The 70,512-nt window shown below is 46.8% G+C and overlaps 5 protein-coding genes and 2 pseudogenes across 8 annotated transcripts; 2 read left to right on the forward strand and 5 right to left on the reverse strand.

Moving 5' to 3' along the window:
• Positions 1–7,002: 7,002 nt before the first annotated feature.
• LOC120670345 (B3 domain-containing protein Os06g0112300-like) lies at positions 7,003–7,731 on the reverse strand. Its single transcript, XM_039950427.1, has 2 exons — positions 7,432–7,731; positions 7,003–7,329 (listed from the first exon to the last, which is right to left on the reverse strand). Exons 1-2 carry the CDS (start codon positions 7,729–7,731, stop codon positions 7,003–7,005), a joined length of 627 nt encoding a protein of 208 aa, XP_039806361.1.
• A 490-nt stretch (positions 7,732–8,221) lies between these two features.
• Positions 8,222–11,588, reverse strand: LOC120669956 (5'-methylthioadenosine/S-adenosylhomocysteine nucleosidase-like). The gene is made up of 8 exons (XM_039949883.1): positions 11,244–11,588; positions 11,052–11,121; positions 10,292–10,383; positions 9,979–10,085; positions 9,824–9,898; positions 9,407–9,481; positions 9,112–9,204; positions 8,222–8,710 (listed from the first exon to the last, which is right to left on the reverse strand). The coding sequence occupies exons 1-8, from the start codon at positions 11,584–11,586 to the stop codon at positions 8,513–8,515; spliced, it is 1,053 nt and encodes a 350-aa protein (XP_039805817.1). The 5' UTR covers positions 11,587–11,588; the 3' UTR covers positions 8,222–8,512.
• Positions 11,589–12,700: 1,112 nt separating this feature from the next.
• LOC120670179 lies at positions 12,701–15,674 on the forward strand (annotated as a pseudogene).
• On the reverse strand, positions 14,115–18,404 carry LOC120670177 (annotated as a pseudogene).
• A 6,174-nt stretch (positions 18,405–24,578) lies between these two features.
• Positions 24,579–26,104, reverse strand: LOC120670998 (thioredoxin H-type-like). Its single transcript, XM_039951192.1, has 4 exons — positions 25,764–26,104; positions 25,459–25,676; positions 25,232–25,357; positions 24,579–25,148 (listed from the first exon to the last, which is right to left on the reverse strand). The coding sequence occupies exons 1-4, from the start codon at positions 25,837–25,839 to the stop codon at positions 24,993–24,995; spliced, it is 576 nt and encodes a 191-aa protein (XP_039807126.1). The 5' UTR covers positions 25,840–26,104; the 3' UTR covers positions 24,579–24,992.
• Positions 26,105–33,123: 7,019 nt separating this feature from the next.
• LOC120669606 lies at positions 33,124–35,642 on the forward strand. The gene has a single exon (XM_039949400.1). The coding sequence runs from the start codon at positions 33,225–33,227 to the stop codon at positions 35,388–35,390; it is 2,166 nt and encodes a 721-aa protein (XP_039805334.1). The 5' UTR covers positions 33,124–33,224; the 3' UTR covers positions 35,391–35,642.
• A 385-nt stretch (positions 35,643–36,027) lies between these two features.
• On the reverse strand, positions 36,028–44,476 carry LOC120669607. Of its 4 annotated transcripts, none has more exons than XR_005672717.1 (12): positions 44,081–44,476; positions 43,778–43,987; positions 43,161–43,245; positions 41,755–41,830; positions 41,006–41,182; positions 40,549–40,654; positions 38,500–38,609; positions 38,305–38,394; positions 38,129–38,209; positions 37,125–37,931; positions 36,612–36,767; positions 36,028–36,407 (listed from the first exon to the last, which is right to left on the reverse strand). XR_005672717.1 is itself a non-coding variant. In XM_039949401.1 (11 exons), exons 1-11 carry the CDS (start codon positions 44,259–44,261, stop codon positions 36,675–36,677), a joined length of 2,016 nt encoding a protein of 671 aa, XP_039805335.1. In that variant the 5' UTR covers positions 44,262–44,476; the 3' UTR covers positions 36,506–36,674. The 4 variants fall into 4 exon arrangements, 1 of the variants encoding a protein (XP_039805335.1); XR_005672716.1 differs by having other exon boundaries at positions 36,028–36,502; XR_005672718.1 differs by lacking the exon at positions 41,006–41,182 and having other exon boundaries at positions 36,028–36,502.
• Between the last annotated feature and the right edge of the window lie 26,036 nt (positions 44,477–70,512).

Genomic DNA, 70,512 nt, shown 5'->3' on the forward strand with positions numbered 1-70,512 from the left:
ACCTCCAAGGCACCCCAAGTGGATAAAGATCAAGACAAAGATGATACACAACCTCAAAAAGATGTGCCAACGCCAACACCCCAAGTCCAAGAACAAGAAGAGCAAAATGTTCCACCACAAGCACAAGTCACCCATGATCCACCCCAACAAGCATCCACGCAAGTACCGCTAGTGAAGCATGGTCGCATCTCCAAGGATCATCCAATTGGTCAAATCATTGGTAGTCCATCAATAGGAGTAAGAACTTATTCTAAACATGCTTCATTTTGCAAACATCACTCGTTTGTTTCTTGTATTGAACCCACTAGCATAGAGGAAGCACTTGAGGACTCGGATTGGGTGATGGCCATGCAAGAAGAGTTGAACAACTTCACCCGCAATGAAGTTTGGGTCCTCGAAGCCCCTCCGAAAGACAAGAACATCATCGGCACCAAGTGGGTCTTTCGAAACAAGCAAGATGAACATGGGGTGGTGGTACGCAACAAGGCAAGACTTGTGGCAAAAGGGTTTTCTCAAGTCGAAGGATTGGATTTTGGTGAAACCTTTGCTCCGGTTGCAAGACTTGAAGCTATCCGTATTCTTCTTGCTTACTCTTCTCATCATAATATTAAATTATATCAAATGGATGTGAAGAGTGCTTTCTTAAATGGCCTTATTAACGAACTTGTTTATGTTGAGCAACCTCCCGGGTTTGAAGATCCAAGGAATCCTAATCATGTGTATAGGTTGCACAAGGCACTCTATGGGCTCAAACAAGCTCCAAGGGCTTGGTACGAGAGGCTTCGTGACTTCCTAATCATGCAAGGCTTCAAGATCGGGGGGTGGACACCACATTATTCATAAAAGACGTCAACGGGGATCTTTTCATTTGTCAAATTTATGTTGACGATATTATCTTTGGCTCAACTAATGATTCACTAAGCCATGAGTTTGCTACCATGATGTCTAGGGAATTCGAGATGTCCATGATCGGCGAATTGACCTTCTTCCTTGGTTTTCAAGTCAAACAATTGAAGGAAGGGACATTCATCTATCAAAAAAAATATACTAAAGATATCTTGAAGAAGTTCAAGATGGGTGAATGCAAGCCGATCAAGACACCCATGGCAACCAATGGGCATCTCGACTTGGATGTGGACGGTAAACCGGTTGATCAATCCCTCTATCGTTCTATGATAGGGTCTTTGCTTTACCTTACCGCATCTAGGCCCGATATAATGTTTAGTGTGTGCTTATGTGCCCGCTTTCAAGCTAACCCAAAGGAGTCACACCTTTCGGCTGTGAATAGGATCCTTCGGTATCTCAAGCACACCCCTAGCATAGGCTTGTGGTACCCCAAAGGCGCTAGTTTAGATCTCTTGGGATACTCGGATTCGGATTTTGCCGGAAGCCGTGTGGATCGCAAGAGTACCTCCGGGGGTTGCCACTTGCTTGGGCGTTCTCTAGTTTCTTGGTCGAGTAAGAAGCAAAATTCCGTGGCCTTGTCCACCGCGGAAGCGGAATATATAGCGGCCGGTGCATGTTGTGCCCAAATCCTATATATGAAGCAAACCCTTTTGGACTTTGGTGTGAAACTAGATAGGATCCCACTCCTTTGTGACAATGAAAGTGCCGTAAAAATTGCCAAAAATCCGGTTCAACACTCTCGCACAAAGCACATTGATATTCGCCATCACTTCTTGCGTGATCACGAAGCCAAAGGAGACATATCTCTTCAAGGTATGAGATCCGAGGAGCAATTGGCGGATATATTCACAAAACCTTTAGATGAGAGTACTTTTGTTAGGCTAAGGAATGAGCTTAATGTGTTAGATGCGGCAAACGTCATGTAAGTTGCCATGTCATATAGAAAAATGCATACATATAGGACACTTGTCTAACCATGGTAAGATAGTGATGAGCAAGGGTTTAGTTAGAGGTGGTGGTCCACTTGTTTTCCTCTAGGCTTGTAGAAAGGCTCATCATGAAGAAGCTTCCCATGGGTTCAAACTTGACAAGTAGATTTTAATTTCTTGTTATGCATTTCTTGTCATTTAGATGTGCACTTCATGTTTATTTTACTTTCGCATGTGGTTGTAGTTTACATTATCATTGCATGCGTAAGGGTCACAAAGGAGATCACTTGATGAAAATGAGACTTGTTTCACATACAAGATCTTAATTCATGAAAAGTGAAAAGAGCACAGTGTTAGGTGCGTTATTGCCTAGTGAGCAATGTCATGATGAGTTTGAAGCTTTCTATCTTCAATATTCCTATGACATGGCTCATACATTTTATTTGGTGCTTTGTCTCTCTTGCGGCTTTTCCTTGTGTTTGAAAAGAAAATTATTTAAGCTAGTGTGCTATCCTATTTATTTTGAGGGGTAAAGTCGCCTATGCAAGTCCATTAACTTGAGTTTATTTGAATCTTATAAGTTTATTGGACTAAGCATAGAAGAGTGAGCTGAGTGAGGGGTTTTCGGCTTCACCGGTTAAATCGACGCTCAATGGATTTATACCCATCGGTTTAACCGGCGTTACTAAAGTTGGGTCTCAGCTCAGGCAGTTTCAGTCGTTTAACCGACGTATACAAAAGTCAAATCATCGGTACAACCGGTGTTCAGTTTCAGATCTGCAGGAGGCTCGGGTGAACTGCACCGACGCAATCAACCGGCGCTCAAACCCTAGGCGTCGGATCGACCGGCGTTAAGGAAAATCGCGGGCCCACCTGTCATATATGTCTCTTGCCCGCGCGGCCGGCCTCTGTTTCCTTTCTCCCTTCATGCCGCCGCCGCCCGACCCGATCCTTACAACGCCGCCGCCTTCCCTTCGCGCCGCAGCCGTTCCCAGCCTCTTACGCCAGAGTGCCGAGCTTGCTGACTCCAGAGGCATACGCTGTTCACATGGCACTCCGGAGGACTCTGTTACCGAGGAGTGGCTACCCAGAGGGGTTCACAGGTTTGCAGCAGCTCTTGCTCCTACACATCCTCACTCACGAGCCATTTGACATAGTTGACTTTATTCTGGCTGAGATCGAGGATGTGATCACTGATGGGATGGGTGTGGTGCGACAGTTTCCTTATGGGCACTGGATCAGTTACATATGCTCTATGATAGTGCCAGCAGAGTCACCCATCAGCGCCCCTTACCGTCACGACGAGGCTCCCAGGTTCCCTGTCTACCGACCCACAGCTCCACAGGACAGGAGGAGGGGCAGACACGCAGATAGAGCTGCGATGGCTCGTCTGTCACCGGAGGTTCAGGCACGAGTGGCAGAGGAGGATGAGGCACTCCTGGCAGCGGAGGCACAGCTTCCCGGGGGAGATGATGAGATTCACTGGTCTGAGCTTGAGTCAGACTCCTCCGAGGACGTAGAGTACTTTCCTCCAGCTGCCCCAGCCAGTCACGACCAGGAGGCAGGAGGTTCCGGAGAGCCAGCTCCTCCGACTTCAGCAGCTGCTACAGTCTCTGAGTCCCAGGTGACTCAGCCGTCCGAGCTCACTGCACTACTACAGCAGCTCGTGACTCAGCAGAGGGAGGACCGACTTGCTCAGGAGGAGGCCAGGAGAGCCCATGAGGCTCAGATTGCGGCTATTCAGAGAGAGGCAGCCCGAGAGTGTGCAACGACAGAGGAGCGTTTTGTCGGCCTCATTGACAGAGTTTCACAGAGGACAGACGCTCAGTTCCAGCAGATGCAGCAGGGCATGATGGCGATGTTCGGGATGATCTCCCAGCTTTACTCTCACACCGGACTCGCCCCACAGCAGCAGCAGCCCGGACTTCAGGGTGTAGGAGCACCTCAGCTTGCAGGCACACCAGCTCCTCCTCCAGCTACTACTGCAGCGCCTGCCGTCTCGACGACACCGGAGACCACATTCTCGATGTCCGCACTCTTTGGATCTGCCGGTCGTCCGCTCTTTTCACCACTGCCAGCGACCACACTCTTTCAGGACTCACTGTCAGCGGTTCAGTTGGTCGCCCTCCCTACCTCACTTCAGGCAGCACCTTCAGGGGGAGGAGCAGTAGAGGAGTCCCTGCTTCCACGGTCGACGCAGCCGGCAGCCTCAGCGGTCACTTCTTCAGATGTTGATACTTCTTCTGCTGGCCCGGTTACGACTTCTACAGATCCTCTACCAGGCAGTGCCAGCACGAGAGCCTCCACGACAGTCACTCCCCCAGTGAGCTCAGACCCAGACCAGCAGCTTCCGTCTGTCACCGAGGGTGAGAGTTCTCCGTCCGACGACGACGACGACCCGGACCGCTTCCTCGCTGTACCACGACAGCACGACCCGTAGCTCGCCTTTTGGTGCTTTGATGCCAAAGGGGGAGAGGTGTTAGGGGGAGCCACAGAGTTAGGGGGAGGGTAGAGCTAGAGAGAGCTCGTAGTTTCAGGACCTTGCTTATCTTCTTTGTATCACATTTGGAGTTAATTCATGGATATGTACATTTGTCGCTTGAGTATGCCGTTCTTTGAGACATATCTATGGATTTTGTTTGAGCCGTTGAGCTCTTTGGTCCTTTTTCGAGTTTGCTTGTGTTTATCCTGTTTTATCTTTCTCGCTCTCTCGTTAATTTATGTTTGTGTTGTCATCAATCACCAAAAAGGGGGAGATTGTAAGCATCTAGGCCCTCAAGGTATGTTTCGGTGATTAATGACAACCATTATTGTGACTAATGAGTTTGTGCAGCTTAATAGATCATTATCGCTCATTTGGTCATATGACAAAAGAGGCCCCTCAATTTCGGTTATTCAAAAAGGCGATCTCGGTATTCAACTTATATATGTCAAGGCTAAGGATCTTTCTAGTCCTAAGTGTCACAAGGTTGAGAAGGACACTTAGGTTAGTATAGGTTTTATAGTTTTGTAGTGATCGCACTATTAAGAGGGGTTAAGGCTAAGTAACTTGAGCATGGACATGGTCATTTGAAAATGGATGCACACTATGGTCATTCAGGTTTCTAGAAGTTCAAATAAGTGGTTCTCAACTTATATCTCAAGAATATTTGGATTTCATTCAAGACTCAAATCAGAAAAGACAAAATCAGAAAAAGTCTATACACCGGTTTAACCGACGCTCTCAATTTTCTATACGTCGGTTAAACGAAGTCAGCAGAGTCTGGACAAATTCAATACACCGGTTAAACCGACGTGTTTGAATTTAACGTCGGTGCATTAGTCCAGAGTTGGTTTTTCTAGGGTATTTCAAGTTCTATACACCGGTTAAACCGACGATGTTTGAATCAAGACGTCGGTGCAATTGACCAGTGAGATGGTTTTTCAAAGGATTTCAGAACTTATACTCACCGGTTAAACCGACGATAGGTTTGAGTTAACGTCGGTGCAGTTGTCCAGAGACTTGGTTTTTCAGTTGATCAGTGGACAACTACACTCACCGGTTAAACCGATGATACGTCGGTTAATCTGCCCAAGTCGTAACGGCTAGTTTTCAGAAGGGGCAGTTTACATTCACCGGTTAAACCGACGATGACTATTGGAGGGACGTCGGATTAACCGGCGCTACGCAGTTTTCTGGCAGCTTTTCTCCAACGGCTCTATTCGTGTGAGCTGCCTATATATACCCCTCCAATGGGTCATTTTGCTACTCTTGACACCAGGCAACATCCAAACACTTATACTATAGTCAAGAGCCACCTTGAGCTTCATTATTCACATACTTGTTCATTCAATCAATCAAGAAGCAAGATTAAGGACTTGAGTAGAGAGAAGCTTGTGTGCATCCGTTCTTGGTGATCAGTTCTTGCTCAAGTGAAGGCCTTAGCTTGTTACTCTTGGTGATTGGCATCACCTAGGCGATCTTGGTGATCGAAGTGTTTCTCGCGGAGCTTGCCAAGGATTGTGGGAGCCCGGAGAAGAAGATTGTACGTGGCTTGATCTCCACCACGCCGGGATGGTGAACGGAGACTCTTAGTGAGCGCCCTCGTCTCGGTGACTTGGGAGGTGACAAGACTCTTTGTGAGTGTCACAACGTGGATTAGGGGTGTGTGCCAACACATCGATACCACGGAAAAAAATCCGGTTGTCTCTTGTCCACTCTCTTTATTCAAGCATTTTCTTTCATGCAATTTATTCATGTGCTTGATTTAGAGATCATAACTTAGCTCTACCTTGCTAGGCTTTACTTTGTTTTATCTCTCTTAGCTTGTGTAGGTAGCTTAGTTATTCGGTTGGTGAATTGGTGCCTTACTAGCATTGCATAGGTTAAAGTTGATTTACTTTGTTTTAGAAATAAAAAAAGGCCCAATTCACCCCCCCTCTTGGTCCATCGATCCATACACCTTCTCCCGCATCCTTTCTGCTTCTCTCGTATCTCTCCCTCTCCCGCACGCGCTCGCCGCCACCAGCATACTCCCGCACCCTCCGCCCGACGCGCCCGCCGCTGCCCGCGCCTGTGCCCGCCGCCGCCGGAAAAAGCCCGTGCGAGCGCCCGCCGCCGCCCGCAGCACCTCCTCCCCCACCGGCGACCTCCGCCGGACGCTTCTCCACCCCCATCGGCGCCGCCGACGAGCTGTGCGCGCCTAGGGGTCCGCCTACCCCCTAGGCCAGGCGACGGGCCTCGCCTCGCTATTAATCGCGTGGAATCGCGCCTAGCGGAACAGGGGTTAAGCATAAATTTGCACTATGACTGTACGCGGCCATACTGACTGCCCTTCACAACGTAACGCAATGAATTTGCAACCTGATGAGCTGAGATGAACTATTCCAAACAAAAGGACAACAAAAAAAAACCAAGAAGACGACCCAAATAAGGCGGTAGAAGAATTTGCATCCAAACTAGTTCAACAGATTACAAAAGTGGTTGGCTATAGCTGTGAAATCAGCATCCACTGAACTTGTTGCAAGGATGAACAGACGGCAGAAGGAGAACGGACAGAGCAAGTAGTAAACAAAACACCAAAAGCTCCTGCCTGAATGTCTCCTGATCTCCTCTGCTGACGCACGCAGCGAGTCATTCTGGAGTACTGTCCTACTGTACTACTAGAGCAGCTGTTGTTCTAGACTTCTAGTCCACGATGACGAGGGGCTCGTCGGGGGTGGCGCCCTTGGAGGTGATCTCCTCCGGCAGGCCGCCGCGGAGCACCTGCACCCGGAACACCACCTCACTACTTGCCGCACTACTCCCGGTGGCCGCGGGCGCGGTGATGAGCTCGAAGACGCAGGCGTCCCCGACCCGCAGCGCGTTGTCGACGGCGAAGTCCCTCCACCCCGCGTCGATCTTCTTGCACTTGAGGTCGCCGCAGTAGCTCGCCGCCCACGACCGGCCGCGGCAGAGGAGCGCCGCGGGGACGCGCGCCTCCGGGAGGAGGCGCTGCAGACGAGCCGGGATCACCTGATGAGCACAAGAAAGTATTCCTTCTTTCAGTGTGAGGGAGCTGCCTGAGGCTGAGCCTGAGGGAATGATGCATGGCATGGCATGTGTGCCTCGTCTCACCAGCTGGAACTGCTTCTGGACCTGACTCTTGGACATGACGGTGGTGAAGAAGGGGTGGCCGCCGGAGAGCGGGGTCACCTCCCAGTCATCGTCTGGAGCCGCCGGCGGCGAGTGCTCCTGCTCCTCGCAGGGCTCCACCTTTGGCTTGCCGCCGGCATGAGGAGGCTCCAGCTCCAGCTTGGGGAAGCCATCCGGATCCGGCTGCTGCTGCTGCTTCTTCCATGGGAAGCCAGGGGTCCGGGTCTCCATCTGACAGAGCTCGACTGGGAACAGCTGTGATTTCAAACCAGGGGTCTCCATGGAAACAGCAGAAAGAGATGGCTCGAGAAAGGAGAGAGAGATATTTGCAACACGCAGCGGTACATGTACCTGAGCAGGGAGAGGGGAGAGGGTCAGGCACTCAGGCTCTTGCTTCAGTGAGCGGCACTGACTGAGCCAGAAGAGACCAATTGCCAAGCCTCAGGACCCTTCGACTTCCAGCCCATCGTAAGTAAGGAGAGAGCCAGCCAACCAACCACTAGACAAGAATTAATAAGTCTTCAGATACGATTCCATCAAGGCTGCGAGAGGAATGATTACGAAGCAGCATCACGCTGCATATTCACACCAAACATGTTTGAGTCAATTCCATCTATGCCACTGAAAATACTCACCTCTTATATGTCATTGGCTCCACATGTCATAAACACAAAAAAATCCCCTACATATCATTCAGTGGCACACAAAGGATGAGTTGTATTCTTCAATGGCATAGAGAGAATTTACTCAACATGTTCGCAACGCAAGCACATCGCATAAGCTGAGGATTCTAGTTCTCCCCCAGCATTTTATTTCCGCAAGAAAAGTATGCCTCGCAAATTATTCTACAAAATTCCACACCATGTCTCGACCAGAATTTTGTACACGGGGGTTAAGAATGTAAAACCTCACATACACAACCCCTCCAAAAGTAATCATACAGCCTAATTGTATTGTATCCTACTTGTATTGTGCATCAAAGCAAAGGGGGGGATCTTGGATTCATGAGCATATTCAGTTTCTGCCGACCGGGAAACAGCATGGAGAGGCAGTTTGGGAGTTCCTAAAGATCAGAGATGCGCTTCCCGCAGATGAAATCCACCAATTTGGTGACTGCCACATCCAGTGCTGCTGTCACGGAGATCAGGTTTTTCAGAAACTCTTCTGCAGTTGGCTTGTCCCCATCCACAATATCAGTCACGGCTTTCACTAAGATTGCTGGAGTTGAGAACATGTCCGCGACGTATGCCACCGCCGCTCCCTGTATAGGTAAACGGGGCAAAATTAAACCACTTTCAGACTTCAAATTTTGGATTACACCGTTACAGTGAAGAGGAAGCAGGCAAAGTAGATAAAATAGCAACATTGGAGTAGTTGCTTCTTGCACTTCATACTGAACACCAGTGCACTTAACACACCTGCTCTATGCTGATTACAAAACTTTGCATCATGTATTATTTAAAAAGATCTCAGCAACAACTAAACCTGTCGGTCATGGCTGCCTATTTCAACCAGATAACTACCACAGGTATAAGGTTTGTAGAAATGACCCTAGAATAAATAAAGGACGCTTTACAACAGCGGAAGCTAGGTTTGCAAAACTCCATTTTTCTGGTGTATACCAGTATTCATAAAGCTGATTGCCTGAGAAGACGTGCATACCTCCATATCCTTGATTGTAGCATCATTGCTCAGTATAGCCTCCTCATCCTGGGGAGACATATCCAGAGAATCCCCAGTCGACAACTTGCCAAGCTGAAATAAAGGAAGCGTTCAGTAAGACAACAGATGCTACTATGGTTGTCCATAGATTGCTACAAGATCAAAAGTTTGCAAATGGAACTATAAAATTATCGCTATACCCACTAAAAGGAAATAGCAAAAGGCATGCAACTCTAAGCACAACATGGAAGAAAAAAGCTCAGCAGTTTGTCAACAGGAGAAAGCTACAGCTCACCTTGAAATTGAGTTCCTTCAGGATATTAGGGGCTGCAAAAGTTTTCCGTGCTCCAATTCCATACATGTCAAAAACCTATTCATACATACCAATAAGTCCATATTAGTATGGCTGAAATTTAAAGAAAGACTAACCAAAGAACAATAATAGCTAAAGAAGAAATCACACTAAAATAAAAAAATAAATATATAATTATAGCGCAATCTTTAGCAAGTGGTATACATGAAATAACTAAAATTGATTACTGCTACAGGGCAAGGAATGCAAATAAGTTGGAGCAGAGAAGATAGATTAAGAATATTTGTTAGATCAGACTAGTCATATTGTTTGGCACACAAATGACCTGCTCATCTCAATGAAGAAAATGGATGTAACCCCAGGTCAACACATGTATTAGAAATGTGAGACGATACTCACAGGTATTGGTATCCTCCTGTCATGGAATGCAACATCTGATGCTAGGAAGACATCTTTAATGCTTGCTCCTTTGGCCTACAAAAAAAAATCCAATTTTCAAACAGAGTATAAAAACCAGAACATAAAGGCAAGATCAGCAAAGTTCTAGTACATACCTTGAAGCCACCAGCAGTGCCAGCATTAATGATAATGTCTGGCTTCAATGCTTGAATGGAAGCATAAGTCACAAGAGCTGCTGATACGGTACCAACACTGTCAACTCCTGCAAGGATGCAGTTCTTGGTAAGAAATGAAGTCGATTGACATAGAATTGTCTCAAAGAGAATTACATTGCACGGACAAAAGAAAGGAAGACGACAAACTTATTATCGATGGAAGCACTTAGTCAACTAAAATACTAAAATCTACTTCGGGGCCAAGCTAAGTTGACAACCAAGTGATGGAAATGTGAAACCATCCAGAACTTACCAAAAACAGGATCCTTTCCAGGCATGACAAGGTCAAGGTGGAGATCTTTGTAGATGCCATAGAACCTAGTCCATGGGGCACCTTTAGGAAATCTGCGAGGTACAATATAACAAAATAGTGTTAGCTTCATGGTATCATTCAGGCAGTATGTAGTATGATAATAGATGCCATCTCAATTCCACCACAGAAAGGCATATTTACTTTTAGTGAAACCAGGTAACAGCCATATGCTGACACCTGACTTATGTACCGCAGACTTAATAGAGGATCTGTAAGAACTGGAGTGCTACGAGTATTGAGCAGAATACAGAGCACAGAATGCAATCAAGCTAGAGAGCATTATACTAGTAACATTTTGTTAGCTCCAGCAACGGTCTGCATTCTTGTACATAATGGCATAGTTGCTACTAACCGTGTGGTGAACCATGCTGAATGAACACTGGCACTGAATCGGTACAATTTTCATAGCTCATTCTGGTGACGCAACAATCTGCTCGCATCCAGAAATCTAAATCAGAGACGAAAAATCCAGAGACACTAGTAACTCCTATCCTATCCAGGATGCAGCAAAAGGGGTAAAGAAAAAATCCTAGTACGGTACGAAATCGCCCTGCTCGCCACGCAGCAAAAAGGGGCAAAAAGGAAACCCTGCTACGGTTCGAAATAGCCGTAATCCAATGAAATCGCACTCAGAGCAGAGCACGAGACGTACGCAGATGAATAAAACCAAGAGAAAAAAAAGGAGAAGGGGGACACCGACATGGATTCGCTGGCGGGCGCCTCGACGAGCTTGAACTTGTTGACAAGCGCCATCGCCTCCTTCTCCATCGCTGCAACGAAACCCGAGCGAATAAGCAAACAGCCGCGGACGCGGAGTGAGCGAAACGAGGAGGGTACTGAGCAGCCGTAGGAAATGGAAGGGAGCGGAGCGGGCGGGGGCTCGAAATATTACCCATGACGATGAGGACCCTGGAGATAGCGCCGGCCCCGGGAGCGGCGGCGTCCGGCTGCTCGGACGGCGGCGGTGGCGCCATCGCCGGGAGCTTGAACCCTAGCAGTGGGATTGCGATTGCCCCCGCCGGCCAGGCGGCTCGTCGGTGACAGGTGGGGCTCGAGCCGGTTCCGAACGAGAGGCGCAGCAGCGGCGAGCCGGTTCGCACTTCTCTTATAGAACGGTCGTCTGGTGGGGTCCGGCCGGGTCCCACTCCAACGCTGCGGGCGGCCTGACTGGCTCCGCCAGCCGGCTGACGCTCCTGGACCGGACCTGGGGGACCCAGACCTAGACCTAGATCCATGTCTTGTGTTCCTAGCGGCTTGGAAAATGCATCTTGTAATACCCTTTCTTTTCTCTCTAGAAAAAATCTATGGAAAAGCTATATCATACCTTGGTTTCTTTTAGATCTCGAACGGGGCCGGCGGCGGCGGGTGGCGCCATGGCGGGAGGGGAGAACGGCGTTGAGAGGGCCGGGCTCGGATGTGGAGTCATGCCGAGACTCGTGCAGAGATTCATCAGGGCATGGACGCGGTGGCGAATCCGACATTGCGCCCCCTTGAAGATGGATGAAGAGGGCGGAGCAGGGGCGAGGGCGAGGTGGATGAATCCCCGAAGGTGAGAGTGGCGGCGGCGAATTGAAGTTGGGAGGAGGGATTGGGAGGCGTTTTATATCGCTGCGGTAGGAGAGTGTGTGGCGGCTTCTTTTTTATATCGAAATGGGTACATCTTGAACATTGGATTCGATCCAACGGATTATAGAATTTGAGCATTTGATGGGCCAAAAAAATTCTCGATTGTTTTCTAAATGGGCTGCTCTTTTTGTTACAAATTTGTACTCCAATTTTTATAACATTGGCAAATCTTGTACACCTTGGCGAGACAAGAGTAGTTGTCACATCTAGGTGGAGTGCGGGTCGACTTGATTCATGTCGTCTTATCTTGAGGTACAATGTGAAGCTCTTTTCTTATTGTCGGCTTAGAGGGCATTACAGAGCAAACATAAAAGCTTGGAGCAAGGCAAGAGTAAAGTTTGCTTGCTCCATGTTCAAATTTGCGGTGTTGTAGTTTAAGAAAAAAAGATGTACGCTTTAGCAGTTTAATAATTAGCCAAGTCTATTCTAGCCTGTGCCCCCTATTTATATAAAATAATTGTTCGGGGAAAAATCATATGAAAAAGATATTGAGCTGAAGCTTTCGTCTTAACGGGCCGCATAAATAATTCTTCAGTAGGACACAAGAAAGCCCAGTGGATCGAGACTCCAGAGGCCCATCTGAACACCTTTGGTATGGCAAGAGGCAAGGGGGCAACTTCTTGGTCAGCTGTCCTCTTCACGGGTACAGTTTGCCCCCATTATATTTTGGTGAGACCTATCACGACGCACCTTTTTTTCTACCGAAACACAGGCACCATTCTATTCTGTTCATGGTATGGAACTATGGATCAGAGATGAAGGACCAAGAGAGATCAGTGAGTGAGCACACAAGGCCAAAGCCAATAGGACAGCATCTCCTTGCATTGGTTCCTTGTTCAATGTTGATCATCATTGGCACTTGTAAAATGAAGCACGCGGATCATGCCCCCCATCCATCGCATCGCATCGCGCGCACCAACCCTCCCTGCCTGCTTGCCTTCAAAAGCTCACCCTTCCAGGCACGCAGCGGGCAGACAAGACGCCCACTAGCTAGGCCACGAAGAACAGCTCGGGCCAGCCATGGCCATGGCGCTCATCTCCGCCTCCGGCACGGCGGCCCCGCTGCAGGTCCTGCTCTTGGCGCTGCTGCTCGCGGCGTCGGCCGCGGCCTTGCCGGCCATGGACCGCGCGCGCTGGCAGGTGGACACGGTCAACCGGCGAGGAACATCCCTCGGCCTCGTCATGTCCTACGTCGACGAGGCCACCGCGCTGCAGGCCTCCGGCTACTTCACGCCCTGGCGCGTCCTCCCGTTTGTTGACCTCTATGGTAAATCTCAGCCGTCCGTTTGCCAATCCGCACGCTGACCTGTCAGTCATCTCTTCCGCACGGGCATGCCCTGACTGCTCTGTTCCCAGTTGACTTTTCCGGTGCTCTGACCTGGTAGCAGCGGCCAAACTGCAAGCTAAGCCGAGATACTGGTTTACCTGCACAACGAAATGACGATAGAGAATGCCAAAGGATTTGATATGACTGTTTTTTCAACAAATTTAAGGATCATTAGCAAAACTCAAAACTTCCATCAAGTCTGAAGCTCTGCAAGTGTGAGGATGCTACCCATAAAATGCAAACTAGCTTCATTAGCAGTAATCTGTGAAGGCCAAAAGTTAATTAAAGATGGATGCTTTCAGACATTACATTTACAATTAACCTGTCCTGGACAAAAGCATAAACTAGAACTGATGAGCACGGCACTAGAACTAACTCATGCGCTCATCAAGAACTGTGTCACCTTATGTTGCCTCAAGAGAGTTGAAGAATGCGCACCAGAAAAAAAAAGCATACTACTTGCCCTCAGACAGAAAGCATATATATAAATTGTTGTTACAGGTCTCTGCAATTTCCCCCCTTATTCTACTACACTAGCTTAAGTGCTGTGTCCACTTCCAAATCATAAGGCATTCTCCTACCTAGTCATTGAGTGTGTATTTATACCCTATTGGTCTTTCAAGAATACAACCTGACCAACTAGGATGTTTCAGGACGACGGTTTCACGTTGGCAGCATTCGTGGCGTGAATGTTATATACGCACTGACAGGACAACGCAGGGTACTCAAATTCAAGCCCACTCAGCATTTACATTCTGCATATCTTTACCTTCATGCTTACCTGTTACCACTACCTCTTTGTTTTTCCAGTTGAATGCAGCTGTCACTGTACAGACTCTCATCGATGTCTTTGGTGTGTCTGGCATTGTTCATTATGGCACAGCAGGGAGTTCTGATGATTCCCTGTCGTTTGGCGATGTCAGTGTCCCCAAGCTTGTTGCTTACACAGGTGCCTGGACATGGAAGGTACCCATCCAACTTCTTTAACCCACCTCAAGATGTAATGCTGCACCTGCACATATAGATGCAAAGTTATTGGAATCTAATCAAATCTCAACCATACTCTAGTGAAATAAATATTACTGTGACTGTTAACTCAAAATGCTCATAAATTTTGTCATTTTGTGTGCTACATTAATCAAATCAAGTTCCACCACTTGCAGGTAGGCAACATCTCAATGAGGAATATGATGTAAAATTTATAAATACAATTACAACCTCAAAGCAGTTTGTACATGGTTTAGTAAACTCAGCCCCTTAGCATGATTTCTGGTATTCTGATTATTGCAGAAGTTCAGATCACCAAAAGAGTCATAAGCAGAACTCAGATTTGGAGAATATAATAGCCCAAATGGAGGAGAGAATCTGCTAGGGTCCCTGAAATTCAGAAACGAGGAGTTATATTCTGTGGGTAAGCCTATGGAAGAAATTTTCTGGCTACCTGTAGATTCAGCATGGTTCAAAGTTGCAGAACAACTAAAGGTGAGTGATGCAAAATATATCAGTAGCATAACTGTACAACAAATATATTTTTGTGCATGGCTAATCACAACATACTAATTGTGAAATTTCTGCAGGTCAAACTTGAAAGATGCAATGACACTTTCTGCTTACCTACAACTCCACAAGTTGTCTATGGGCTTAAAGGATCATCAGCTGACATGTTTCTTGACAATGCAGAGTACAGGAAATTCCTTTTCAGAGAATTTGGGGTGTCAACAGTAGATGAGGAGAGCGCAGCAGTGGCGATGGTGAGTTTTAATATATCATGTCTCTTAGATTTCATTTATATGCTTGCCAATATTTGCACAACAACATTCTAAGGCAATCATGTTAACTAAGAATTACCTTATTTATTCAACAGACAACAAAATCTCCTGGTGTACCTGTGATTGTATTCCGTGGTGTATCTGATTTGGCTGGCGGGGAACCAACATGGTCATCAACAAGCCTGATGAACCTAGCATCTATTAATGCATTAAAAGTGGCAGTGGAGTTCATCGGAACGGTTGGCAAGCAGAAGTCAATAGAATCAGTACAAAGGAGTAATAACTGAGAAAAGGATGATTGCCATGCTCATCCATCACCACTCCAAAATAATTCTACACAATAATTGGAAGCTACCCTCAGAATGATCCAGAATCTTGAGGCTTCAAGACCTGTGTCCCCTCAAATAAACATATAAATGTTTGGGATGTATAGCCACATTGTAACCTTGCCTCTGGCCATGATTTTTTAGTGCAATTTTGATGATGATGATGGAACAAAATGGTGAGCCAGATGTTTCATTTTTTTATTAGAAGCATACCATTGATGTAATCATGTAATATTGATTATTTTTATAAAGAATCATCGACTTGGCCACTGGAAGACAACCCGCAATCCTCACCCAGTAGTAAAAAGGAAGATTCATTTATTCAGTTATCAGTACTTATCTCATCATGTACATTTGGTTTCAAACAAGACGTGACAATGAATAGCAATGTCCTCGAGACAATAGCTTCCATTTGCAATAATTCTGTACCGAAGTAAAAGAGAACTTTAGATTTATAATCTATTAAAGACCCCAACCCAAACAAACTGCAATGTACAGCTCTGCAGTCCGCAATAGGTCCCTGAAATGGTGACCATAAGAACTACTGGATATCTCACTAGCTCAGCCAAGTGGCATTAACACAAAGGGCAGCTACACAGCCTATACCAAAACATGTATGCACTCATCAGGATTTCATTGACAGTCCTAAATGTCTGACCATCACAATGGTATAGAGAATACTGTGATCAAAACATGATTTGTTCAACAGATAGTTAGCTTTACCTGTTAGTCTAATTTAGTATTCTTATTTATAAACCAGCTCCATGAGGTTCCTAACCTGAAAATGCATATTCAGACGACTGTCATATTTCACTACCAATAGTCTCCACATGAACATTTTCCATCCTTGAAGTGGTGAAATCGTTGAATATCTCTCATGATTATTTCCCGTCCTGTCACCAGAGATATTAACTTGGTCGCATTATGACAGTCGTTACAAACTCGAAGGTTCTTCTTTATCTGAATTGTTGTTCCAGGGGCTGTACGAATGAGGCCATATGCAATTGCAAGCTTCTCACTGTGAGTGTTAAGCAGCTGCACCTTGACATCATCTTCCACATCATGAATTGAGTCAATGTCTGGCACATAGCCCACAGCTTTGACCTCATCTATGAGCTTAGCCAGCCTTGCATATATTTCCTTTGCTTGCTGGTGATTTGTGCTTCCAGAGTAGAAGGTATGGACCTCACCTTTTAGCTGAATAATACTCCATCCAGGAGTCTTTTGGAGGCCTTTCTTCTCCATTGCAGTCCTCACCCGTGCAACGTCCTTCCACTTAGAAGCATTTGCATAAATGTTTGCCAAGAGGACATGATACACCCCCTCCTCTGGCCCCAGCTCAAAGATCCTTTGTGCTGATTCCTCCGCCAATTCCACATTCTTGTGCAACTTGCAAGCACCTAACATTGCACCGAAAACACTAATGCCAGGTTGTATAGGCATGTTTTTGATAAATGACCATGCTTCATCTAATTTCCCAGCTCGCCCAAGAAGATCCACCATGGTGCCATAGTGCTCCATCCCAGGTTCAAGCCCATAGTCCTCCTTCATGCTAGCAAAATATCTCCGTCCTTGGTCAACCAAACCAGCGTGACTGCATGCTGCGAGGACCGAGAGGAACGTTGTCTCGTTCGGTAAACTACCAGTGCCTTTCATCTCTTCAAACAGCTCGACTGCAACCTTGCCAAAACCATGCGAGCCATACCCATGAATCATCGCATTCCAGGTGATAACATGCCTCTGCCTTGCAGAATCGAAGAGCCTTCTAGCTATGGTGACACGCCCACATTTCGAGTACATGTCAATAAGGGCTGTGAGGACATAGATGTCCTGGTCCAGATGGTGCTTGATTGAATATCCATGGATCCATCTTGCCTGCAGAGGATCTGAAATCTCCGCAACCGCAGGAATCACGCTGACAAGAGTGAACGAATCAGGTTTCACATTTTCCAACTGCATAGTAGAGAGAAGCCTCACAGCATCCTCGGAGCATCCATTCTGCGAGAAGCCAAGGATCATGGCATTCCACGAGATCCGTGTCCTTTTGTTGCCGAGTTCATTGAAAACCTGGGCAGCAAGGTCAGTCCTCTTGCACTTGGAGTACGTGGTGATAAGGGCGTTCATCACCGACACATTTGACTTGAGGCCGATCCTCACAAGCAGCTCATGAACATGTCTTGCCTCATCAAGATGTCCAAGCTCCCTGCACGCTTGCAATGCTGCCAGTATGGTCGCATCTGTCACATCCACACCCTCCCTAACCATCCTCTTGAACAGATCCAGCGCCTCGGTGGCGTTGCCGCTCTGGGTGTACCCATCGATCATGGCGTTCCATCATGGCGTTCCAGGACACAGAGTTCCTGACCGTGACCGGCATCCAATCGAAGACAGCCCTCGCTGCCTCGATCGCTCCGCACTTGCAGTACGCGTCGAGAATAGCCGTGGAGACATTCACGAGGTCATCGAGCCCGGCGCGGAGCGCGAACGCGTGGACCTGTCTGCACGCGCGGAGTGCCCGGGCTCTGGCGCAGGCCGGCAGCATGGACACGAGCGTGACGGAGTCGGGGCGCTCCCCGCCCTCCTCCTGCATCCGGACGATCACCTCCATGGCGGCCTCGGGGAGGCCGTTCCGCGCGTAGGCGGCGACGAGCGCGTTCCAGGCGACGCGGTCCCTGGCGGGCATCCGGTCGAACACCCTGCGCGCGTCGGCGGGGCGCGGCACTTGGCGTACATGTTGGCGAGGGCGGTGGCGGCGAGCGACTCGGAGGCGAGCCCCCGCGCGGCGCGCGCCGCGCAGAGCTTGAGGAGCGCGGTGAAGGTGCGGAGGACGGGGCGCGCGGCCGCGGGGGCCGAGGGGGAGGTGGAGGACATGGCGGCGAGCGCGCCCGGGAGGTCGGAGCGCGCCACCGCCGCCCTCAGGCGCGCGTGCGGGTCGGCAGCATGCGAGGGGGTGGGAGGAGACGGCGCCACGGCGGGAGGGAGGCGGTGGCGCGGCAGCACAGCATCGCTCGGATACGGTGTCTAATCTCAGCAGCATATCAGTTGCTTAATTACTTTTATTATTACTAGCACCATTATTTCATTTGATAAGAATAGGATAGGATCACCTGCAGTGGCGGAGCTGGGATTCAAATTGAGGGGGCTCATTTTCCTTTTTCTTGCTCCCTCCATTTTTCTTCTTCTTTCTCCTTTCTTCTTCCTCTTCTTCTCTTCTTCCTCCTTTCTTCTTCCTCTTCTTCACTCATGCTTGAAAAATATTAGGGGAGCTTCATGGGTTCTATGGGAGTAGGGGGGCTGGAGCTCTCCCAGCACCCCCTGGCTCCGCCACTGCCTGGTTCCACCAGGGCCAGGGGGTAGGCCTTCCTAGCAAATAGCAAGATAGAGTCAAGTGTCCAAAAGATTGCTTAGTATAAGGCTTGCTCCAACGGGCCACGGTAAACCACCCTCCACCCCACGTAGGGGGGGCTTTGGGGGGAGTTGAAACTCCCTCCATATATAGAGTGAGTTTCAACTCCTCCTATATCTCTAATCACACCGTTTCTTCGCGATATTAATCATGTTTGAGCCCTGTAACATGATGATAATGCGTATTATGATAGTATAAATACTGTATGATTTTTTTAAATTCAAAAATATTAAATAAATAGTTAGTTAATGAGTGATAGTATATAGGGGGAATAGATATGGGGGGAATGGTTGGAGAAAAGGAGTTATAGGGGGAGGAATCTTTTGGAGGGAGGTAGTAAAATATAGTAGAAAGTACATATAGGGGGAGTTGGATGGGGAGAATGATTGGAGCAGGCCTAAGATCCAGAACATGATGGCTCGACCCACCGTGTGTTCCGATCAATGGTAGTGTCTCGCTGAGCAGGTTGCTTATCAAACACTCATCAGCGTCTGCGTCGTCTTGTTTCCTAGTGTCTCCTATTCCCATTGTGCAAAGATCGAACAAGCTACTGCCATGTGCTATGATCAAAGAGGAGGAGTTTGTTGAATTATGCATACATGCCTGGTCCTCTTCTTTAATTTGCCCCAGAATGCTTTTGTGTTATCCGTGGATATATAGTGAGCTAGTGAAGATAGAAATGTGGCAATACTGCGTCAAGTGAAGAAGCCAGCAGGCCGGTCCCATGCTACGAATTGTATCTTGCGCAATAAATGAGCGAGTATCATGTAAGATTTTTTTATGATAATGATATACAGAAAAAGAGGAGAGACATAGTTTGAGCTTGATATATATGACATCAAAGACTTTATTACGATTATAATTTTATAAATATGCAAAAAAGGAAAGTCTTTATTACAAACAGGACTCAAGACACAAAGAAAATTAAGCTAAGTAAGAAGATTATCCACAGTTGGTTCTGCTCTCAAAGAGGACACATGCTGATTTTGAAAGATGACATCATTTCTACAGTTCCAGCAGATAGCCCAGCAAAGCAAGATGATTAGGTCCAAATTAAGATATAGGTGTGTTTAATTTAGGTGTGCCTTGAAGCGGGCGATTGCCTCAAAAACTGAAGCTTCGAGGGAGGCATGTATATTTATGAGGCTCCAGCAAGCAGTGGCAAAAGGGCATCTTAGGAGTAGATGCTCCAAGGTTTCCTCCACTCCTGAGCTGCACATTTCACATTCGTATGAATCAAGTACCATTGTTTTGTGTCTAAGAATATTTCTGGTGCCTAGACGATCTTTAAGTAATAACCAGGAAAAAAAACTTTATGTTTGTTTTGGCAGCTTGAGTTCCATAGCCATTTGAATACCCGAGGGACTTGAGCATGACAAGTGAGGTGCAGATAGGTCTTTTTTGAGGAATACTGGTTATTACCCCATATATAGTGCCACCAGTCCACATTTTCTGAAAGTGGTAGATTATTCAACAATTGCTGCAGCAATTCCATTTGTTCAAAGGCTTCCTCTGAATGAGGTAAATGAAAGAGCCGGTGAAATGGCTCAGTTTGTGAGACTGTTTGGAAGAACAGGAGTTTGTTTTTTCACAAAGGAGAAGAACTCTGGGTCTTGCTAATGCTGCACCTGTCCCCCCTATACCAAAACAAGCAGGTTGAGCCATCCTGAATATTGACCTATTAAATATAAGATCTTGAGCCCCCCTGCTCCATGGGCCCCAGGCCGTCGCCCTGATTGCCCACCCCTCTGAGCCGGCCCTGGCAGCGATGCACTGCTTGCTTTTCAAACCCTCAAACACTAAGTAGCATCTGCCTCTTCTTCATTCCTAGTGTCTCCTATCCCCATTGTGCATACAACTAGCTAGCTACCATGGATGATCCAAGAGGAGTTTGAATTGATCTCATGCATGCCTGGTCCTCCTCTTTATTTGTCCCAGAATGCTTTAATTTGTGTTATCCGTTGGTATATATAGTGAGTGAAGATAGAAATGTGGCAATACTACGTGAAGTGAAGAAGCCGGCCAGTCCCATGCCATTATTCCCAGTGAATTGCATTGCATGATTGTATCTTGCGCAATAAATGAGTATCATGTAAGATCCACTACTACAAAAATCTTTACGAAGGTGGGAAAAAAGCATTAGCCGAGGCAGTTTTTGCAACCGCCTCGGAGCAAAGGTCATGGTTAATCATGGCTTTAACCGAGGCGGTTTCCTCTGCCCCCCTTTGGCTGAGGAATGAGGAGATGAAGAATGAGGAGGAACTCTAACTCCTGTTTATATACTCCAAAAGACATATCAGACTGAGATGGGCTGTTTGGGCTCCGAGATGGGCCAGTACTATCCGAGGCGGACCTTACAACGTCCCCGCCTCGGTTAACATATTAACCGAGCGTTTACGCTAAAACAACCGCCTCAGTTAATGTCTATTAACCGAGACGGACATTTTAAGACGCCCGCCTCTATCGGTAAATCGCATGTATTAACCGAGGCGGTTCAAAATTATGCCCGCCTTCAAGGGTCTTTTTAAATGTCACGGTTAATGGTTTTTTTTTTGTAGTTGTGAACTTTGCATTTGTGACAATGGTATAGAGAAAAAGGCGAGAGATATAATTTGAGCTTGATATCAAAGACTAGCTAGCTATTATATTAGGGAACCGTGTGCATATGCAACAATTTGTTGACACGGGATTCCTGAGAAACAAACCAAGATAGTACTATGCAGCAATAGATTGAATTATTATTGTAGCATATATACTTGTATTTGCTATGGAATGGATTGGTATATGACATATTGCATTGACAGTATTGTGCCTTGGAATGAAGATTGACATGATATAAATATGTTGGAGCAAGCTAATTAAGTTTGGTTATTTTCAGCACAATCCTTGTGTTATTACTGTTTTTGTTTTTCCTCGCTCGCTCCACGCTCCATTGTCATTTTCGCTTGAATGAACTCACGCAAGTTGATGGTACTCGGGGAATACTTGGAATCAACCAGCAAATGGTCGAATGGCACATCTCGTCATTCCCGCTTCAAAGACCCGCCGTTGGGGAGACTCAAGGATTGCCAAGATTGTGGTGGTCTGGATTGTATCATTAGACGACCAGATCTTTGCACTACCCCAAATATCTTTTTCCAGACGCCTCCCATCCTCATCATACGCTCTCTACTCTTGTGCTTTCCTATCTCTCTCCTACATCTTGTGGTCTGATTCGGCTTCATTTGTACACCAAAGAAATGCGTGGCTGGCGATGTTCAATTATGCAGACAACTCAACAACTATTATTGCATATAAGTTGCTGGAACCCTTAACTTGGTTGTTGTGTCTGACTCCTGTTAGGCTGAACTGAAATTCATGGCACACCATGCATGCTGGCACATTATATATTCATGGCACACCAACTAACTTGTGCACAGATTAGTTGGTTAGTTTCTTAAAAAAGACTCACCCTTAAATTTTGGTTTTAATTAGAATCCATATATATCGTCAAAGTTCCATCCTGAATGTGGGCCAGTGAATATTGATCCAATACAGTAGAACCCTATGGGCTGTCCCAAATGTTATCCTTGCATAGTCCCCTCCGACCATCATCTCCCTTCTATATGTTTCTTAAGCAAATGAGTTAGTTGGACTTACATGGGACAAATTTTTCATCCACCAATTCTTTTATCTTTCTTTTTTCAACAACATGTTATGTTGGGGTAGCTGTGATTGATTTCGCGTGCAATTTGTCTTCAATATTGATCCAATTCTTACCGCATGATCCTTATTTCACTTGGCAAATGGCAGAAGCTATATCAAATCATGTGGGTGGAGTAATCTGAATGATTTTTGTTCTTCATTATTACTCGCATTTTTTCATTGTTGCTTATCTTGTGTTTCTGAATGATCTTAATGGTTGTAAAAATCACTTTTCATATTTGTTACATAGGTGACGTGAAGATTTTATTGGACTAAACAGTGATTGATAACTAATTCTGAAATCAGCCCCTACGAGAGGTAGCAACTCCATTATTACCTTAGGCGAGCAGAGCGCATTATTACATTAAAACGATACTTGCAATAGCTATTGGGTTCACCATTTTTCATGTTTCAAGATTTAAGATCCATATTGTTTCAATTATGTAGCTTCGGCGTCATGGGCCACTTGATTGTTTTTCTAATCTATCCTCAGGATGGAAAGGCTATAATATTCGACTCCTTGTGGGAAACAAACAAAGAACGACACATGGATTTAGAAACTTGTTTGCAATAGTAAGTGAAAACATATTCTTTTATGCACTTTAAGTACAATATCAAATTTATTGTTGAAACTAGTGGTTGGCATACGACGCTTACAGAAAATACATGGAAGACCCCAAATGCTATGATCGGAGGACCGAGAAGAAGAAGCAGAAGTATGGCACAAAATTGTGCATGAGGTGACAATTCCCGGTTCGTATGAAGAATCATATGTGCTACTACATTGCACATGCTATCTATGTGTCCTAATGACTATGTGTTACATAATCATGCATGAAGTGCTCCAAGCAATTTACAGGCTTAGTCTTGCGTGGGTACTATGCTTATGAGTACCTCAGGTCTTGTGGACATTACAACCACAGCTGGTGGTAGCTTAAAAAATCTCAAAGATGGTGGCGAAAGGAAAGGGTGGACAATAGAAGCATCACTCAAAAAGTAGCCAACATTTTGTAAGTTTATCACTGACGAATGTTTTCATGTTGGGGGAGAATTCTTCTATGCCCAGAGCGAGTTAGCAAAGTAGGAGAAGTTCGTGAAGCTACACAACTTGAGAAGCGATCTCGACATGAACGACAACAAGTTGCCTGACATCTTTGAGTAGGTGCTCTTAGCTTTTCATGTGAACATGTGATGTGATTTTGTGAACTATGATTTGTGAACTATGTGAACATGCATGAATGTAATATGAACTTAGTGTGTAACATGCATGGATTGTGGAACGATAAGGGTGACACATGAATGGATGTAATATATGTATTTATCCTTCATATACATGTTTTTTGATTTGTATGTGTTTTCAAATTCGAAACGAAATAAACATTTTTGAATTCTGCAAAACTTTAACTAAGGCGGGCACATAACAAGTGATTGCCTTGGTTAAACCATATTGAAGGAGGCGGTTAGGTTAAAACGACCGCCTCTGTTGATACTCAACAACGGAGCCATTTACGTTAAAATGACCACCTCGGTCAAATGATCAACTGAGGCGGCTGGAAGACTGCCATGTGGTAAAGCCTCGGTTAACTGTGACCTTTTGGCCGAGATGGTTGGCTTACCCATCTCGGTTAAGCTCTTTTGCCTGCCTCTATTAAGTTTTATGTACTGATGTGCTTCATTCCAGGTGTCTCCTATCCCCTCTTACTTCTTACTCAATGTCTTTTTATTACTTCCTTCTATCGTTCTATGGGTACTCATCAATCTTCACATATCATAGTTACAATAATATAAAAGGAGCGAAAGATGCCACAGTGTGGAACTTTGGTGAATCAAACAATAAAAAGATCGAGCGAGTCACTTGCTCAGGTGAACATATATATAGATCGAGCAGTATTTATATATGTGTACCCTCGTGTCATAAATCAAGATTGGTTGAACTATTGATTTTTCGAATCCATTTCATGATATACCTTTTATTTTTTTAAAAAATCATGATCAGATGCTTCAATTTATTTGTCATCCAAAAGCGCTTGTGGATTGATTCAGAGGAGTCAGGAGTCATTTATTTCTTCACAAATTGAGTTCTCAAGGATTACATAAGAAATCAAAGAATTATTATTATTGCCCATTCCTAGCAGGGTGCACTTATATACACAATTCAATAAAGGATTCAGCTTCCACAAACTATATGTTCTTGTTCATCTTATATAAAAAATTGTACGTCTAGCTAGTCTCACTACTACAAAAATAATTTGTAGCTAGTCTGACTGCTACTAAAATAATTTGTAGCAACGGGCTGCCAATCTGCATCTAGAAATACCATTTTGATCGCCCCTCCAAATCCTTTTTATGTAGTAGTGTCTCTAGTCGACAGTGGCCGGCAGTTTCACCGAAAGAAACTGTATATATACACACCATTGGATCAGGAAATTAAAACATTGTAGTGTAACAAGCATGTATGTGTTGATGAGTGTGAGTCTAACAGATGAATAGACATGGATTTAATTTATGGATGGCAATGATCAATGGCAACGCCGGATATGTGTTTTTCGATGCTGCGCCGCAGCTCGTCCTTGCTGACGCCGATGACGCGCTCCAAGATGGTCTTCCTCACCAGCAGGAACGTCGGCAGCGCCTCCACCCGGGTGTTGCGAGCAAATGTCTGCAGCGCAGCATATATATGCAGCTCGATCAGTTGTTCATCGATCAGTCGATGAGATCGATCATCCAGATATCCGTACGTACCTTGAACTGCTCGACGTCGAGCGTGTAGAAGTCGGCGTGATCCTTGAAGTCGGAGGCGATCTTCTCCAGCGCCGGCCTCATGAACTTGCACGGCTCCGACCACGGCGCCGTGAACTCCAGCACCACCTTCATTGATCATGAATTTCATTTTTTTTTATTCACTTACTCATCATCATGTAAAGGCTAAAGAGATCGATCGAGAATGAATGAATATATACCGTACGTACCAGGTTGGAGTTTGACTCCTTGGCCTGCCTCAAGACGTTCTTCAACCTTTCGTTGCTTTGGATGGCCGTCACGGTGGTCGGCGGCATATTGATCTTATCGCCCTCACCACGGCCCTTCTGAATAGCAGCAGCAGCGCTGGGTTGCAGGCGATCACGAATACCCCTGGTCGCAATTTCTGGCCTGGCCGGAGATCTCTGCTGGGAACACAAGGAAAGTCCTGTATATAGATAGATGTTCATCAGCGCAAATCGGAATTGAAAGGAGAATGAAATCAAAAGAAGAACAATAATTGTTAATTAGTTACCCATGCACCCTAGCGCCGCTTCGTCTTCGTCTTGGTCGGTAGCTGCTTCTCGGTGTGAGCTCGATCGTGCGTTCATCTACGACGCGTGTGGAAGGAGCTAGAATGAATTGAAGCTGATGATGGTGAAGAGGCAGTGCGAGGCCATGGCTCCATCTATCTATCTATATATAGCTGAGCTGCATCATACATATATCGGAGTCGGAGCTAGCTCAGGGCTAGCTGTTGAGTGCGTGCCGACTTGGATCTAGTTGTGTTTGATGATGAGATCAACACGCACTGCACGTACGGTTGCGCGCGGGGAAGAAGAAAAAGGGATCGGATGTTCGCTCGCCAGCTTTCCTCCACTCTCTATCTTGTGCTTTAGTTTTGAGGTGGCGGCGACGCAAAACGTGTGAACGAATCGATTCTTTCCCATGCTGCACACACACGGTTTTGCATTGAATTAGGAGGCGTGTCCTCCTCAATGCAAACCAATCCCTATTATTATTCCCTAGTGAGGTTCTTTTCATTTTCCCACTTTTTCTAGCTAGCAACCGATCGATCGATCGACCGAGCTGCTCCATTTTTTCCCCATCTCATTCAAGTAACAGCTGCTTGACACTAGGTATCATGATTCATCAACACTGATTTCCACTCACTGTCGGAATCCCATCTGTTGATACGAGTGTGCAAATTTGAAATTTTATTATTTATTGGCCCAAGAGTCAGAAGGAATATTATAGGCGATGGCCGGGCATCTTGAACAAAGCAGACGGCTGGTAGCTTACCATGGGTGCTGTCACCTTTAGTACCACACGTACCCTCCTTTATTCTAGAAACAAAAAAGAGAAATGATCCCCGTTCCATCTACGCTACCGGCGTCGTTTGTAAAAAAAAAAAGCTTTATTAATTTGTCCCCCTCAAGTTCGTTCAAAAAACTAAATAAAGCTTTGTTTTGGCGGATAGATAGATATACAATACAAGAGGTTGCATCTTGCTTGGCTGCTGGTGGTCTCATGTTTTAGTAATTACTTTGAGCTCTATTGATTGGCTGATCTAACCATCTTATTAGGATGAGAAACAACTTCCTGTCACTCAACTCAACACAACGTGCCATTATTGCCTTTTCCTTCTCCCTGGGCCGGAATGGAGAATGGGCCACAATATAAAACCAGTCTCAGTGCACATTTACCTAGACTGGAACTAGATAACTGTGCTGCTAGATGAGTTTTATGGTGATGAAACTCTCTTCACATCCCATAAAACTACATCCTTCTCTCTTCTTGCCATGTCAGTAAAAGTTATGATATTTAATGTCATGAAATCTTTCATGAAACTCTCATTGAAACTAGTCTGTTGACGCCTTTAAGGATCAACACACGAATGCACTCGAACGTACGGCGCGAAGAGGCAATTCGTTGCAGCGCCTCCTGCGTAGACCGGTCAGACTGGTCCCTTGGAGCGGTCAGACCGGTTGCTGCCGGCAGAACGGTGACGAAGCCTACGAACGTTAGCTCGGGAAGACCCGTCGGGGCAGGCGCACGTATGGTTGTTCTAGGGTCGGCAGACCACCTAGAACGCCCTCAATCGACGTAGAGACAACGGAGGAACAACAAATAGTAGATTGTAAAAGCTAGGGCAAGAGAAAAATAAAAAGATAAAAATTGTATTGATTTGATCGATTGGATGCCCTAATCGACCGTGACCCATTATATTTATAGGGTGGGGTGGACTTATCCCGCAAGAAATTCTATTACAGATCTAAATCTACAAAGAGTTCTAGTTGTACTCGGATTCCAAGTAGACCGGTCTGACCGGTCAGACCGGTCGGTCTTACCAGACCGGCTACATGGTCCAGACCGGTCAGACCGCTCAAAAGCACCGGTCAGACCGGTCTGTTCGACCAGTGCCAATTTTGGTCGTCAACATAGTCTAATAGCCTGTCTCTCCCATGAATGATAGCAATCATTTAGTTTCATGAGGTATAGAATCGTTACGTTACGTCTATATGCGTACTAGCTTTTGCCCAAAGAGCAGGACTAAAAAAACATTGTTCCAGCTTTGAATTAATTACTACGTCGCTTTGCGTGTTCATGATAACATTCCACGCATCTTCTCACGTATATTATATTATATACTATACTATAATGGAGTAGATTATTACATATGTTTTCCACTTTATTCATCACGTGATTCCTTTCTTTATTAACTTTGCGTGTTTGTGTCATTTCCTTGACGACTACTCTATGTACTGTTCATCATGTTTTAAAAAAAAATTAACGGTTCAGTGATCTAATGCTTCATGCAAAAAATTGCAAGGAGACAACACGCAACTTAGGATAAGAAAGAACTAGTGCTCTGTTGTTGGCTGATCAATCGATCTTAGGATGAGAAAGAACTTGGTGTCACTCAGCTCAACACAACGTTCCATTGCCTTCTCCATGGGCCGGAAGTTAACGGAGAATCACTTATAGAAAATGGGTCAAAATGGGCCAAAGGTCCAAAGCTTTGCCTTTTGCCGGCATCTCCGGTGCCACCGCCTTGTGGAGAAAGAGAGAACACGGCCGGTTCGTTATTATCTAGTAGTGCAATGAGTTTTTTTTTTTTGAGATCAGTAGTGCAATGAGTTGTGGAGAGGTCAAGTTGACCAGTACTTTGACCTCATATATTGTGATGAGTGATTGTCGTGATGACTTGGAGGTTTTGACGTGTTAGTTTGATTGTGGCTTGTGTTTGTGTTAGGCTAACCGCTGTGTGTGTTTTGTTTATGTTCTTGTGTTTCCTTCTTCAGTGTGGAGCGTTAGGTGTTAACGGGTGGTCAACACGTGGAGTGGACTAACCGTGGTGTAGTCGCGACTCTGTGGAGATTGCGCCGTGCGCTTGGTCTTTGGATTGCAGGTACACGGGCGTCGAGTGTCGACGGGGAGCTGCCGTGGAGGTGCTGTGGCCGATGGACCGTGCGGTGGACGGCGGTGAAGGGCAGCCGGGACCGGAGCTCGGACCAGGCGGCAGCTGTGGCGTCCACTCCTGGATCGAGGGCGCAAGCGGCGACGGAAGGCGGGTTTCTTGGTTTCCCTGTTTTAAAAAATGTTTTAAAACTACGTTTAATCTTGATTAAACTCTAAACTTTGGCCTAGCGTTGCGTTTAATCACAGTGTCGTTTAATCACAAAAGACGTTTAAACTACGTTTAACCACAAAAATCTCTAAACCATAGGCTAGCGTTCACCTAGCATCTAGCGTTTTTTAAAACCTTGCTTGGTTTGCGCCACAAGCCAAGGAGGCGGACGGCGGTTGAAGACGCCAAGTCGTGGAGGCACGGGCGTCGGTCTCGGGACTGACGGAGGCGACGGGCGTCGACGGCGTCTAGGGCCTCGCTGCGGGCGAGGAGGTGACGGGCGTCAGGCGGCGTCTAGGGCCGTCAGAAGGCCGAGGCGGGAACGACGTCTAGGGCCATGGCGTGGAGGCGGGAATCTTCCCGCGCATGAGGTTTTGTCGGTTTTCTCAAAACCGGCCACCTACCCGGGTTTCGCGGACCTTCAAAACCGCGGACCTTATCTTCATCAAGATGGCGGCATCGCGGAGAAGACTTCGTTTCGAAGAAAGAACCTCGGCCGTCGTATGAGATCGTGTACAGGGGGTGCTGCAGGCCAACCGGTCTGACCGGTCCCTGGCACCGGTCTAACCAACCGGTCTGACCGGTCCAGCATACCGGTCTGACCGGTCCTGCGGGTATAAATACCCCTTCACTTGTGTTAGGTTAATTGCGGCTGGGTATTCTGTTCGTGGGTCATTTTGTTCCTCCCAGGCCGCCGCCTCTGTGTCTCCCTCCTCGTTCCTCTCTTTAGAGTAGGATTTGATTATGGATTTGTGAGACTTTGTATTGGATTCGATTGGGAAAGGAGGCCCCATCCTCCTTGTGCCCTCTGGGCTTTTGAATCAATCCAATCCCGTCGTTTTTGTGCCCTTTTGTGATGGATTTTGGTTTCATTTTTGGTGCACACGATTGCGATGGTTCTACGAGCTCTTTGTTGTGATTCCCTTGCTTCTAGCTCTAACCCAAACCCTCTGGAATCGAGAGCTCTTTCGAATTGGATTTCTTAAGTTCTTGAGAAATCCCCATCCCTTTTGATCTCATCCCAAAATTCTCGTGTTATGATGATCTTTAGGACAAGATCTCTTGGAGATATGTTCACGGGGTAGGGGCGAAGCTATCCCCCAAGTTTCATCGAATTCCGTGGTCGTTTGGACGAGATTCACAATTTGGATCCAAGTTTTCGGGGTTTTCTGGGTGCCACCAGTAAGACCGGTAGGCAAGACCGGTCAGACCGGTCTGCTCGCCTTTGGACAGACAAGACCGATCAGACCGGTCCAGGCAGAGAGGTCTGCTGTTTTCCCGATTCGCTTCCGATTTGCTTCGTGGTTTCGCTCGCACGTTCGAGGCCTTTTATGTTGGTTTAGCTTTTCCATAGCTATTCCAAACTTTGGTCAGAACGCTTGAGGGCTTAGGTGATTTTCGGGATATAGTCCGACGGTTTGAATTTCGGAAGAAATTTTGATCAGCTCCCATTCACCCCCTCTGGTCGCCGGCTTCGGTCCCTCAGTTGTGCCCCTTAAGATTAATTAATTATTCTAGGCATATAAAAACACTCACTCCACTGCCGGAAACACGCGGTTTGCCGTGTGCTTGAGCTTTTGCCGTGTGCATCGTATCGGGCACACGACAAAGGGTGCATTCGCCGTGTGCCAAGCCATGGAGCACACGGCGAAAGTTAGGCACACGACAAAGACGTTGTTTGCCGTGTGTCTAGAAACATAACCCACCGCGACATCCTGGTACACGGCAAAAGCTCTATTTGCCGATACTTGGTTGTCGTGAGCGCTTTGCTGCGTGTGCAATCTGGCATTTGTCGTGTGCCTCTGGCACACGGCAAACTGCCTGTATCCCGTAGTGCTCCGACATACTTCGTTCCTCCGTTCTTGCATTGGTTTAAGACAAGCCAGTTATTAATTCAAATATAAAATAGTTTGCTTGTTCTAAACAATTCTTGAAAGCCGCTTGTTCTAAACAATTAATATATAGTTAAGAAAGGAGGTAGTAGTCGGTAGCATTTGGTGACCGTTCTTGGTTTATGACAAACCAGTTAATTCAAATATAAAATAGTTTGCTTGTTCTAAGGGTCTGTTTAATTCCCAAAAAAAATTATGTGCTAAAGTAATTTCGAACGTTTGACCACTAATTAGAAGTATTAAATGTGGATAACTGACAAAATCTATTTTATAACGTTCGGGTGAAATCACTAGACAAATGTAATGAACCTAATTCTGCAATGAATAGACAAATGTCGTGCTACAATAAATGATTTTTAATAACAGATTAATTAGACTTAATAGATTCGTCTCGCGATTTCTCCTCCATCCGTGTAAATAGTTATATAATTAATCTATATTTGATACTCCTATTTAGTGTTGTAAAAATGTTCAAATTTTTTTGGGCTAAACGTGCCCTAAATAATACTCTATAGTTTAGAAAGGCGCTAGTAGTTGGTACCATTTGGTGACTTTGGTTTGACCTCCGAGGAAGTGAGAATGGATAGAGAGACTCTGGGATGAATTCAAAACTATGAATTTTGATTGGTTTTGTCTCCTATTAATGAACCGAGATATCTAGCATCGCTTGAAACTGATTCCAATTCTCTCTCTCTCACACACACACATTTATGTATTTGTGTGTAACATTATTCATTTGCGTGATGTTTCATGAGGTCCATACATTCCGGTTCAAGTAGCTCAAGCTACATTCACTACCCGGATTCACTACCGGGGATGGCCAGTTTATCGTGTGTCTAAACTTTTGCCGTGTGCAAAATTTTCAGACGCACAGTAAATTTATTTTTTGTTATATACCGAACCAAGAACGCACGACAAAAAGATGCCACACGACGAAGACAATATTTGCCGCGTGCCTAGGCAAGAGGCACACGACAAAACATGGGCACACAATAAAGGGGATGTTTGCCGTGTGCCCCAGATTGGGGCACACGGCAAACAACTCCCAACACTTCCGTTGCCCCTCCCCCTCCCCGTCCATGCCGGCTCCCTTAGATCCGCCGCCACCCCCTCCTCTATTGCCTCCTCGTCACCTCCCTCCCTCCCCTCTTCATGCCGGCTCCCTTAGATCCGCCGCCACCCCCTCCTCTATTGCCTCCTCGTCACCTCCCTCCCTCCCCTCTTCATGCCGGCACCCTCCTCCCTTAGATCCATTGCTGCCCTCTTCTCTCCTGCCTTCTTGCTGCCTCCCTCCCTCCCTCCTCCATGCCTGCACCCTCCTTCCTCAGATCCCCGTCCTCGCTAGCTCCTACCATCCCCACCGCCTGGCCGGCCTGCTTCTCCGAGCCCTCTCTTCTAAGCCCGCCGGAGTTGGGGGAAGAAGAGAACTCCGGTGAGCTCCGACAGGGTGGGCGCGGGCGGCGCAGCTCCGGCTGTGCGAGCGCCGGTGGGGTAAGGAGAGCGGGGAAGAGATATGGCTAGCGAGCACTGTTTCTCATTTCCCAATACCCCTGTCAGAAGGCGGACAAAAAGAACATCAACACCTTTCGGGACACTGTACTAGGCCCACTTATGCAATCGACCGTCGAGATAAGCCCGTGGTCGCAAGGGCAGTATGTGGTTTGAAGTTTTCGACCGTGGTACATTGAACGTGTTTGGTAAAACTTTACACAAAAAGACGAATGCACGCATGGAGTACTAAACGAAGTTTATTTGCAAAACCTTTTCATGGATGGGTGTAACTTTTCGAGACGAATCTAATGAACCAAGTTCCACCATGATTGGTTACAGTTATGCTACAGTAACCACCCCCAAATCATCCTCTAATCATGCGGTCAAAGACGTTATTAGCTACAGCACATACTACAGTACATAATTGTGAAGATTGTTTCATAATTAGACTTCATCTAATACCTCTAATTAGTGGCCAAAGAGGCAAAAAAAATTCATAAAAACTTTTACACTCCTAACCAAACACGGCCATTGTTTCTAGTATGGTACATATGGATCGGAGTGTGATCATCACGACTGGACACAAACATGGAAAGCTAGGGGCATGGGAATCATTGCTAATAGCCACGGACACGCAAAGCGCTAACAGCACAATTTGTAAAAGCGGTGCGTAATGTAAATAAGGCCTTCTTTTTTTCTTTCTTTATTTTTTGAGCTAACAAAGCTACAGCACTACTGTACACATATAGTATAACATATGAAGACTTCTTTTCCTCTCTTTTCCTTTAACCTTTTGCTTTGCTTAATTTGATAGTGTATAGCACTCTACTCTACGTACTGATGATCAGTATGCCAATTTAATCAAATGATCTCGACATCCGATGACTGTCTCCACTGAGTGATACATTATGACGAGAACGTACACAACATAGTGCAACTTGAGATCTAGACAAGACACAGCACAAGTACTAGAGCACCGACCATGGCCGGCATCTTGGGCGCTTTGCATTGGTGGGACGAGTGGCAGCTGCGCGTCCTGGTCCTCGGCAGCCTCGGCGTGCAGTGGTTCCTCCTCTTCGCCGCCCCGATGCGCAAGTACACCATCCCTCGCTGGTTCAGGACCTTCATCTGGCTGGCCTACATCGGCAGCGACGCCCTGGCCATCTACGCGCTCGCCACCCTCTTCAACCGCCACGCCAGCAGCAGCAGCTGCGGCAATGGCGGCGACTGGTCGAGGGCCCTGGAGGTGCTGTGGGCTCCCGTCCTCCTCATCCACCTCGGCGGGCAGGAGGAGATCACCGCCTACAACATCGAGGACAACGAGCTGTGGACGCGCCACACCGTGACGCTGGTGTCGCAGGTCGCCGTCGCCGTCTACGCCTTCTGCAAGTCGTGGCCCCGCTCCGGCGACCGGCGGCTGCTGGCGTCGGCGATCCTGCTCTTCGTCGTCGGGATCCTGAGCTTCAGCGAGAAGCCGTGGGCGCTCAGGAGGGCCAGCATCAACCGCCTGGCCGCCGTGTCGTCCAGGCTGCACGGACGGGAGAGGAAGCCTCGCCGACGGTGGGGGCTCTTCACCAAGTTGGAAGACAAGTACGTCGGCTGGACAAGAGCGGCGGCGCATTACTGGACGGCGACGGACAGTCATCATCAGGCAGCGGATCATCATCAGGTTCTGTCGGACGGAGACAAAGTTCACATGATCCTCTCCGACATGTCCCTGTTCGCCGCCTCCTCCGACGTCACCAAACGAGAGCTGATGAAGCTAGACAGCATCAGAGACGCTGAGATGAGGCGGCAGCGCGAAGAAGGAAAGACGGCGCAAGTTGAAGTCGAAGGTGACACCGACAAGGACGACCAAGTTCTGGGGCCTCTCAGCCCCAGCGCGGAGATGGGCTCCAAGCGCTGGCTGCGCAGCGCCTTCGGCCTCATCTACACCAGGATCAACGTCGCCACCACCCCGGCGTACCTGGCCTTCCACTTCCTGCTGGTCCCGGCGATCCACGTCGCCGCCATCTCGCTCTTCGCGGCGAGCCGCAAGCGCGGGTACAACCCCACCGACGTCAGGATCACGTACGTCATCCTCTTCGTCACCGCCGCGCTCGACGTGCTCGCCGAGTCCATCCGCCAGCTGCTGTACTGGGCCATGTCCGCGGCAGGCGTGCCGGCGCTGTGCGAGACGCTCCCCCAGTACAACCTCCTCGGCTCGGCTCGCCGGCGGACGAGGCACCCGGCCGCCGGCCGGCTGCTCAAGTGCGCCGCCCGCCTCGGCTTGGAGGAGTATTTCGTCTGCGGGCGCGGGAACCGCCTCTACTGGAGGGTGGCGGGGTTCGTGATGCTGGACCTGGTGCGCGCCAAGGGCCTAGACCTCGCCACCTACCGGAGCTTCACCGGCAGCAACTGGGCGCTCACCGAGGAGCTGCAGCGGCATTGCCGCGCCAAGGTACGGCGCACCCTGCGCGAGTCCTTCGACGAGAGCGTCCTCATCTGGCACATCGCCACCGACATCTGCTTCCGCCGCAGCCCTCGGCGGCGGCCGGGCGCCGGCGACCATGAGGAGTGCACGCTGGCGATATCCAACTACATGGCCCACCTGCTCAACTTCCGGCCGGACATGCTGATGACGGGCAGCAGGCGCCACCTGCTCACCGAAGCCCTGGAAGACCTCGAGGACATCATCCTAAGCAGTAGCACGGCCACGAGCAGGACGACCAAGGTAGACGACGCGGCCGTGCTGGAGGCCGTCCGGAACGCCGGCAAGTCGGAGCGGCACAAGTACCCTGTCATCCACGACGCCTGCAAGCTCTCCGACGAGCTGATGGAGGTGCGGCCGGAGGAGACGCGCTGGGAGCTCATGTACCGCGCCTGGGTCGGCATGCTCTTCTACTCCGCCAGCATGTGCAGGGGGTATCTGCACGCCAAGAGCCTGGGCGAGGGCGGCGAGTTCCTCTCCTTCGTCTGGCTCATGCTCTCGCTCAAGGGGGCCAAGACATTGGCGGACAAGCTTCAGATGCCGGAGCCCGACGCCAAGGAGGAATCCGAACAAGCTGCTGCTGCTGGAGAGGAGGCGACGGCGACCGCCACCGCGATGCCGTCGACCGATGACCTGGATCTGGAGTCGCTGGTCGACCGACCGGGGAAAAATCGCTGATCCATGATGCATGCATTTTCCTGCAGCCTGCCTTGCATTTGTTTTCATTTCATTTGTTTGCACAACTTACTTGGTGTCGCATCACAGTGTCGTTACCCCATCCGATATCCGATCCATTTGCTTATAGATTGATTGCTTCGACCTTCTGCCAGTGCCAGCCATCACTACTACAGAACAACAGATCTTTTGATCCTCTGCAATTGGCTCGGCCACTATTAGACCTGGAACCAATAGAGGCTTTTCCTGATCCAACAGCTAGCCCCTGTGCGCAGCTGCCAGCGCAGCGGCGGGTCAGGGCCGGGGCAGCCGCGGCTGCGGCGGGTCGGTGTCAACCGCTGCGAGCGGAGACCTCATTACTCTGCTAGCTACTCTGAGAAGCACCATGGATGCTGTCTTATTGCTTGCATTGGTTGGTGACGATGTGTGTTCGTGTCATTCGTCGATCATTTAGCTACTCTGATCCATTTTTTGGTGACGGAAACCTTATCAATCTTGGACAATAATTACACCAACCTAAGGTGATCCAGTTTGAAATGCTAAATGTGTGTACCCGCCCATGAGCTGAATTATTATATTGAAGCAGCCTAAGGTAGGTCATGCGCCAGAGTTCTGCCCAACAAATAACACGCACATCATGTAAGTGGGAACAAAATTCCAACGCTCATAGTCTACTGATTGCTCATCATTTTATCAATACCCTTTTATACAACAGATACCTAAGGATTTGCCATGTACATCTGCCAACAATGAAGAGTAAACTCAGGAAGTCAATAGGCTAATGTACAACTGCACGTTTGTATCGTGACATCCTGAAAATGATGTACAATTCGGAACCTGTATTATGTGATATAGTTGAATGCTGATGGCGTGCTATGTATTGTGTACTGCTTGTACATGCTCCCTTCTCGCCTGTGGTGGGGAAGCAAAAGCAAAAGTTTTCCTACTGAACATCCACTGCACACCAGTTAATTCAGTTAAAATTGTTGAGCCTACAATGTCCATGGGTCTATCCATCCTCTGCCATTTCAACAAGCAGTTTCAAATCATGCTGTAGCATACAAAGACTGTCCGTCAAGCATCCAAAATGTTAAACAACTTGCATCATTCAGAACCTGTAATATGTTAAAATGACAAAATATTAAGAAGAGTAAGGTCATAAGCAGAAACACACAGGTTTCTAACAAACTGTGTGATCAAAAATCTTTTGCAAAGAATATTTACCAGCAGCCACTCATAACCCAACAGTGTTATTCCACAACTTCGTTCAGAGCAAAGCTCGAGCAACTATACATATGAACTGTATCCTCCACCGAGAGGTACTCTTGGATAGAATACTGCTTGTATCGAGAGGCTAGGACAACATCTGAAGCCAATACTCTGGTAAGGGAAAATTATTAGCTTGATAACAATAAAGGATTCATGAAGGAAAATAAATACCAACTTTTATTTATAGCCAGTAGCAAACATTAACACCTGAAGCATCACATATGAAATTTATCACCTACCCCCCAGAACCTTAAATTCAAGATGTCACCAATTTCTTATGGAAAGCGATGCACTAATTGATGGTGGTAGCTTGCTGTACAAGTAGAAATGATAGGTTGTCTAACTTCAAATGCCGTAGCTAAAAAGAATTATTAAACGAATTAGCAGATCAGATACTGGGTAAGACTTAAAGTAGAAGTCATTGGACTGGTGGTAGGAATGTCAAATGATTCTGGGTGCAACCCTTACCGGAATACACACTATGTCACCTTGCGCATTGGTTAGTACTGGTAGTGTACGTCTTGCAGCAGCAGGAATACATCTAAGGATCTGAAGAGCTTTCTGTGCCGACTGTTGCAAATATCTGTAGTGCTGTGGGGCATTATCCATTTGCATCTTGCCACTGGAAGCTTTTGGATCACTCAGGTTGTCTTCCACTGAACGGATTTTACAAACTTCAGCAAGGAACAACCAGTCAGCATCAATCATGTGCCGGACTTCAAGACTTCCATCCAGATTCACATTACAAATCTTGGACAGATATTCTTCATTTTCATGCAAACATATTTCATTCACAACATCTGGATCTTTCCATGTAATCAAAAATCTGCTCATGAAGTGACATGTTTCGCCAGGACAAAGGCTCAAGACATCACAATCAGGAAATCTTGTTTCCTCCATATCGTGTTCTTCATCTTTATGTTCTTTCGCAATAAATTTATTTTGCTCATCTGTTCGCAAGTAACAGAGCTTTTCTAATGTAAAATCGTCTATTAAGTTGAGATCCTTTGCTTTGTTCAGAACATCTATGGAAGATTTAGAATACACAAAAGGTATGTTGGAGTGGTTCTGTATAAACTGATTAGACTGTAGAAGTCCTTCAAGGACTATCTGATCAATCTTGGGTACTGGAGGTGCCCGCTCTTCGTAGGAACACTTGTAGGAAATTTCAGCAGAAGATGACTCCATCCAATCAACAGAACAACAAACGAGTACTTTCGAACCTTTAGACCTTGGAACAGCACAAAGGTAACAACCAGCTACGGTAAGGGCAGCCTGCATGAGAATCAAGCAATGCTGAATGAATTCTAAGTAATAACTAGTTAACTACATAATAACCGATCATGTAAGCACATATGTTTTATCTTTCATATAGCATGCGCCAGCATACTGCACCACATAATGGCTGTCCCACTCGTTTGATCATTACCAAAGTTATCATGACAACACTGAAACACCAAAGTCAAACAAACCTTGCAAGGAATGGTACAAATGTAATCCAGGAGCAGTCGAGCAGATCTACCACGAAGTGGCTTGTGCCTCTGTGAAACAAACTGCAAGGATAAAAAAAGTATAATTGAAGAGTTTTCGCAAAAGCTCTTACTACCAACAATTGATGAAGTTGAAAGGTATCAAATTTAATACATACCTGCAAGATATTTGCTAAATAATGTGAAAGACAAAGGTCGTCGACATTTAATGGATCAAGTTTTTCCAGGTCAATAACAGCATATCCATACTGCCATACAGTAGATAATTTTTGAGGAAAATGTGTCAGCCTACAAAATACAATAATCACCCAGGACTAGGAGACTTCACATCTAAGTAGAGAGCATAGGTGGACCTCCAATATTGACACAGACTTCTTTGCGATCATACTCCAGGTACCATCAACACATGTCCTTGCCAACCGGCATGCGCTTATCAGTTTATGAACTCCGGAGTGAAAGGTACCTGATTCAAATTTTGTGGACAACCAAATGTTTTTCATTATTCCTGGATACAATCATACAAGATGAAACTCCACCAACAAGTGGTTATTCAAGAGAATACTGAAGGGAAAATGGACAGTAAGCAATAAGCCAGTTTGTTGCCACAGATAGCATGGCATTGGCACCTAATCACAGCTAATCATCAGGGATATCAGGCAAACAAGACCTTTAGCTTGTGCAAAATGTAGTCATCTCAACCAAGCTGAGCAAATGTTTCAAATTTCTATGGACCGCACATTTCAAGTTATTATTTCAAAATGTCGTTGATTATTAACTAAAAGAATGTGTGACTTTGACAAAAAAATATCCTTCTTGCATGATATTGTCACGAATGGAAGAGGGGAAGGAGAGACTGAACTGTATTGTATTGGAGAGAGGCCCTTCGGGCTACATATACATGAGACACACCCCAAACCCTAGAATAAAGGAAAAGACTATACTACCCTTGACTATTATACTCTAACACCCCTCTCAAATGCAACGTGAATGCAATGTCGTTGCATTTGGAGAGTTGATACTAAGCACTAGACTCAAAAGAAACAAGAAAAAGATACATCCAAGTCTAAAATCTTGATATCATCGAAGCGTGCAACTCTTGAATATGTCATGTAGATGAGCTCCTCCACAAGAGGGTATTGCCTTCACAAACTAGTACTTGAGCAAATACCTCGAGTCTTCACAAACCAGTACGTCGACTCCTCAAACACAAGCCTTGCTTTGGAGATTTTGAACTTGACAATAACTTGAGATGTGTCAAACCAGCCAAACAGAGAGGAGAATGAGAGATCACTGCTGCAAGACGGCAAGCAGCGAGATGACATGATGATGACGACAAATAGACGGCCATTGATCATGACGTGGAGCAAAACGGCTCCGAAAGGGACCAAGAGGGCAAAGGTCGCACCACAAAGATGATGTGATTAGCTAAATCGACGGGACTTAGCTAACCAAAATAAAAACAAGATATGGGCTGATTTGACAAGGAAATGGTGGACACGCACGGCATTGACGAACTAAAGTTGCAATTGGACTTGGATAGACAATGGTTTAGATGATATACTAGCACAACATGGCAACCTAAACATATGGATGCACTTGGATAAACGAACAGCGGAAATATGACAATATACTATGGATATGCAGCAGCAACTGGGATGAACGCAGCGGAACTGGACATTCAACTAATGGACTCAAGACAGCAGCAGATAGCAGGCACAAGCAAAAGAGATCAGCAATTGCGTGCAGGAGCTCAAGATGCACTCCAGATAGGCCCAAAAGAAGTAATTTGTGGCCCAAAAGCAGACAGCAGTAGCCCAAAAGGATATGCGAGCTGCAGCTCCTCTCCAGAAAAGCACGAGCATGCCTTGACCTGACGGGTAGAACACGAGATGACGGCGCGGCTCGAGTTGGAGTTGACGCGGAGGAGCCGCAGCGGCAGGCGAGGGAGGTGGCCGCGACGGCGGCCGGCAACGAGCGGCGCACGCGTGGACGGCGCGGACAAGGGCGCGATGGCCTGCGCGGAGCAATCGGCAGAGCAGAGCACCGCCCCCCCAGTGCCTTGCTGCAGAACGACAGCAAAGCAGAGCAGAGGTGACGAACAGGGGCGGGCAGAGGCTGCGACGGGCAGTGCCAAGGGGGGATGGCGGCTCTGATACCATGTCACGAATGGAAGAGGGGAAGGAGGGACTGAATTGTATTGTATTGGAGAGAGGCCCTTTGGGCTACATATACATGAGACACACACCAAACCCTAGAATAGAGGAAAAGACTATACTACCCTTGACTATTATACTCTAACAGATATACCATTAAATCAAATAGCTAACAAAAGGATTGTGAAAACGAAATAAACACACTACAAAAGTGAATCAAACATAGCAGCATTAAGTACAGCTGTAAACCTTCAATAGATAAATTTCTCAAAGATGCCCGAATCCTGTTTCTAGCATACATCATACTATTATTTGTTGGATCTTCCACCCAGGATTGATTACTACCTTGACATATCTGTGAAAAATGACTGGCAATCAGGTAATTGCAACACAAAAGATCATTCTTAAAACAGACTCACATCAACAATCATTGGCGATAATCCTCAAAATTGTCCACAAGAAATGACTTGTAATAAAAAAGCATGAATCCACATAAAAGAATAACTTTTATTTGTTCCAATTGAGAAATCGTTGAATTTTGTAAGAAATGAAATTAAATAAAATATAAGACATATGGCCAACCTCCAGAATCAGAAATCCTGATAAAATGTCTGCACAAAAAAAATAAAGCGCTAACATTTTCTTCCAAATTAGGCTTCCACTGGTAACACATTCTAATTCCATATATATTGAGATTTAGGCTCACCTTATACATATCATCTTTTGAAAAATCAAGCATGGGCCGCACAAGAAGAATGCCATACCGTCGAAAGTTCTCTCCATCATATTTTAGATTAGGCGCAAACAATTGAGACACAAAGGCTGTACCAGCAAGCCCTAAAATCCCACTATTGCGAGATAGTCTAAGAACAAAGAGCTCAGCCTGCATTTATAAGACTTGGACTCAGTGAGGCACAAACAAATACCTAAAGTATTATTGTACATCAGTACCGTGAAATCGAAATACACTTCATGCAAGTACACAGTACATTCAAAAGCATCAATTTGACGGTTCAATGAAGTACTGTTACAGTATAAAAAGAAAAAGGCTATTCACCTTAAACCTAAAGCATTTGTTCCAGTTCCAGCTACTCACCTAAAACTTTCAAAAACTAGTGTAGTACAAGGGAACATGCTGTTTACTACTGGGAACTAATTCTTATTTGTTAAAGAGTAAAATGCATGGATTTAAGAAATTTGCTATGGAGTGTCATGGACTCATGGACCCTTATCTGCAGTTTCCAAGTTCATGGACCTAGATGACACTCCACCACAGATCCATTTCAATGTTTGGTAAACCACAATTCTAAATTGGGGATAACATCTCCATTGACATCAACCAGGTTATTTGCTACTGAGAACTATTCTTATTTGTTAAATCACAATTACAAAATGGGGATAACTTCTGCATTAACACCAAAAGATAAATAATAATACAAATCAGCTTTGACAGACCTGGTCATCAGAGTGGTGTGCAATAAGCAAGACTCCTATTTGTTGCTTTATACAAATGTCCAATAATTTTTGGTACCTGAATTTATTAACACATGAAGCTCAACCAAGCTGAATATGTTCTCCAGATGTGAATAAATTGATTAATTGACACAGATATTCCACAAAGGCCACGTTAGCGCCAGTTTGGTTAATGATATTTGTAGAAAGTATGAGATGAGTCTTTCAAACTTATGAGCACAAAGGCTATTTTGTGGTAGAAGTTGTCGATAATGTCCTGACACAAGTTTCACATGCATTGCAGATAATACAAAAACAAATTAAATATTTCTTTTTGACAATGAGCCACTAACTTTCCTATTAACATAGGCCTACATCAGGGGTCAGCATTGAGCCCTTATTTATTTGCTTTAGTGATGGATGAGGTCACAAGGGATATACAAGGTGAGATCCCTTGGTGTATGCTCTTTGCTGATGATGTGGTGCTAGTTGACGAGAGTAGGGCAGGGGTTAATAGGAAGTTAGAGCTGTGGAGACGCACGTTAGAGTCGAAAGGGTTCAGACTTAGTAGGACCAAGACCGAGTACATGATGTGCGATTTCAGCGCGACTAGGCATGAGGGGGGAGACGTTAGTCTAGATGGGCAAGTGGTGGTCCAGAAGGATACGTTTCGGTATTTAGGATCGGTGCTACAAAAGGATGGCGACATTGATGAAGATGTTAGACATAGAATTTCAGCTGGCTGGTTGAAATGGCGGCAAGCTTCTGGCATCCTTTGTGACAAGAGGGTGCCACAAAAGCTAAAAGGCAAATTCTATAGGACAGCAATTCGTCCGGCGATGTTATACGGTGCTGAATGTTGGCCTACAAAAAGGCGACATGTGCAGCAACTGAGTGTAGCAGAGATGCGGATGTTGCGGTGGTTTTGCGGGCACACAAGGAGGGATAGAGTCCGGAACGAAGTTATTCGGGATAGGGTCGGGGTGGCACCAATTGAGGAGAAACTTACTCAGCATCGGCTGAGATGGTTTGGACATGTCCAACGAAGGCCTCCTGAGGCGCCGGTGCGTAATGGGGTCCTTGAGCTAGTCGATAATGTAAAGAGGGGTAGAGGTAGACCTAAACTGACGTGGGCTGAGTCGGTTAAGAGAGACCTTAAAGATTGGAACATCTCTAAAGAGATAGCTTTGGATAGGAGCGCTTGGAGACTAGCTATTAATGTGCCTGAACCTTGAACTTATTTCTTTCGGGTTTCATCTCTAGCCTACCCCAACTTGCTTGGGAAAAAAGGCTATGTTGTTGTTGTTGTTGTTGTTGACAATGAGCCACTAAATGCCATGTTTGCAACAAGTAAAAATTATCCTGGTAGGATCATGTTAGTGTGTCAAAGGAGCAGAGGTGATAAGTACCTCACTTCACGGGCAGCCTCTTGCACATGCCCTTGTTTTGGGCGACCATCTGGCCACTCACATCTAGCAATCTCACACTCAACCCCTGCAACAAAATCACAGAACCTCATAAACAGAACAACACCAAAGGTGCAATTTCAGTTATCACAGCAACGCCCAAATCCTCCAATCCAACACAAACCATACCTAAAGATTATTCGGCTAGGTTCAGCACCACAACCGCAATGTGTGTGCAGATGCTAGAGATTTGGTCATTTCTTAATGAACTAGACTTGGCGAGAAACCCCTGAACTCTAAAAATTGTGCGCAGGGGCTTGAATACATGTAAGGGTGTGTTTAGTTGGTGAAAAAAGTTTGGCTTTTGGTACTGTAGCACATTTCGTTGTTACTTGACAAATAATATTCAATTATGGGCTAATTAAGTTTAAAAGATTCAGCTCGTGTTAATCAATTAGACTGTGTAATTAGTTATTTTTTCAACTGCATTTAATGCTCCATGCATGTATCCGAAGATTCGATGTGGGTACTGCGCAAATTTTTTTGGAACTAAACAGAGCCAAAAAGTTTGCACTGAAGCTCAAACAGTAAACTTGACGAGATTGAGTATATGAGGTCACCCATGCCGCGCACGCGGTCGCGCACAAGCCGCGCCTCGTCGGCGCTCTCGGGGCGCAGCCCGTGGTCGACGACGACGCCCAGAAGACCGTCCACGAATGCCGAGGCATCGGAGCCCCCCTCGCCTGCGGCCTTCCGCCCCGCCGCCTTCTTCCATGCCGCGGCGAGCACGCACAGCGCCATGGAGTCCGGCCCGCCAGAGACCCCCACCGCTGCAACCCGACCAGCCAATTAACCGGAAGGACGAGACGAGCCCACCGAAACAAAATGGGACTGAAACAGCGGAGGGGATAGGAGGGGCGAACCGATGCGGTGGTGCGGGTGGATGCCGGCGAGGGCCATGCGGCGGTCGAAGGATGCGTGGTAAGGGGCGAGCGACGAGGAGGGGGTGGCGGAGGAGGATGCGGAGCAGCGGAATAGGCGGAGGCGGCGAAGCCGGAGGCACGGGGAGGGCGAGGAGCGGAGGGAGAGGAGGAGCGGCGGCATGGCCGGAGTTGGGGGAGATAGGGACAACGGCAGCAGGGTTTAATGCTCCTGGCAAGGTAGGAGAAGCGGCGGCGGCGATGCAGGCCGCGACGCCGCCGCCACCGAGGTCCTGGAGGACGAGTGGCGGCCGGGACGAGCGGAAGAGAGCGGAGGCGGTGGCGGCGTCGGCATCAGCCTGCAGTGCAATCCAATCCAAAGCAATCCGTTTTCCTCCCCGAGGCCGAAGCAGGCCAAGCCCAGATCAATTGAGCCCGAGCCATTGGGCCACTTTCAATGGAGTTTCATAGAGAATTTCATAGCATTAAATATTATTAATTTTACTGACATGATAAAGAGAGAGAAATCTAGAGTTTTATAGGATGTAAGGAGAGTTTTATCACCATGAAACTCATCTGGCACAGTTACCTAATTTTCAATTTTGGTAACTGTGTCCATGAAATTCCCACTGAGACTGACCTTAAACCTCACCTGGTCGTACCAAATTAATGCTCGCAAAGTTGTTGCCAGTAAGAAGCAAAGCATGCTCCTGTTGTCCAAGACTCCAAGTCACACCACTGTTACGCAACAAAAGGGATATTGATGCGGTTAAAAATATTAACTTGACTAAGACCATAGACCAGTTTCCCTATAGGTTAGATATATAGCTCTAGGAAAATTGTTTTCATTGTGAAGATAAACTAGCAGATAGATTTTATTTGAGTAAAATGTACCCTGGGTTCTCAAACTTTTCACCTCTTCCCATATGCGTCCACCAACTTGCAAAGTGACTATCCAGGTTCCTCATCTTTTGCTGCGGCACACAGACGGTCCAATATCAGCCATGCCAGCTCCATAATCCGACGTGGTCGTGTCACCGTGTCTGATGAAAACTATGCCCATGCCAATTTAGCAACATCGCTCGCCGGCCGTTCTCTTCCCTATTCTCCAGCCATCCGCGCCACATTTGGCTGGAGAATGGGGAAGAGAATGAGACATCTAGGATGCATTTTACTCATTTTATTTCTCTACCAGGCTATCCTTTTCGAGCATGAGCTGCATCTTGCTTGTTCATCTTCCCCTCAGAGCCAGCTGGCAGGCTGCAAGGATGAAGCATGCTGGTGGTACAATGAGAAAGAGAGCCCCCCTGTGCTTGCCTATTTCCCGATACCTTCCATTCATATGTGTTTCTCTTTTTTTCCCCCTTCACTGGCATGCATGTATGCCTCTCCGCTCTCCTCTTCTTTCTGTTGCTCTTTGCAGCGACTGCTTTCTCCCTGGTGTTAGCGGGCAGCAGCAGACAAGCTCTATCTGGAAACAAGGCACGAGTAAGGGGCGCCCTATATAAACAAAGGCCGCCCTTCATTCAGTAATAAGCTACATCATCAAGGAGTTGGCCTGCATTGATATGATTTGATTAAATCTACCTACCAACCATCCGATGGGATGAAATAGTAGTTAATGCGACTGCTACTTGCGATTAACTTGTCGTAAGAAATTATTAATATAAGTCCTGTATGATAACCAGATGATTCATTCCTTGATGCAAGGCAAGATTAAACAAAACAAAACGTGCAAGAACACAATGCAAAATGATCCGATCAAAATCTTTATTCGTCTAAAACACAACTCTGGTCCCTTTTTCCTCGCGATCCCTCTTGTTAAACTGTACATCCTTGTTGTTTACAGTTTGACTCCCACAGCCAGCAGCCAAGCCGGCCACATAACAAGCATCTTCTACTTCCTAGACACACAGTTTACCTTTCGACTGCTCCAGAATTAATCTCTTATTCCCACACATCCCTAAAGCAAGAAACCTTTAATGAAGGAATTCACCACATATGTCCACCGGGAGGCGCCCCTCATCGGACTTGATGCACTTGCCCCAGCTTCATCAAGCCACTCACGCGACACTGTCAGTGCGTGCACCAAGAATGTTTGTGTACCCAGTGATTGTCAACTTTATGGTGATGGAACCTTTCCCGGTGCCTTCTATTCCTACGTACCTTTTCCTACCACACGTCTCTTGTTCCTCATCAGCTCACAACCCTCCATCTATCATCTTCGAGTAGTAGCTAGCTACTAATTGATTGGCTTGCATATAGGATGGTGAAGACCAAGGGAACGAACAAGAAGAGGGCTCACATACAAGAGGAGGAGGAGAAGCCTACCTATAAGATGGTGAGGGTCGATATCGTATATAAGTACGTAAGGGTGCATTGCCGAGAAAATTGGTAGCCAGTTACTCCCTGATACTCGACAAGTACAAGCGTTGGGTAGATGTGGTGACCATGACACAAATTTATTAATGCGTACCATGCATCTTATGTAGAAGTACCAAGTACTCCCTACAGCAAATAAATTCTCTCTCTTTTATTCTTAATTAAGATGAAGGGAGACCCTTCAAAAAAATTAACATGAAGGAATCACAAAAGAAAAACAAAAAGCTTGTAATAATGTGTTAATATATGCGATATGGCTGGAAAGCAATCATACTATACTCCTTAGGCCTTTCTTTTTTTTAGCATTTACGTCAGTCCTTACCAAGGTTCAAGAAAACGCTAGGCGCTAGGCCACTGACTAGTGAGTAAACGCGATTAAACATGATTAATCGTGATTAAACATTACACACATATATCAATAAAATAATAACAAAAGAACATTTGGGCTATTTTCATACCAATCTCAACCCAGTATGATGAAAGTCCAATATGCCAACTAACCTTGTACTACATGGGCTGCAATTTGGCCCATCCAGCCCATCTCCACCTCATACTTGCCCTAGCTTTGACAGAGCCCACACGACACAGCCGCCAGCTGTCTCCTGCCAGTCTCATCTCCCCCAGTCTCATCTCCTTCCTCTGCTCCATCCGCCTCCTCCACGGTGCATCCCTGGCGGTGGTGCGCACAGCAGCCCTCCACGGCGCATCACCCCTGTTCCATCCGCTCTCCTCCATGGCGCACCACCCCTGCTCCATCTGCTCTCCTCCATGGCGCACCACCGCCGCCGCCACTGCCGCAACTCTTCCTCCCCCTCGCGCTCTACTCCAGGCAGGACAGCGTCGTGCCCGATCCGTCGCCGCTGGGCCCCGATCCGCCGCCGGGGAGGGTGGAGGAGACCTTCCCGTGGGCGAACCTTCCTGGAGAAGGGGGTGCCGCTGCTCTGTCCGCTCCCCTCTCCACGGTGCATCGCCCCTGCTCCGTCTGCTCCCCTCCATGGCGCACCATCCGGCGGGTGACCACCTGCAGACACGACCTGGAGGCGCAAATCTAGCTGAGGGCAGTCCAAATCTCATCTCCCCTCTTGTTTTCTTCACCATCCATGGGTTGCTCTGTTCACCCAGCGTTTAATTGGGCGTTTATGGCCTAAACGACGTGCTGGGGGTCCGTTTAGCGCGATTAAACGTACGTTTAAAAATGATTTCTCGAATATTGGTCCTTACAGAGGACATTTCTTTTTTTTAGCGATCATATGTGAGCATGTTTTTCATTAAAAGAATGAAGAAAGAGGACACGATTGTCTAACCATTACGCGTTCACGAATGAACACTATGCTAGGAAAAACAAAAAGAATTAGATTACAATAATGCTATATCATTCCGCAACCCGAATAGGCCCATAGGGCAGCATCTTCATCGTTCTTCATTAACGCACGCAGATATGATGTTCATCTACTCGAGCCTCCTCAGCAAGGAATCCGATGAGCTGGATCACGACAAATATATAGGATAGGGCTCCTCGGATCTCTCTGATGAGCACCTCTCACCTCCCATATATATGCACTCATGAGATACAATTATATAACTAGAGACACTGCATTGTTTTAGTTGTCTAGTAATGGCCCGAATACCTTGCTTTTGCTAGTTTTGGTGCTACACTCTTCTACCTATTTATTTGAGGGTGCATTTGCTGGCCGATAGTTTTATGTTGCCCAATTGGCCTCTTAGGGTTGGCAATAGGTACATTAAAGATGGCGATCTGCTATATTCAAAAATGTTCCTCAAGATTTTGCAAGAAAATAGAGCACCTTTGGAAGGAAGCTATAGGCTATTGAGAGGGATATATATAGATGGAACTTCCACTCTATATGCCGTAAGTGATAGACTCTGTGTCTGCCTTATCATCATTGAAATATAGCTTCTGGTACCACGGCCTTGTTCTTGGTGCTCCTGTCACAACTAACGGCTAAGAAACTACTACCTTAACATGTGTCAAGAATGTGCGCATAGATTATTATTGCGCTCAATAGTGGCTCTTCTTAATTTGCTGCAGTGTCCCACTATTTGCATTCTCCTAGCTTATATGCCATATCTTGAGCTTAATAAGGATAAGTTGGCGTTATGCTTTAATTAGATATAGTTAATTGTGCTACTGGAGAGGAGAATTTCTAATGATCCTGACCTATAACTGCCGATACCGGAAATCGGATCTTTGCCGAGTGCTAAATTGTTTGCCGAGTGCAATCTATCGAGCACTCTGCAAACAATCTCTTTGCCGAGTGCTACGTGAAAAAAGCTCGGTAAAATAAAAACACTCAGTAAATAAATTTTTGTCGAGTGTATTTTTGTTACACTCGGTAAATATCCCTTTGCCAAGTTCTCTTTATCTAACACTCGGCAAAGGAGCAGCTTACCGAGTGTCTAGATCCAACACTCGGCAAACCAAAATTCTATCCCCCTACCGGCGCCCGCGCCTATCTCTCCTCCCTTTATCTCAAAATCAACTCCCACTCCTCCCACCTCTCTTCTTTCCTCCCTTATCCTCTCCACCGGCCGCTCCTCTCCCCCTCCCCATCGGCGCGGTGCGTGGCCTGCTCCTCCTGCTTGTTGCCCCTCTCCTCCCCCCTGCACTCGCCCCTCACTTGCTGTAGTGGGGAGCGGCGATGGGGGCAGGCACGGCGGAGGCACAGCCCACGGGCGTGAGGAGCGGCCAGCTTGAGGAGCAGCGACGGTGGCCGGGCGAGGGGAGCAGCAGCCGAGTGGGTAATGGCGGCGGCGCAGGCCGAGGAGGAGCGGCTGTGGCGGCGGTCGACGCGAGGAGCGGCGGCGATGGCCGGGCGAGGGGAGCGGCAGCCGAGCGAGGGCAATGGCGGCGGCGCAGGCCGGTGAGCTGCAGTGGTGCTTTTTTTATTTTTTCCAATTTTTTTTTGCCAAGTGCTAAATAACACAAAGATTCTTTGCCAGTGCACGAGAAAAGGCACTCGGCAAAGAGCTGTTTGCCGACCCTCTCTTTGCCGAGGGTTACCGTCGGCAAATGTTTTGCCGTGTGTTTGTTGGCTTCGCCTGCAGGTGTAAGATGTGCCCGGACATCTTGGGCGTTGCACCAACCAACAAGGGCTATGTTCATCCATCCGTCCAATCTGTACCATGTAGTTTTCAGCTTCCTGCGCATAGATCATTTGGAACTTTCTTTGCCTTTATTTGCCTTTTAATTTATTCCCGGAATGCCCAATTCCACACCTATTTAAACCTGTTGAGCATAAGCTGTATACGTTGATTTTGTACCTTGTTTTGATTTTTTGAAAGTAGTATTTGACTGCAGGTACCTTATCTCCAGCTCCGAGAAAACATTGGGCACTACATTGCTTAGATTATTGACCCAATTGGGTCCCTTAGTGGTTTTCTTTCTCGTACCGGGAAGGTGCATGTTGGCATGAGCTTCATGCTCAACGCGGTTGTAAAACTTTTTTCATCGTAATACAATGATATGCAGCTCTCCAGAAAAAAAAAATCATTGCTTAGATTGCAGACAAGTTGATCTGCAAGGACGGCAAGCTTCATATATACTCATTTTACTGTTTCACTGTTTCTGCTACATAGCTTCAGCAAATCAGCACTGTAGTATATAATCTTCCTATTAAGATTTATAATTTGGTCTATGTTTGTAACTGAATTTGTTGCAATTTTTATCATTTATATTTTCTATAATGACGGTGAATAGTAGCCTGTCCGCTTATAGCAGCATGCCAGCTTATAGCAGCATGCAGTGTCAAGCTTGGTTCGGTTGCTAGCTAGCTAGTATTACTATGCATAGACACAGTAGTTTGGAAAACATGTTCTTATTGATTTATAACCATAGTTTGGCTAATATAGTTTACTACATTAGAATATGAAATGTCTGGGTTGAGTTGGTGTATGACGATGGAGGTTTGAAGTGAAGTGGGTAATATTGGTGGGAATACTGCTCGGTTCTCAGCCCACTTGCACTTGTATATCCACCCTCTCCTAAGCCACGAGCACACTGCCACATTGACCGATCATCCTCCACTCAGAGCTCGCAGACAGACTGCAAGGATGAAGCAAGATGGCGGTATGATGAGTAAGAGAGAACCCAGTGCTAGCCTAGCTATTTCCCAATGCCTTCCATTCAGATAGGAAAAGATCGATGTAACTGATCAAGGAAACAAGACACGAGTAATAAGCTAGCTAGGGGCGCCCAATATCGATGGTGTGGGCTGCCTGCTGATATATGAACATGCTGGAGGATCAACTTGATAGATCATGCATATAGACATGTTGGAATCACTTGCTATTGGTGGGTGACCAGCATATCAATGTGTGGTCCTTTAACCCTGACAGCAAACAAAGGCCGCCCTTCATTCAGTAATCAGCCGCACCGTCAAGAAGTTTTTTTTTAGAAAAAGGGTTCACCCTGCTTTTAAGAAGGCAAATAAGATTCGATACAGATTCCGACCAGCTGGTTAGTCCAGCCAGACAGTTAAGCACAGAGCTGTCAACAGACAAGCCAATCGAACAAAAAAACCAAAGCGAAAACTTCATCAGTCGGTCATTCTTGTGTGCCCTTTTGGGCTAAGGTCAGGAAATTTTTAAGATAATGTATCACCTCGATGTATCATTTTGAAATCAATAAAGTTTCATTTTTTCCAAAAAAATCTTTCAGCTTCTCCATGACCGCTTCCATCCAACCCCTTATCCACAATGCGTCTTCTAGCTTACTGTAACATCCTGCCCGGATACTCCGGCCGTAGAGTTTCTAAGTCATCTAAGTTTTTCCATCTGGGCCCCACAACCATTAAAACTAACTCATCTCTCTCACATCTCACTCTCACTCTCTCTCTCCCTCTCACTCCCTCAAGAGCCCTCTCTCTCCCCAAACTCTAGAACTCAAAAATCCCAATCCCAAATCAATCCCAAGACCAAGGAAGCTCCAATCAGCGTGGGGGATCATCTTCTCTAGGTATTCCACCATGGAGTGGCTTCGTTTTTGAGTTTTCTTGCAAGGAGAGCTTGCTCAAGGTACTAAGAGCTAGGGCAAAAAGGGATTGATCGATCTAGGGTGTTTAAAGCGGTTTCTTTTGGGTCAATCATCTCCCTATGAACCATTCTATTAGGGCTTGAAAGGGTTTCAAATTTTGTGGGTTGGTTTTGGCAAAATCAAGATTTCAGTTTTTGGGGCGAAAATGGTGTGAAGCCCGGAGACTCCGGGTATAAGCCCGGATACTCCGGATTTGGAACAGTCTGGGGAAAACTCCGGGTATAAGCCCGGATACTCCGGACATTGGAACACTCCGGGAGAAACTCCGGGTATAGACCCGGAAACTCCGGACTTGGGAGTCCGAATACTCCGAGCAGTTGTCCGGATACTCCGGGTTTTTGGGTATTTTTGGGTGGACAAGAGCAATTGGGGAAGATCCTTAGTAGTTGTACTCGGTCAATGGTTAATTGTAATTATAAAATCGTATTTGCATTAACTCATATCATATGCATACGTGTAGCAGCCGCGGCAAAGGAGGTGGTATACGAAGTGGTTGAGGAGCCACAGGAGCCCCAGGGGCAAGCCCCGCAGCAGGAGGTTCGCGAGGAGTCGGCCCAATGTGTTCAAATGACGGCCATTACGCTTAATTTAGAGTTTTAATTTGGCGGTTCCGTCACAGCTGGTATCAGAGCCGAAACGCACTGGGGGTGGTACGAGTACGACTAATTTTAAGATTTCTTAAGTTAACAGTGAATTTCTGGCTTAAAATAAATCGGGTGGGATAGTTATTCGCTATTGCCCTATATAGTAATTGGTTAAGTTATCTTTTTATTTGGAGTTTCTGCGTAAAAAGGTAGCGTAGGGCGATCATGCATCATGTCATTCATTGTTTTAAAAAAATTCTACATCTTAAGGGTGGGGGCGTTGTGAACACGACATGAATATCCGGATACTCCGGATATAGTTCCGGATAGTCCGGGACTTGTGTCCGGACATTCCGGATTTGGCTCTACAAAACTTCCGGCCTTTTGGTTTAATTTATGCTTTCTACATTCTTCCATGGTGGATTAATTTTAATCAAGAATCATGTAACTAATCCAATCATGGGTGAATGCATAATGGCAGGGCCCCCGAACTCTCCCGATTTGGCTCAGGCCATGCTCACCGGACACGATGAGCAGACGGCACTCCTCCGGGAGATTGTGGAGCAGGGCAAAGCGCAGCGGCATGAACATCACCACCCGCCACCTGCTCCTGGATACCCGGAGTTTTTGGCTACCTAGCCACCGCTCTTCCATAAGGCGGATGAGCCACTGGAAGCAGATAGTTGGCTCAGGACCATCGAGTCCAAATTCACCCTGCATCCGTACAATGATGGGGACAAGGCAGGATTTGCAACCCAGCAGCTCAGGGGTCGCGCACGCACTTGGTGGGACAATCACGTGGCCATGTTCCCCGAGGGCACTCGGTTCACCTGGGCCCAGTTTAAAGAAGCATTTAGGGCACATCACATCCCAGCAGGGGTGATCAGAAGAAAACTCACGGAGTTCTTGGCCCTGAAGCAGGGCAATAACAGTGTGCTACAGTACTCTCATGCCTTCAACACTTTGTCACAATATGCCGGGTACCATGTAGACACTGATGAGAAGAAGCAGGCGTGTTTCCGGCAGGGGCTTAGCAGTAAGCTCTAGGATCACCTGGCGATGGTCAAGTTTGACACCTTCAGTGAGCTAGTCAATGGGGCTATCAATCAGGAGGACGCCCATCTAGCTCACAAGGCGAAGAAGAAGAGAAAGGCACCGGCAGGGGAATCTTACAGTAGTGCTCCTCAGAGGTTCCGTCTGGTGCAGTCGGGCCCACAGCGAGCCCCATTTCAGCACCAGCCACAGCAGCAGTGGAGCTATCGGGCACCTCAGTACACACAGTCATAGGGGACTGTTAGGCCTCCTGCTCCTCAGCAGAACGAGCAGAAGGTCTGGGTGCAGCAGCCGCGGGTGCGTCCCAATTTGTTCCCTTGTTACAACTGTGGGCAATCGGGAAACTTCGCCCGTAACTGCCCAATGCCACCAAAGCAAGGCCAGCAGTCGAGCCAGCAGAACCAAAAGCAGCAAGTGGCTCACTTCAAACCCGGGCGTGTGCACTACACCACCCTTGAGGGTATTCCAGAGGGAGCTCCAGTGATGGCGGGTACGTTTTCCATAAACGATCAAACCGTTACGGTATTATTTGATTCTGGGGCATCTCACATGTTCATTAGCAAGGATTGTGCTACTAGACTTGGATTGGAAATAGGAAATATGTCGATTCCGTACAATATCCATTCACCTGGAGGGCAATTAATAACTAATCAAACTGTTAAGCAAGTGCCTTTGAAGTTCCAAGGAAAATTCTTTGACACTCATCTGATTGTGTTACCGACTCAGAAAGTGGACATTATCCTTGTAATGAATTGGATGAAATTTCATGGGATTCTCCATTTCTCCTAGATACGACATCGTATGTGGTGCATGTAAACTCTCCTCTTCATGGTTCCATGGCATTATCTCTGATGAACCATAAGTCAGTGACTCCTACTGTGCACCACACTGAGGGCAAAAGCCTCGCCGATTTACCAGTGGTGTGTGAATATCTGGATGTTTTTCCGGATGATCTGCCAGGCATGCCACCTGATCGTGATGTGGAATTTGCCATTGAATTGCAATCGGATACGGCACCGATATCTAGGAGACCATACCGGATGCCACCCAATGAGCTAGCAGAGCTAAAGAAGCAATTGCAAGAACTGCTTGATAAAGGATATATCCGTCCTAGCAAGTCACCTTGGGGCTGTCCTGCACTCTTTGTTAAAAAGAAGGATCAAAGCCTCAGGTTGTGTGTGGACTATAGACTTCTGAATGTCGTCACAATCAAGAATAAGTATCCACTTCCCCGGATTGATATCCTGTTTGATCAGCTATTCGGGGCCAAGGTATTTTCTAAGATTGATCTCTATTCGGGTTATCATCAGATCAAAATCCGAGTTGAAGATATTCCTAAGATGGCCGTTTCTACCAGATACGGGCTTTATGAATATCTGGTCATGTCTTTCGAACTAACTAATGCCCCTGCTCATTTCATGTACCTCATGAATTCGGTATTCATGCCTGAACTGGATAAGTTTGTCGTGGTTTTGGATAAGTTTGTCGTGGTTTTTATTGACGACATCCTTGTATATTCCAAGAATGAAGAGGAGCATGCAGAGCATCTTCGCATTGTGCTTCAATGCCTGTGGGAGCACAAACTGTATGCTAAATTCAGTAAATGTGATTTCTGGCTCAAGGAAGTCCAGTTCTTGGGCCACATCATCTCGGAAAAGGGGATTTCTATTGATCCTAGCAAGATTTAGGATGTCTTGAATTAGACCACTCCCACCTCTGTTCCAGAGATCCGGAGTTTCTTTGGGCTAGCAGGGTATTACCGGCGGTTTGTTCCGGACTTCTCAAAAATTGCTAGGCCCATGATTGAATTACTCAAGAAAGGGGTGAGATTTAATTAGGACGACAAATATGAGCGGTCTTTTCAGACATTGAGAAAGCTCTTAACGTTGGCCCTTGTCTTGGCTCAGCCGGATATTACTCGACCTTTTGATGTGTATTGTGATGCATCAGGTACGAGTTTTCGATGCGTTCTCACTTTTGTTTTGACTCAGCCCGTTATTCCTGGGCCCTTTGATATTTATTGTAGTTCATTAGGCACGGGTCTCGGCTGTGTACTCATGCAAGATCATAGGGTAATTGCTTATGCTTCCAGAGCCCTCAGGTGGCATGAGGAGAATTATGCTACCCATGACCTGGAGCTGGCAGCAATGGTGCATGCCTTAACGATTTGGCGCCATTACCTTCTGGGCAATCCGGTGCATATATACTCAGACCACAAGAATCTCAAGTATATCTTTACCCAGAGTGAGCTAAATTTCCGCCAGAGGCGGTGATTAGAATTGATCAAGGACTATGATCTGGAGATTCATTATCACCCCGGCAAGGCTAATGTCGTTGCGGATGCACTGAGTCGTAAGGCGAGTTGCAGCTGTGTCTCTGCTATAGTTCTGCAAGAAACTTTGAGCCAAGAAATGGAGAAGATGAATTTGGCTATTGTATCTGAAGGCACAATTGCTAATATTACCCTTATCCCTATACTTTGAGATCAGATTATTGCTGCTCAGAAAAGTGATGTGGGCATGGGTAAGATTAGATAGAGGCTCAGTGAAAATGATCCCAGAGTTCAGTGTTTTCATCAAGATATTGAGGGGGTGTTATGGTTCAAGAATCAATTAGTGGTACCTAAAGATTTGGAGCTTAGGGAGCAGATTCTTGATGAGGCTCACCTCTCTAGGTATTCCATCCATCCCGGCAGTAATAAAATATATCAAGACCTGAAATAGCGATTTTGGTGGACAAGGATGAAGCGGGAAATCGCCAGGTATGTGTCGGAATGTGACACTTGCAGAAGGGTTAAAGCAAGCCATTTGAAGCCCGCCGGTATGCTTCAACCCTTGAGTATTCCATCAGGGAAATGGGAGGATGTCAGTATGGATTTTATTGTCGGCTTACCCAACACCTCAAAAGGGTATGATTCTATTTGGTTAATAGTCGATCGATTTACAAAGGTAGCCCATTTTCTTCCGGTAAAGACTTTTTATACGGCAAGGCAATATGCTCAACTGTACCTAGACCGTATTGTGAGTCTCCATGGAATCCCTAAAACCATTATTTCTGATCATGGGGCGCAATTCATTGCACGGTTCTGGGAACAATTCCATGCCGCTTTGGGTACACAATTGATCCGCAGTTCGGCTTATCACCAACAAACTGATGGTCAAGCCGAGGTGATTAATCAGATTCTGGAAGATATGCTACGGGCCTGTGTGCTTTTTTGTAGTAAGAAATGGGATGGGTGTCTGCCACTCGCTGAATTCTCTTACAACAACAGCTATCAGGAAAGTATCAAAATGGCACCCTTTGAAGTCTAGTATGGACGGAGGTCTAGGACTCCATTGAACTGGTCGGAAGCCGGTAAAAGGAATTTCTTTGGGCCCGATATGGTTGGCGAGGATGAGGACCAAGTTCGTCTTATACAGGCAAATTTGAAAGCCGCTCAATCCCGCCAAAAGAGTTATGCAGATAAGAGACGCTGGCCTCTGATATTTGAAGTTGGTGATCATGTTTTCCTTCGGGTGTCTCCAATGAGGGTTTCCAAAGGTTCGGAGTACGGGGAAAGCTAGCACCCCGTTATGTTGGGCCTTTTCCTATCATTGAGCGTTGTGGGTCGGTGGCATATCGTGTGGAACTTCCCCCACAATTATCAGCAGTCCATAACATTTTCCATGTCTCCCAGCTCAAGAAATGTCTTCGTGTCCCCACCGAGGTGATTGATACGGAGAGTCTCCAACTAGAGCCCGATCTTGTTTATCCAGAGCATCCTATCAAAATTGTGGATTACAAGACTCGGGTTACTCGGAATCAAATCAGCCATTTCTACAAATTCCAATGGAGCAATCACTCCGAACGAGAAGCTACTTGGGAAACGGAGGAGTTTGTTCTGTCAAAATATTCGGAATTGCACCAAACTCACCACGGTACATGATTTTTCCGCATTGTTTTCAAATTGGCAATTTCACCCTAAATCTCGGGACGAGATTTCTTTTAGGGGGAAGGATTGTAACACCCTGCCCGGATACTCCGGCAGTAGGCCCGGATACTCCAGACATGGAGTTTCTAAATCGTCTAAGTTTTTCCATCTGGGCCCCACAACCATTAAAACTAACTCATCTCTCTCACAGCTCACTCTCACTCTCACTCTCTCTCGTTACTCTCTCTCCCTCTCACTCCCTCAAGAGCCCTCTCTCTCCCCAAACTCTAGAACTCAAAAATCTCCATCCCAAATCAATCCCAAGACCAAGGAAGCTCCAATCAGCGTGGGGGATCATCTTCTCCAGGTATTCCACCATGGGGTGGCTTCGTTTTTGAGTTTTCTTGCAAGGAGAACTTGCTCAAGGTACTAAGAGCTAGGGCAAAAAGTTATTGATCGATCTAGGGTGTTTAAAGAGGTTTCTTTTGGGTCAATCATCTCCCTATGAACCATTCTATTAGGACCTGAAAGGATTTCAAATTTTGTGGGTTGGTTTTGCCAAAATCAAGATTTTAGTTTTTGGGACGAAAATGGTGTGAAGCCCGGAGACTCCGGGTATAAGCTCGGATACTCCGGATTTGGAATACTCTGGGGAAAACTCTGGGTATAAGCCCGGATACTCCGGACATTGGAACACTCCGGGAGAAACTCCAGGTATAGACCCGGAAACTCTGGACTTGGGAGTCCGGATACTCCGAGCAGGTGTCCGGATACTCCGGGTTTTTGGGTATTTTTGGGTGGACAAGAGGAATTGGGGAAGATACTTAGTAGTTGTACTCGGTCAATGGTTAATTGTAATTATAAAATCGTATTTGCATTAACTCATATCATAAGCATACGTGTAGCAGCCGCGGCAGAGGAGGTGGTATACGAAGTGGTTTCAGAGCCACAGGAGCCCCAGGGGCAAGCCTCGCAGCAGGAGGTTCACGAGGAGTCGGCCCAAGGCCCAACTCATCCTAGTGCTGAGCAGCAGACTCAAAGCAAGGCCCGGTGCACATCCTACTATTTCAAATTATGACACGTATATATGTCTCTAATAATTATGCATTAGGTTTAGGAATTGTTTGAAACCTTTGTTGCATGATCTCTAGACTTTCCTGGGCCTCATACTAGTATGAATAGGTCGTTAGCACTGCTATGCTTCACAGGGCTCGATAGAAGTCGAGTGATAATTCTGTCACTCGCAAGATATAGGATGTCTTTAGATTACAGTATATGAATTATTACTTTCAAGATGGAAGGAAAGTGATGGGAGACCGGATGGGGGAAGGTGTAGCCCCATCTATGTTGATTAAGGACCGTTCCGTTGTTGGCTGTGCTGATCGGGGATTGAATTGTACTAACTGCATGCCGGGAGTAGGAGGTAGTCGAAACCGGTAAGCCGAGTACTGCCTCGCTTCAAAAGTACAGAACTTCATCACCACCCCTTAGGGCGAGTCAAGTAGTCGCGGAGAATTAGGATGCATGTATTTACTTTTGGTGGTCTCACGTTGAGCTCGACTGACTATATATAGGTGGGGCGGTTCTGTAGTTCGAGGCGGGGAGGGGAAAGGTCGGTGCGTGGGGTCCGACGGGGCTTTTGCGTGCCGTGTTGGTTAGCTCCACCTTACAAGGTTAAATCGGATCGATTTGCCGTGTCTCGCGGTTATGAGGGCCTTGATCTCTTGGTCACATCGTAGAAAGGAATTGGAATAAGAATGAGATGAGATGCAATGAGGGCTGATATTATTTAATAAATGTTTGCTCACCTTGATTGTTGTAGCCTTGCAAATCCTAGATGGTTAGTCAATTTATTGATATAATTGTGAGCTAAAACTTGGAAAAATAAGGACTTACTTCTAGTGCTTGTTCTGCAAAATTAACCACCAGCCAAAAGCCTCGCATGTCTAGATATGTGGGCTAAGTTATACCCACTGGTCGGGTAAGTCTTGCTGAGTACTAGTTGCTCAGGGTTTGTTGCCACCAATTTTTGTTACAGGACACCCGGACGTTGATTTCTGCCCTTGCTGTGTCAAATTCATCCGCAGAGATGCGGAGGGTGGGAAGTGGTGGATAGAGACCCTTAGATTAGGGATTTAGCGGGTTGCACACTTGAGGGCAGGGTGTGCAGCCCTCAGTTTTGTTTCGACTGGTCAGTGGACTGGTCTGACCGGTGGTTGGCGGTCTGACCGGTGGTGTTAGAACTGAACCAGTGAAGTAATGTAGTTGTATGTTTTCTCTTCCATTTGAGCTTGGCTACACTATGTAAAGTTTGTAAATTATGTAATTTATGTAAATTACGTGAGCTTGTGTTTTAAACTAAATTTGTAAAACTCTCGTTATCGGTTGTCATCCTTATATATTTTCAAGTATTTTGTCGTGCTTGTACCATCTGCGCCCACCTTCGCGTGGGACTTCCGGTGGTGTTTCGATCGGGCCATGAGTTGAGAAAGGATCGCCAAATTAAACCATTAAGCTAATGCGCCCGATGTGTTCAAATATCGGTCATTACGCTTAATTTAGAGTTTTAATTTGGCAGTTCCGTCACACTTACCACGCTCACGACTTCTCAGCAGCACTTGACATCTCTGCAAAAAAGCATTAATTTTGAAGATGATATCAGATGGTGAACCTGGGAACTTCCCCTCGATAGCCCGTTTATTACACGATGTCCATAACCCCTAGAGGACAATCGCTACATCATCAAGAAGTTAGCCTGCATTGATATGATTTTATTAAATCTATCAACCATCCGATGATGGGACGAAAACTAAAGGAAAACTTCATCAGTCGGTCGTTCTTTCAGCTTCTCCATGAACGCTTCCATCCAAACCCTTATCCGCGACGCCATATCTTCAGCTTACAACGCTCACCACTTCTCAGCAGCACCAGACATCTCTGTAAAAAGGCATTAATTTTGAAGATGATATCAGATGGTGAATCTGGGAACTTCCCCTCAATGGCCCGTTTATTACGCGCGATGTCCATAACCCTTAGAGGACAATGGCTACATCGTCAAGAACCCTATATGATTTGATTAAATCTATCAACCATCTGATGGGATGAAAGTGAAATAGTACTTAATGTGACTCCTAGCTGCGATTAACTTGTTGTAAACTCCATTATATTGCTGCTTTAATTTTATCCGCATCAATCAAGACAAGAAAGAGAAATTAATAAGTCCCGATTACTACTACAGATTCAGCCTTTTGTCCCGGTTTCAAACTGGCTTTTGTCCCAGTTTTGTAACCGGGACAAGGCTTCCGAGGCTTTAGGCTTTTGTCCCGGGTGGCAGAACCGGGACAAAAGGTGCCTGACGTTAAAAAAAATTTTGCACACCACGGGATTCGATCCCAAGACCTCTTGTCTAGCGCATGGTTTCCTTGCCAACTCACCTAAGTAGTACACGTGATTCAGTATAGAATAACTTCCTTTTAAACTATCACGTGGAGGAGCCTTTTGTCCGGGTTGGTAACACCAACCGGGACAAAAGGGTCACCCTTTAGTCCGGGTTGGTGTTCCCACCTGGGACAAAAAGCCCTTGTCCCCCACGTTGGCCTGGCTAGCCGTTGGACCGGGACACCTTTTGTCCCGGGCCCAAAGATAACCGGGATAAATGGCCTGGAACAAAGGTATATTCTGTAGTAGTGGATGCTTCATTTCTTGAGGCAAGCTCAGATTAAACAAAACTAGTCAGGTTAGCGCGCTACGCGCGCCTATACAAAAAAACGTGGACCTAAAATATTAGTAGAAAGATATTATCCGTTACTATATTCGAAGCAACATCGTATTGATGTATTGAGTTAGATCTAAAAATTACAGTAGAGCGGCATAGTAGTTTTGTGTTTGAGAGCGCGCCAATCTCAAGCATTGTAGTATAGAGGTACAGGTAATTTTTTCTTAGGAATTTTTTTTGTCAGTAGTTATAGTTTAATTACTTTAGTAGGAAAAAAAGTAAAATTAGAAATGAATGAACAGTTTAATTATATTTTGTGGGTTTACGGAGGAAAATCAAAACCCAAAAAGTAGTACAACTGCCACATGTAAATGTAGTATACAAAGTTTAGTTATTATTTTTGTATGTAAGAAGTAGTTAAATATATTTTGTATTGTCAAATAATGGAAGGAAAATATTTTTTAAGATAAAGAGACTAACTTAATAGAATCGTGGGCCCCACGTGGGTCCTGCCTGAATAGTACGTGGGTCCTACGTGGGTCCCGCCTGAATAATACATGGGCCCCACGTGGGTCCCGCCTGAATAGTACGTGGGCCCCACGTAGGTCCCACGTGAATAGTATGTGGGACCCGCATGAACAGTGCCCCGGCCCCCACGTGGGGCCACGACTCACGAGCGCGCGCCGATTCTTGGCCCTTTAGTATATGTACTCAATAAACATGCAAGAATACAGCCCAAACACTACTACAAAACAGGCCTTTGTTCCTGGCCATTTGTCCCGGCAGCCTTTGGGCCCGGGACAATAGGTGGCTTTTGTCCCGGGTCCAACGGCTAGCCGGGCCAGCGGGGGACATGGGCCTTTTTATCCCGGTTGGAGGCACCAACCGGGATAAAAGAGGGGCCTTTTGTCCCGGTTGGTGGCTCTAACCGGGACAAAAAGTTGCGTGGGCCTTTTGTCCCGGTTGATGACTCCACCCGAGACTAAAGAGGACTTTTTATCCCGGGTGAAGTCTCCACCCGGGACAAAAAGTATGTCCAGCACTTATTATCTCCGCCTGCTTCCTCTCCGAGATCCATCCCCTTCCTCCCTCTCCCTCTCCCTCTCTCTCATCCCCTTCCTGATCCCTCCCTCTCCCTCCCTCCCTTAGCTTTTGCAGGCACTGCCGGCCGGCGAGCCGCCGCTCGGGCGCGGGCCAGTGCATCGCCGCGCGGGCGCGGGCCGGTGCGCCTCCACCAGGCACCGGCGCGGGCGGGGCAAGGCGCGGCGCGACGCGTACCACGGGTTCCTGATGCCCTGCCACTGGCTGCCGGAGAAGCAGTACATGTCCGGGATGGGGTACATCGTGTGGTGGGACGTGGCGGCGTGGATCGCGGAGACGCCGGAGCTCCGGGACGACCACGACGACTGGGAGGACGTCAACTTCGGCGGGTGGCTGCGCAAGGGGGGCAGGTACAAGAACGTGTACAACGAGGAGCCGAGGATGTACGACTACTGGGCCGGCTCCGGCGAGAGGCGCGGCCGGCTAGCCTCGTTTGTGATTTTGATGTTGAATCTATATGTGATGTGAATCAAATCAATTTCATATGTTGTGAATTAATCTCATGTATTGTGGATTAGATCTTGTGCTTTCTTGTGTGAATTAGATCTTTATATGTGATGTGTAATGTATTGTGGATTAGATCTGGATTTCGATATTGCAGTTTTGATCCAATTTTTGGATTTGTAGAAGCTGGCTTCTCGGGAGCTGGCGAGCTGAATTTTTTTTGTTTCGAAAAATTACATTTATCCCGGTTGAAAAGAGGCCGGGACAAAAGTCATAGGCACATTTGTCCCGGATGAGCAATCCCGGTTGAAAAACCGGGACTAAAAGTAGTTTGCACCCGGGACAAATGTGCTTTTCTGTAGTAGTGAAAATGACATGATCAAAATCTCTTCAGGTTTTTTATTCGCATAAAAACACACAACTCTGGTCTCTTTTCGATCTTCCTACTAAACTGCGTACTTATTCCCATGCAACCCTAAAGCAAGAAACCTATGTGACAACTATGTCCACAAGTAGGCGCGTCGGCCATGACACAACTGCCGCTGCACGTCGTGTGCGGCCACATGTGCAGCCGCTATAGCCACAGCATAACAGCATCGATCATGCAACACTGTTCATACGTGCACGAATAATCCCAGCGTACTTGGCAATGGTTAGTATTATAGTGCTACAACCTTTTCCGGTGCCTTCTATTCCTATGTGCTACCACACGCACGTCTAATGTTCCTGATCAGCCCCCCCCCCCCCCCACCCCACACGGATCCGGTGCAGTACTGCACGTGCAGTTACTGCCGCTGACACGTGGGCCCCACGGCGCATGGGCCCACACGTCAGCGGCAGTAACTGCACGTGCAGTACGTCACTGAATCTCAATCCCCCCCCCCACCCACCCCACCCGCATCCATGTAAATATCTACGAGTGGTAGCTAGCTACTAGTTTTTTTGCGGGTAGTTAGCTAGCTACTACTTAATTGGCAATTTGGCATGCATATAGGATATGATGGTGAAGACCAAGGAGAACAAGAAGAGGATTAGCTCACGGGAGGAGGAGGAGAGAAGCCTATATATAATGGTGAGGATGCCTTGGAGAGAAAATTGGTAGATAGTTTTACTCCTTGTACTTACTAATACAAGCGTCGGGGCTAGATTTACATGGTGACCAACTGACCATGATACAATTAATATTACACTTGATATTACCATCTTATGTAGGTACCAAGTACATACTCTACAACAAATAAATTATCTCCCCTTTTATTCTTATTACAGCAGGTTGCTCTATTTTCATCTTAATTCATGGTAGCTAGAGAAAATTAAAGCTTTAATTAGCAATTGAAAGTGAACTGTGCTATTAAATATATACAGTGTTTTTTTTCTTTGGGCGAGGAGAGAGTACAGTTTAATTGATGACTTCGATATATATGGTGCTCGATATACGCACCGGTAAAACTAGGAATGTGGAGGCTAGCTTTTTTTTTTGAGGGAAAAGCCACCTTTTATTGATTGTTTATGGATACAGAAGCACAAATGCCTACAGGCGGCAAAAGAAACCATACTTGTCTACCTAACTCACAATAAATAGATCTTCTAGCTAGCTTATGCGCATCTGCGTTACAAACTCTGCCTTCATGAACAAACTCCGACGAGACAAAAGATCCCGCTCTGGCCTTGATCTCCTGGATGACATGCCCGTAGATGCCTTTGTCATCGTCACCTCTGATGCTCTTCACAACACTGATGTTGTCACTAGCAATCCTAACCTTCCTGAATGTGAGGTCGCTGGCAAGGACAAGCCCCTCTCTGCAAGCGATCACTTCCATCGATTCCAGGTCAGTAATCCCTTGGATGACAAGAACTGAAGCTCCCTGGAAAGCTCCCGTTCCATCCCTTGCTACTGCCGCTGCCGCAGCTCTGCCCGTGTTCTTAGATATTGCCGCATCCACATTAATCTTCATTGTGTCTGCTGGTGGAGGGATCCACCTGGGCACTCGATGCTGCCACCCCCCCTCCCCCCTTGCTTCACTTTGTTTAGGTTTGATGAGATCAAGGTCAGCTATATATCTGTTAATGAAGCAGTACGTGGACAGTGGGCTCTGGAATGAATTCTCGTGGATCGCCTTCCTCCACACGAACCAGATCGCCCACAGGGTGACCGCAACCCTGATCAAATCAGCCTTCGACATCATTGCCGCTGCTTCTGCCCACCATGCGTGAGCATCTGTCTCCTGAATGTTGTACAGAACATCAGTCAGATCGACACGCTCCAGCGCCCAAACACATCTGGCCAGGTTACACTCAATCAAGGAGTGCTTCCAAGAATCCTGTGCTCCACAGATGTCGCATATGCTCTGTTGAGCCATGTTTCGACGAAAGAGGACGTCCCCCGATGGTAGGGAGTGCCGAGCAAGTCTCCATAGGAATACTCGTATTTTGGACGGGACATCTAGATTCCAAATCGCCAACCATTCCTTCTCCTCTGCTTTAGTGTCTGATCGACCAGCAATATTCTCAATGTATGATGTTGCATGATGCTTATTGATCACCAGCATCCTATAGGCCGATCTCACTGAAAATACTCCTTTCTTTTCATGATGCCAAGCCCAAAAATCAGCTTGTCTTCTAGTACTTAGAGGGATGTTAATTATCGATTCCACATCAGCTGGTGTGAAAAAACTTTCCAACATTTGCATATCCCATGTCGCCGTCGTAGAGTCTATCAGCTCGCTGACCAGTTGAGGAGCCATTGCAGCTGAAGATCTAATCGGCCTAAGTGATCCTTCCCTAGGAAGCCATTCATGTTCCAAATTTCAGTAGTTTCGCCTGTCCCTATCCGGCGAATCAATCCTTGTACCAGCACTTCCCTCCCATCTAAGATGGAGCGCCAAACACGGGATGGTCGTGACCCCAATTGTGCTGCCAAGAAGTCACCTGAAGGAAAGTACACAGCTCTCAAAATGCGGGCACTGAGAGAACTGTCATTCTGTAGAATTCTCCATGCTTGTTTTTGCCAAGAGAGCTAGATTGAAAAGCTCTATGTCTCTAAAACCAAGACCCCCAAAAAATTTTGGTTTCACCATGTCATCCCAAGAGACCCAGCAAGTTTTCCTCTTTCCTTCAGAGCTTCCCCACCAGAAATTCCAAAGCAGACAGTTGATATGATGACAAAGACCTCTTGGCAATTTGAAGCAGGACATCGAGTAAGTTGGGATCACCTGAGCAACTGATTTAATTAGCACATCTTTACCTCCTGCTGATAAGCATTGTTCCATCCAACCCTGTACTCTCTTCCAAACATGGTCTTTTAAATACTTGAAGGCACCATTGGTCGAGTTCCCAACATCCGACGGCATACCCAAGTACTTCTCGCTGAGAGATTCATTGTGTACATCTAGGATATCTTTCATCTCTACCCTTGTTACCTGTCGGCATCCCTTTGCGAAGTGGATCGAGAATTTATCCAGATTTATTTGTTGTCTCGATGCTCGACAGTAGAGTTGTAACACATCCTTGATCTCCAATGCATTCTCCCTATTCGCCTTGAAAAGCAGCAGGCTGTCATCTGCAAAGAGTAGGTGACTGACCATCGAAGCTGATGGTGCCACCTTAATTCCTTTGAGGACTGATGACTGCATTCTCGATTTCAAAAGGCACGAAAGGCCCTCTGCCGCCAAAACAAAGCACGACTGAAGTCACCTCTTCACCACATAAATCCCAATGCCTCTGGAAAAAGTGCGTAGGGTAGCCATCCGGGCCCGGTGCTTTTGCGGGAAACATTTGAAAGAGGGCGTCTTTGACTTCGGACGCTTTGATATCTGCTAACAGCTGGTTATTCATGTTTGAGCTCACTTTGACAGGAACCGTGCTAAGGATTGCTTCCATATTCTCTGTACCCTCAGTTTTGTAGAAGCTGGTGGCCAGGCTTGCCATCTCCTGACCATATTCAGTTATTTGCCCATCTGGCTTCTTTAGCCTTGTAATCATATTTTTCCTTCTCCTCCTAGTAGCACGTAAATGGGAAAACCGAGTATTCTTGTCACCTGCTCGTAACCACTCGATTCATGCTCTCTGCTTCCACATAATCTCTTCTCTATAGCGCAATTCCAACAACTTCTCCACAATTTTCAGCTCTGCGTGTGAAGGACCTGACCGATTAGGCATGTTTCTCAACGGGCGGTTTTTTTATTTTTATATTTTTTAAAAATTAAAATTTCAAAAATATATGTCCGTTTTCAAATATTTCAAAAATATACCCCGGTCGCCCTCCCATAGGGCGACAGGCCCAAAGTGTAATTTTTTTTTCTTCAAATTTGCAACGAAGTCCCTGGAGAAAAAAAAAGGGGGGGGACCTGTCGCCCCCCCAACGGGCGACAGGGGCCTGTCGCCCACCCCTCGGGCGACAGGCCCCTGTCGCCCGTTGGGGGGGCGACAGGCCCCCCCCCTTTTTTCCAGGGACTTTTATTTTTCCAGGGACCTATTTTGAGCTATTCGAGCGTGTATTCGTCATCATCGTCGGCAAGATCTCGGCCGCTAACTCCTACCGCACGTAACTAGTCCTTCATTAAATCACGGGAAAAAATCGCAAGAACTTCCCTTATTTCACGAGCATTATGGAACCCACAAACATAATAAGTTCACATCAATAATATCTATAAAAACAAATGACAAGTAACCTACCACAATCATAAACATCGGATACAAATAAGCGGTCCACAGCTATCTCATTACAAATAAACATCATATACATCTAACCACCCCTAGGGCGTCGGACCCTCTTAGCCCTCTGCTGGGCACGGACATGTCCCTCGGAGTAGGTGAGAACATCCGGAGACCTCACCTGTCGCTCAGGACGCGCAAGGGACTGCGGTGTCTGCTGCTGAGAGATCCCAAGTGGTGCTCCTCCTAGCTGTGAATACCCCAAGACATCGGGGTCACCTTGCGCGGCAGGCTCATCTGGACTCAAGCTGTCGAAGTCGTCTAAGGTGAATGTCTCGTTATCTGGTCGAAAGGAGGAAGAAGAAGGTCCGGCGCCCGCATCGGGGTAGAATCCTACGCAAAAAATGTGGATGTTAGCGTACGCTCGTATATTTCGTAATGACATGTAGAAACCGAAATACGAAACATAAATTAACCTGTGTACGCCGGTATCTGTGGCCCCGGTACCATCCCTGGATACGGTCCGCCAACTGGTGCTGTCCCTCTAAACATTCCAGTATGGCCGAACGCAGTAGCTGGATCGTATCCTGTATGTGATATTAGTAAATATGTAGGAACACTTGATGTAATTTTAAAGAGATATGTACGTTACCTGCACTTGGGAAGAACTGCGACGTCGGCCCGTGCATGGTCGACGGACACGGGAACGACGACGAGGCCTGAGACGACCCGTGGCTGTCTTCGTACTGCACACGGCTTCCGAAGTTGTGCGCTACCTGACGCAACTGATCACGCTGCCTCGACCATGCCTCTGTCTGCTCAAACTAGGTCATTGGGGATCCGGCACGTACCCTCGTCAGGTAAGTCGAGCAGTCCGTCTCCATCATGTTGCAAAGGCGAAGCTGCATCAATTCAGTAAAGTTACAAACACATTAATTATCTTATGAATATGATTATATATATATATGCAAATATGATCAAGAGACTCACCGCGCCTGCTAGTGCCTCCACGTGGTGCCGGCCATAGCCATCCTGAGGCCTCGCCTGGTGTGGCTGCGGGTGAGTGTCAACAAAAACCAGACGAGCCCGAGTCCGGGGTAAGTACCAGGTGAGGTAAGCCCTAAAGGAACTGTCTGTGTGTGGTCCTGTTGGATAGACCAAGAGCTCGTCTGCCTGTTCCCATTGGTCCACCCACGGCTGGATCTTGGTGAGCCAATCATCAGAGCACGGTAAGCCACTCCTTGACAACCTACAAAGTAGATTACGAAGAATCGTTAGATTCGACACGAATGTATGAGCCAAGTTCATTCATAATTACCTGTGGTCCTGGTGACTGACACGCTCCAACGCGGTGGGCACCGGAAACTCCTGGCGCTGCCCAAACTGTCTCCTGACTCTCCAGGGGCAATATGCCTCAACCGCGATGTCATAAACCAGGACGGCGGAAGTAAGCCACAGGCTCGCATTCGCGGAGCAGTGCGAAGACAGGCCTGCTGGTGCACGTCTAGCCACAGCCTCTGGGCTGTAAGGCTCCCAGATAACGTCCTCGGGCGTCAGCATGTCGAGCTCCGAAACAAACTCAGGATATGCGCGTCTAACCCGCGCATGTGCCCAGGACCTCTGCATTCCGAATAAGTAAAATTAAAATTGCGCTAATACATCATGTAACAATGAATAACAAAATTAGATTTGATACGAACGTACCTGACGCCAGATCCAGATAGTTCCCATAGTGGGCCTCTCGTCCTCCTCGTCGCCGTACATGCCTCCGTGGTAAGGCTCGTGGCTGACAAAGGGCCGACCAACGGCTAGCCTCTCGTACGACCAAAGCTGTAGCAGTAGTGGGCACCCTGACAGGATAGCGTTCCCATGTGTCTTCATGCAGCCGTCACAGAGTCCACGGTAAGTGGCTGCAAGTACCGCCTCACCCCAGCTGTAGGGCGGTACGTCCTCGTCCCCATCCGCAATCTCCCGTGCATACGGAAGGAGAATCCTATCGACCGAGTTGCCATGAGTGTTGTTGAACATGATGTAACCAAACAACCAAAGTAGGTACGCCTCCAGCGATCTGGTCACACTGTACTCGTCGGCATCCGCAGCCAAAAGGGCAGGCTGCATAAACAATTAAGATTAATGGTTTCAACTATCAATGGAACATGTGAATTGTAACAATTAAATTTATATTTGGAATGAATACGTACTGTAAACTGTAGGAACCAGGTCTTCGAAGGACCTGCTGCTCGCGGGTGCGGGTTGATCGGACCTGCTTCTTCCACGCGGTCAACCAGGGCAAAACGGGGCTCCAGCTCATCCTTCCATGAGGCCGCCACCACACGCGGACCTACAGCCTCCCCGACGATAGGGAGGCTGAGGAGGTAGGCCACGTCCTGCAGCGTAGGAGTCATCTCCCCACACGGGAGGTGGAACGTGTGTGTCTCCGGCCTCCATCTGTCAACGAGCGTCGTCAGGAGGGATCGGTCGAGCTGAATAGGCCCAACCTCGACAAGACGGCTCAGAGTCAGTAGGCCGGCCTCACGTAACCTGCAAAAAAACCAAAAATGTCGAAACAAAGGAATACCGGCGAATACATAAGTCATAAACAATAATATTTCATTACATACCGGTCACACCAATCGTGGTGTATAGAGATCGCCTCGCCGGGTGGACGAGGACGTAGCACCTCTAGGGCTCGGTGCTCAACAGCTGCAAAGTAAGACCTATGGCTCGAGTCGATCACTGGGTCTAGCAAGGAGTCCATCTCCATACCTGCATTCAAAAATATATGAGAACACATAGGTAAATATATATTTCATACAAACTGGACACATAAATACAATAAATAATACTTCATTACATACCTGCCATATTTCATTACTACATATTACAAATAATGAAATACAATTGTGGATCATGACACCGAATGCCTTCCACGAGCAATTCTCGCCGATGCTCGTCTGAACGTAGGAGGTGCTCCATCTCTGGGATTTCCGGAAGGACCGACGTCAGCAGCATCGTGAAGTGCATTCTGAGGACACTTCTTATAGTTGTGACTCAATGATCCACATTGGCTGCAACGCTTTTGTGCCTTGCTTGCTTCCGACTCGTCCATACCATTCCGAATACGACGTGTCTGACGGCGGCCTTTGCCTTTCTTAGTGGCTGGATCAGGAATAAACATCTTATTCTCATTATCCTGAGTGAAAGGCCCCACAATTCCAATCCCGTATACCTCATGTCCCCATGTGGATACAGTTGCTTCCTTGCTGAAGTACGGTGAAACAAATAGTCCTGGCTGTAACGCAGACTCTGCACATGCCGCAATGAGATGGGAGCATGGAATATGCAATAACTTAGGCTTCATGCAGGAGCAGAATGCTTTGCCATCAACTGTAATCAAACTCTCCTGTACCACTCTATCTCTACGGATACCACGACCACTTCTATCCTTACATAGAACCTCAAATCTATGCTCCATTGTACCTGTGGATATGACGCGGTGCAGTTTGGCCTTTTCAATCTTCTCTTGCATATATTGTGTCA

The sequence above is a fragment of the Panicum virgatum genome, chromosome 4N (assembly GCF_016808335.1).
Source record: "Panicum virgatum strain AP13 chromosome 4N, P.virgatum_v5, whole genome shotgun sequence".
NCBI lineage: Eukaryota > Viridiplantae > Streptophyta > Magnoliopsida > Poales > Poaceae > Panicum > Panicum virgatum.

Bases quoted from the DNA above. Each gene is read 5' to 3' on its own strand.
- LOC120670345 (XM_039950427.1), bottom strand. From the start codon at position 7,731: ATGGAGACCCCTGGTTTGAAATCACAGCTGTTCCCAGTCGAGCTCTGT. The intron at 7,330-7,431 runs GTGAGACGAGGC...TGTGCTCATCAG, and splicing joins TCCAGAAGCAGTTCCAGCTG to GTGATCCCGGCTCGTCTGCA.
- LOC120669956 (XM_039949883.1), bottom strand. From the start codon at position 11,586: ATGGATCTAGGTCTAGGTCTGGGTCCCCCAGGTCCGGTCCAGGAGCGT. The intron at 11,122-11,243 runs GTAATATTTCGA...GTTTCGTTGCAG, and splicing joins CAGGGTCCTCATCGTCATGG to CGATGGAGAAGGAGGCGATG. The intron at 10,384-11,051 runs GTCGGTGTCCCC...TGTACCTCGCAG, and splicing joins GCGCCCGCCAGCGAATCCAT to ATTTCCTAAAGGTGCCCCAT.
- LOC120670998 (XM_039951192.1), bottom strand. From the start codon at position 25,839: ATGAACGCACGATCGAGCTCACACCGAGAAGCAGCTACCGACCAAGAC. The intron at 25,677-25,763 runs GTAACTAATTAA...ATCTATATACAG, and splicing joins AGCGGCGCTAGGGTGCATGG to GACTTTCCTTGTGTTCCCAG. The intron at 25,358-25,458 runs GTACGTACGGTA...TGATCAATGAAG, and splicing joins AGGAGTCAAACTCCAACCTG to GTGGTGCTGGAGTTCACGGC.
- LOC120669606 (XM_039949400.1), top strand. From the start codon at position 33,225: ATGGCCGGCATCTTGGGCGCTTTGCATTGGTGGGACGAGTGGCAGCTG.
- LOC120669607 (XM_039949401.1), bottom strand. From the start codon at position 44,261: ATGCCGCCGCTCCTCCTCTCCCTCCGCTCCTCGCCCTCCCCGTGCCTC. The intron at 43,988-44,080 runs GTTCGCCCCTCC...GTCGGGTTGCAG, and splicing joins CCACCCGCACCACCGCATCG to CGGTGGGGGTCTCTGGCGGG. The intron at 40,655-41,005 runs GTGAGCCTAAAT...CATTTTTCACAG, and splicing joins CAAAAGATGATATGTATAAG to ATATGTCAAGGTAGTAATCA.